General features: G+C 39.5%; 2 non-coding genes across 2 annotated transcripts; both read left to right on the top strand.

Annotated features, from left to right (window-relative positions):
- Positions 1-28,335: 28,335 nt before the first annotated feature.
- On the top strand, positions 28,336-28,443 carry LOC112726023 (small nucleolar RNA R71). Its single transcript, XR_003165096.1, has one exon. It is a non-coding gene; the product is annotated as a small nucleolar RNA R71 (small nucleolar RNA).
- Positions 28,444-49,801: 21,358 nt separating this feature from the next.
- Positions 49,802-49,908, top strand: LOC112724229 (small nucleolar RNA R71). The gene has a single exon (XR_003163403.1). It is a non-coding gene; the product is annotated as a small nucleolar RNA R71 (small nucleolar RNA).
- The last annotated feature ends 22,181 nt before the right edge of the window (positions 49,909-72,089 follow it).

Raw genomic sequence — 72,089 nt, 5'->3', positions numbered from 1 at the left:
CTCAAGCAACAATTAGAACAATGGCTATAGGGCTAAGATGGATCATGAATGTCTTACACAATGAAATGTTAGTAGCACATGTGTTTTAAGCAAGCAAAATGATAGATAACAATCAAGGCACAAGAGACAGAGACATTATGATTGCATAGATAAGAAGGTGTGCATAATACATTGCATAAAAGATAAGTGGCACACCAAACTTAGTGTGACACTTTCACTTGGAATTGATGCAAGTATCTTGTAAGGATTAAAACCAAATTTTGTTGCATAGCAACACCAAACTTAGAATGCAACCATATGTCAATTTATTGAAATTTAAACTAAACAGACAGAGAAAATGAACTAGACAAAAAATAAAATGTTACCCAAGGTTGGGTTGCCTCCCAACAAGCGCTCTTTTAGTGTCATTAGCTTGACATGTTGTTATTCACTTTCTTCCTCTTCTTCCAGTTTGTTAAGAAGAATGACCTCAAGGGTGGAGAAGATTCAGCTATTGCCCCCTGTCTTGGCCTCCTTTCAACAAGCTTCCTTGTGAAATTGGCTTGATTGATCTTGCTTGTTGGATCAGGGGGAGGATTGTTTGCAGTTGACCTTCTCATGAATGTTGTCCTTGGTATCTTGGTCACAATCCTATTCTTGGTGCTTTTGTCAATTGCCTTCACTTCTTTGATGTCAAGACATGGTTGCTGTGTGATTATTGGAGTGATTTCTTCATTAAGAGCCTCTTGAATTGGTGGTTCCATGAGTTCTTCTTCTATGCATTTCTCTGCTTCAATTGAGGGTGATTTCTCTTCAGTGTCTTCCTCACTTTCTTGCTCCTCCACTCCTTCCCTTGTCACCTCAAGTGCAGTTTCATTTTCAACCACCTCATTCTTCATTGAAAGTTCACTTGATGCAGTGGCCTCCTTATCTTGCTCTTCCACTTTCTCCTTCATATCCATCAATTGGCCTTCAATTTTCTTGCTCAGTGGTTCTAAGCTCCTCCTTATTTTCTCTAAATCTCCATTTATATTTTTGAAGAGAGCTTCTTGCCTTTTCCAGGATTGTTCTTGTCTTTCAAAAAATCCTATGGACTTTTGAAGGAGATCCTCTGAATCACAATTTGAAGAATTGTTGAACTCATCACAGTATGGATTGCTAAGATTTCTTTGATTTTGACTTTCCCAGTCACAATATGAGTAGTTGTTAGACTCATCAAAATCTGGATCATATTGTGTCTCTGGGAAGTGTCCCATATGATTCTCTTGCTCATCTTGTGTCTCTGAAGCAATTCTCCATGGATTGGAGTGCTCAGAATCTGTTGATTCTTGGTGATATCCCCAGCCACCATTAGAGGTTGGTGATGGTGGGTGATATCCTGAAAAATTTTGTTTGACTGCAAGATGAGTTGAACTCCATTTGTATTTTGCAAAACACAACACCATTAAAAATTGAAATTCATGTCACAGAGACAGAATTTCTTAGTGAGGCAAAAACACAAACACCTTGGTTTCAATTTAAAATAGAGAACAAAAACAAAAAAATGCTTGATCTAGACTTCTCACCCACTTAATCATTGTTGATCTAAATCAATCCCCGGCAACGGCGCCAAAAACTTGATGGGGAAATTTTGTGGAAAAATGAATTTCCAAAACACCCAAATCTCACCGGCAAGTATACCGGGTCGCATCAAGTAGTAAAACTCACGTGAGTGAGTTCGATCCCACAGGGATTGATGGATCAAGCAACTTTAGTGGGTGATTAGTTTAGTCAAGCTAACATTGAAGTGAATTGTGTGAAATTGTAGCCAACAAAAAGTACATGACAATGAATTTAAAGTTGCAGAATGTAAATTGGCAAGTAACTTAAAGAGCAAGAAATGTAAATTGCAAGAATCTTAAATTGCAAGAAAAGTAAATTGCATTAAATGTAAAGGGGAGTGGGTGCAGGGAAATTAAAGAAAGCAATAGATCAAGCAACTGGAAATTTAAATTGCAGGAAATATAAAAGGAACTGGGTGCTGGGAGCAATGTAAACAGAGAAGCAAAATTTTAGTGAATAAGAACTTAAAGCACTTGCAAGAAATGTAAATTGGAGGCAATGCAACAGAAAGTAAAAATGCTTGAAAGATTAAAAACAGAAAATGACTGATGCTAAATTGCAGCAATTAAAAGGATGTTGAAGATCTCAGGGGTGGAGGAGACTAGAAAACAAGTCTAGATCTCAAGTCCTTCCTTGATCCAACAAGAGAAAAGTTGCAGAGAATTAAAAGAAGGATTTCGGAAGAAGTAAAGAGACGTCGCAGATGAAGAATGAAAACAGAATTCCTTCTAATCTCAATCCAAAATTTCAAAACAGAAAAGAAAACTCAGAAAGAAAGCAAAATGAAAACTAAAGTGTGCACCCCTCCCTATTGGAGCTAGCCTCTTTTCTAATCGAGCTCTCCTCCTAAAATGAAAATGATGCCTTTTTATAGGCTTTTACAAACATGACAAATGAAAATTAAATTGAAAGCAAATTACAAAGAAAATGAAATTCCTAATCAAATTGTTTCTTGTGCCTTTGAGTGATGTCAATTAGGCTTTTGCTCTTGATGGAATTGGGTTGACAAAAGCCTCTATTGATTGCTCTTGGAGTTGGAGAGAAACCCACTTGTGAACCGGGCCATGAACCATTAAAGCTTGAGTCACTTTGACTCAAGCTTTTCATATCAGCTTGCCTCCTTTTGCTATCATCCACGTTTGAGCCAAAGTTTGAGGTCAAACTTTGAGCCAAACGTGGATCCCTCTTGCACGCCTCTTGGGATGCTACTTTGTCTGCTTGTCAAAGTTGCAAATTTTATGCCTACTATAGACTATTATATATGGTTGGAAAGCTCTTAATGTCAGATTTCTAACTCAATTAGAATCACCTCAATTGGGTATCTACAACTCAAGTTATGCTCATTTGAAGAGGACAGGGTCGCTGGCTTTGGTGTGCAGCGTTTGAGGCGACGTTTGCCTCAAACGTGGACGAAAATGCCAGGTTATGGAAGCTCAAATGCATTTTCCACCCCATACTATTATATATTGTTGGAAAGCCCTGAATGTCTACTTTCCAATGCCATTGGAAGCGCATCATTTGGAGCACCACAGCTCGAGTTATACTCCGTCGAAGGTGCAGAGGTCAGTTGGCCTCATTGCAGGTTGCCACCATGTTCGTTTATGCACATTTCGGGGCAGTTTTCTCCCTCAATTTTAGTGTCCACCATGCAGTGCCATATATGCTTGGAAAGCTCTCGATTCATACTTTCCATTGCTTTTTGAATCACCTCATTTGGAGCTCTGTAGCTCAAGTTATTCTTTGTTGGAATTATACCCCTTCAGGCTGTTGTGGCGTCAACGTTTGCCAAAAAGCTTGAGGCAAACGTTGGCGCAAGCTTTTTCTCTCCTGGGTATGTTGGTGTGGCGCCAACGTTTGCCAAAAAGCTTGAGGCAAACATTTGCGCAAGCTTTTTCCTCCAGGGTATTTGTTTTGTGATGCCAACGTTTGCCAAAAAGCTTGAGGCAAACGTTGGCGCAAGCTTTTGCTCCATCCAGAGTGTTTTCAACTCTTCCAAAAGTTTGAGCTAAAGTTTGAGGCAAACTTTGGCTCAAGTTTTTTGTCCTCTCTTGCTCTTTGCCATTCCTTCTTTCTTCAACCTTCTTCAAAGCTCTTTTCACCTATCATCAATCAATCAAAACATCAAAGCTATGCTTAAAATCATGAGATTGTTTCTCTTTCATAATATATGACAATTATAGCACAAAATCTCATGAAAATGCATTAATTTATCCATGGTTGATCGAATAAAAGGAAACATGAAATTCCACCCAAATGGCTTACTTATTGCATAAGAATTCATGAAAACCAAGTAAAAAAACTAGTGAAAAAGCATAGGAAAACATGACATGGTGACATGTCATCAGTCCACCAGATGAGTAAGAATTGACTATGAGAGAGAGTAATCTAGCCGGCGAATGAGTAGCGGAAGGTGGATCAGATTGGAGAAAAGATTCAGGAGAAGATAGAGGGACAATGAATGGCATTACAATGGTGGTTGAAGGATTTGGTGCCATAGTAGCAGCTAGACCTGCTGGTGCAATAGGTTCAGGAACATGGACAGCATGACCAACCCGCTTGTTGCTTTTATGAGTAGATCCAAAACACCAATATAGGCTCTACCAGCTTCCCCAATCTGCAGTTAGTGAAGAAACAATTCTAAATCAAATATAGAAGTAGGACCAAAACATTAACATAAAACAATACAAACTAACTAACCAATCAAGGAAACCAAGATATAGAAATTGGCGTAAATCCTCACCTGAAGGAGTTCAGTAATGCTCCTCTGCCTACTCCCAAGTCCCAATCCGATCAGGCCCTTGCCGCCACCTCCGCTGCCCCACTCCACTGCACCATTCCTCTGCTAAATTACAGTCTCCTCCTTCCCCTCAAACCCACCAGGCTGCACTGAGAATAAGGACCAATTATTTTGCATAAACATTTGCAGGTGAATAGTAAGTTAAAAATTAAAATTTTTACAATTAACCAAAAATTCAGTTTTAAAATTATTTTTTAACCAAAAGGGTACCAAAAATTTTCAATCAATCCTACTTGAAAGACACAAGATTCTGCAAAACCACTATTTTTCAAACACAACATAATGATCAGAGAAATTAAAGTTGTATACTTACATTTTTCAGCGAGAGCTTGTTGGGCAGTCCCTTGCAAAAGCCCAAAATACCAACAGTTGTTACAGCTTCCACCACCGCCTCCGCCGTTGTACCTACCACCACAGCTGTAGCAAGCACCATCACCATCGCCTCCTCCTCCTCTGTATCCACCACCACGTGCAATAACCGCGACCACCACTGCCATAGCTCTTGAATGGCTCTCACAAAAAGCTTTCCCTACAAAAATTTAAATTCAAAATAAGCATGATTACAAGAAAGGTATCAAGCTGATATCCATTTACATAGAATCAGCTTCATAATTCACAATGCATTACAATTTCTAAGAGTTGCATCAAAACCGAAGTTCATATTCTTTCTACAAAAGCACCGCAAACAGAAGTCTTTTATGGAAAATAGCACAACTCAAATTTTATTATTTTTCTTACAACAATTATATTAAATCAAATATAGTAGAAACACACCAGACAAGAAGAAACACCAGGCCATTTAGGACACAAATGAATACAAAAGTGCATTTCCATCCAGGATTGGTGTAAATAGAAGCTGCAAAATGAATATGAATTTTAATAACAAAAAGATAAAGCACCAAACCATGTTTTTAATTAATGCATGAAAATCAGTTCAATAGTTCATAGCGCCAGAAGTAAAGATAAGATATCCACGTTTTCTTTTTCTCTAAATTTGCTTCTTCAAAATTCAAAATGTGGACATTGCTTTTACACACATCAACCTTGATATGAAGACTATTAATCACAATCCCAATAGTTTCGATCAATGGCTTTGCAAGCTTAGCAAACATCAAAATACTCATTTCATTTGTGTCCCAATCTAAACCCAGTTTTAGGACTCGCTGTGAAATACCAAGAAAATGCTCATTTCATTTGTGTCTGAATCAAAACCTAATCATGTGAAATATGCTTAATAAAATATCCAAAACTACTATATTTCAGGTTATAATATTGAAATGTGAAGGAAGTAAAACCTGATCAACGATAGTTGACCATCGCATCCCTTGAAGACCCACACTAGGAGGGCATGAACCCAATGAAAACTCCTGCAGCTCGACACTTTTCTACAGAATGATTTCCCTAGTTTAGCATACACGTATGAAATTTCCAGCACCTATTGCTTCCGTTTATGCCAAACACAGAAAGGAATCATAACAAATTGAGAATCAGAAGGCAAAACCCCCAAAATTAGAAAACCTAAAATTAGAACCCAAAACCCCCAAAAATTCATAGAACCAATTGAAAATTGATACATACCTTCTGTATCTCAATTAGCCATTTCAGTTCATCATCGCTATCAAAATCATACACACCTTCAAACTACAAAGTGAGAGCGAGTTAGAGAATGAGCAAGAAAGAGAGGATGCAGAACAGAGAATATAATGCTTACCTGGTGATAGAGGATACGACGATGGTGTTGAGCAGTGACAGTGAAGAGATGAGTGGCGACGCAACAGCTTGGAGACGGTGCAGCAGCTCAACGGCGAGCTCCAGTCGACGGCAGCACCGCGACAGAGCACGAAGGCGGCGATACATCCCTGCTTCCTCCCTTCGAGCTCCTCGGCGGGGGCACAGAAGCCCGACGGTGGTAGAACGACGACTGAAACAAGCCCTAGCAGTGGTGGTGGAGCTTCAGTGGCGACAGAGCACCTCATTTTTCTCTCATCCATCGCGTTTCCTCTCATCCTCGAGCTCTCTCTCTCACTGGCGCTCGACGACGACGGCGATGGCGGCGGAGCCCTAGCGGCATCGTCATCTCTTTCCTTCCTTCCCTTCTCCTCTCTGATTTCTTCTCTCTTTCGTGTTTCTGTATGTTGAGTGAGGATGATAGTGTGTGCTACACTGCTGCGTGAGTGAGGAAGAGGGCCAACAAATTGTTTTTACTAAGTGTTTATTGAGGATTCTCATATTAGGAGACATTTTAAAAGCGCACCTAAAACAGAATAAATAAGCTACTCTTTAAAAGCGTTTTCTTTGATGAAAAAAGTGTATTCATAGATATTTAGATAAGGCTACGCTTTATAAGTGATTTCTAAAATACTTAAGGCTACACTTTTTAAATGATGCCACAATTGTGTATCCTTTTCTCATATAAAAAGGCAACACGGAGAAAAGCGTAGCCTATTCATAGAATAGGCTACGCTTTTCAAATGTAGCTTAAAAAAAGTGTGGCTGAATGGGTATTTTTCTTGTAGTGATAATAAAAGAAACTATTGGCTAGACATGGGAATTGGGATCACTATCCTTGTCTAATAACCATATCTTGACAATTATAAGGAACCAAACCTATTAAGTTTACTTCTATACTAGAAGTATATTAAATGGTTTAGTCAACATCAACCCATAAGATCCAACCTAGCTACTAATTGACTTAGTAGTAGGCTAGTGTCAATGGTTATCAAATTGACCACTAAGGGCTCCGAAATCATCAAATCCATTAGACCCAATGTCTCAAGTTTATCCAATTCCCTTAGCCTAGGCCAAGAGTAAAAAGAACTACTCCATAATCAAAGGAAACATTTCATCAAACACATGGTAAGCATTACTTAAAGACATATTCAAATTGCAATTAAATTGAAATTAACAAGTACCCACTAACAATTATCAACATACAATCACTCAAACAACACAATTAATCATGAAAATCATCAATGTAAAATTAACAATTCAAGATTCACAACATTCATGAAATGGGTATAAAATAACAATTGACAAGAAAACATAAAACTAACACAAGATCTAAACAAAATGATACTAAGAAATTCAAATTAAGCAATCAAAACTAGTAATTAACAAGATCCAATTCAGAATTCAACAAGGGAAGATCAAATCAAAACTAGATCTAGAGAGGAACAAGGGTTTCCCTCTCTAGAAGAACAAGAACCAAAAACTAGCTAAAAATTGTGTCTAAGTGTGAATGAATGATCCCCCCTTTCCCCCTAGCATCCTTGGGCCTTTTCCATGCAGAACCAGCTTGAATTTGGGCCTCTTGGGCCTCAGAAATTGCCAGGCACGATTTCCTTTAATGAGGTCACGTGCAGCTTATCACGCATACGCGCCATGCGTGCGTGTGCGCCGATTGATTTTGCGATCCACGCGTGCGCCATGTATGCGTGCGCGCTGGTGTGGATTTCTCTAATCCACGCGGATGCGCCGATCTACGCGCACCGCTTCCAGCTGTCCACATCGACGCGTGCGCGCGAGGTGCGCATGCGCGCCCATGCTGAAACTTCCAAAATCCAAATCTTCATGTCCCTTCCTCTTGTGCATGCTTTCTTTCTCTTTTCTAGGCCATTCTTGCCCTATTAATTCTGAAATCACTCAACAAACACGTCACGACATCAAATGGTAATAAAAGAGGATCAAAATATAACAATTTTAAGGCAAAAGAAGCATGTTTTCTATCATGAAGCAATATTAGGAAGAGAACACAAAACCATGCAATTCTTGTGAATAAGTGTGAAAAATATTGACAAAACCCCCCAAATTCTACATAATATAAACCACAAAATTGGGATTTATCAAATCTCCCCACGCTTAAACCAAGCATGTCCTCATACTTCAAAATAAAAAGACCAAAGATCGTGGTAAGAAAGGGTTTATGAAGTGCAAATTTCCTAAATGAATGCATGCAACTAATGTAAAGTCATCTATCTACTTGGTCAGGGGTAAATCTATCCTCCAAGAACACATATGAGCATACGGGGTGAAAATAATATGTAATTTATAAATCTTACCAATTTGAACATTCCTATGAAGTGCATATAACTTGCTAGATGAACGCTTGTAAAAGCCGGGAACAAGGAGTTGAGCATCGAATCCTTACCGGAAGTGTATCCGCTCTATTCGCTCAAGTGTATAGGGTTCGTCACTCAATCCTCTTCTAATCATGCTTTCCAATATTTGTCTTTCATCTAACAATCAACAATTACTTAATGCATGCTTACAAGTATCATGAGGTCTTATTCATGGGTTGTAATGGGGCTAGGGTGAAGGTAAGGATGTATATGGTCAAGTGAGCTTAAAATTTGAATCATTGATTAACCTAAGATCCCACTAGACACATAGAACAACCTATACAACTATAATACAATACCTAGCTACCCATGGGTTTCACTTTTCGCATACTTATGCATTCTTTTCAATTCACATCCCATATGCATTGTTATTATTACTTTGTCTTGGGGCATCTTTGTCCCCTTTCATTGTTTCCTCTTTTTTCCATATTTTTGTTTTTTCTATTTTATTTTATTTTATTTTTTTTCGTTTTTTCTATTTCTTTTTCTTACATCCTCGTATATACACATATAATTTTTTTCTTTTTGGTCTCCTTTTTTTTGGGGTTTCATGTACAAAAGATTCAATGCATATGGTTCAATTATTTAATACATGAGTATGTTTCCAGATCCTAGAATTTTCAATTAAAACTACAAATACACCTCTTTACATCTACCCAAGTTCCCAAGTACACCCTCCCAATTGAATGATACACACCTTCACTTACCTAAGCTAATCAAGGATCCAAATCTAGGGACATTCATTGTTTTTCACTTAGGGTTGTTGATGTGCTCTATTTAAGAACAAAGAGGGTTTATCATGGGCTCAAAATTGGTTAGCAATGGTAGATAAAAGGGTTAAGGCCGTTTGGGAAAAGTGACTATTGAAGTGATGGCCTCAATCATGTAAATGCATTCATACATAAAGTAATGGACACATAGAATCAGACAAAGCAAGGATTACAATTATAGAGAGAGAATAATGCACACAAGAATGAGAAATAGTGGTTAGAAGATATAACCACACAATAGGCTCAAAACTCACATGCTTGTGTTCTTAGCTCAATCACTATGTTCCAAAATATATTCTTGAAGCAAGTTTACCGCAAAAAATCTTTCAAAATTGGTAGGGTACCCAAAACACAGTTTCCTAGGGAAGAAGTCATTATTTTGACCAAGTAACCCTATAGAGACTAACTATCATGCAAGGAGTATTTACAAGCAAGACTAACTACACATGCAATGTACTAACTACTAAGTAAAAGATAAATCCATGGGTGTTGAAAGGAAGAGATTATTACCCATGGAGATCGGTCGAATGACCTCCCCACACTTAGAATTTAGCACAGTCCTCCGTGCTACCAATAATTCGCAAAGGGCGGTCGGGACCGGAACCTTTACTGTCCCCTTCATCAGAGCTCCCATTAGTTGGGTTTGAGGTGGACGTGAATATCTCAGGTCCTCCATGCTGGGGTAACACAATGAAGAAGCTTCTTGATGTAAGTGTATCGGCGTTGGTTGCGCCGCTCATATCTATCAATCTTCCGGTGTAGATCCTCTATCCTTTGATGGGTGGATCTTTACCGTGGTGGTGATGATGAGGTGGAAGGAATAGTAGATGGAGGGGCTATGTCGAGGCTAGGGTTGTTCATTGGAAGCTGTAAGTATTTTCCGCTTGGGACAACATCGCCCTTAGACGGAATTATAGCCTTCATGTCCATGGCTTCCCAAGGAACACCCATAGCAGCAACTAAATCGGATACACCAATGCTGGAAATGGCAAATTACCCCTGGCATGGACTTGACCCATCGCTTGCTTGACAAGAAGCAAAATATTCACCGGTCTCTCCGTGAGAACACACCAAACAAGCAAGGCGAGATCTGCCGTGATGGACGACTTGTGGGTGCTAGGTAGCACATAGTGGGATAGGATCTGGGCCCAAGCTCTAACTTCTACAGTGAGGAAACGTGCGTTAATTCACTTGGGCTGCATCCAGAGTCAACCATGGGTCCAAAATGTCTCTGGTTCAGCAATGACTCGGAGGATCGAGTCCCAATCAAATCCAAACTCTTCTCGCTGACGTAAGACCTCTTGGTAGCCATCCATGTCACTTGGTACTGGTAAGACATTAAGCACTTGCTGAATATCCTCTTCTGAAACTGAGACTTGCTTCTGGCGCACGTATACCGATTGAAGAGAGGGAAGATGGTAGTTAGTGTTAAATTCTACCATCCACGAGAGGTTGACCTCTTGTGGTTTTCTCAGAAGAAACTCCCATCCTCACCGTTCAATGCGGGGTAGAATACAAGCAGCAATCTTGTCCGGCGGAGCAAGTAAATGCTCAGCATCATAGTTCCTCTCAACCATGGCAGAGAACACAAGTTCACAGAAGCGGTTGGGGAATCTTGAAGAGTCCTTTGCCGGTTTGCTCTTCTCATTTTCATCAATAGGAGCGGGTGCCTTCGCCTTTTTAGATAGGGGTTTGGCTCCTAATGAAGAGTATGCTTTGGAGTTTGACCTTTGGGGTGCCCTCTTTGCGGCTGGTTTCCTTGAAGCTTTCTCTTTACCTTTCTTGGTGGCCATCCTGAAGAAGGAAGGGAAAGAGGGAAAGCATTAAACCCAAAGAATCATCTCAACAAAAACATATAAGTGAAAGGTAGTGCTCAAAAGAAATAGTGTAACAAATTGATCATATAGGTATGGGTCACAATGCTTGGCATAGAATGCAAGAGGAAGTAAAGCATGCAATATGGCATGAGAAGAATAATCTCAAGCATCCATAACAAAGAGCAAGTTGGTATGCGAAATTGTTACTCTGAGGTTGTAAAATTTATTGTTCGTTCTCTCCCTGGCAATGGCGCCAATAACTGGTGCACAATACCATGGTCCAAACATAACTTCACAACTTCGCAGAACTAACCAGCAAGTGCACTGGGTCGTCCAAATAATAAAACCTTACGTGAGTAAGGGTCGATCCCACGGAGATTGTTGGTATGAAGCAAGCTATGGTCATCTTGTTAATCTCAGTCATGCGGATATCAAATGGTTATGATGTTTTCGAATAATAATAATAAATAAACAGAAAATAAAGATAGAAATACTTATGTAATTCATTAGTGAGAATTTCAGATAAGCGTATAGAGATGCTTTCGTTCCTCTGAATCTCTGCTTTCCCGCTGTCTTCATCCAATCAGTCTTACTCCTTTCCATGGCAAGCTTTCTGTAAGGGCATCACCGTTGTCAATGGCTACATCCCATCCTCTCTGTGGAAATGGTCCAAATGCTCTGTCACGGCATGGCTAATCATCTGGAGGTTCTTGATCATACTGGAATAGGATTTACTATCCTTTTGCGTCTGTCAGTACGCCCAGCACTCGCGAGTTTGAAGTTCGTCACAGCCATCCCTTCCCAGATCCTACTCAGAATACCACAGACAAGGTTTAGACTTTTCGGATCTCAGGAATGGCCATCCATGGGTTCTAACTTATACCACGAAGATACTAATAACTCAGACTCGGTCCCCTGTATTAGATATCTAAGAGATACTCATTCTAGCTTGGTTGCATGTAGAACGGAAGTGTTTGTCAGGCACGCGTTCATAAGTGAGAATGATGATGAGCGTCACATAATCATCACATTCATCATGTTCTTGGGTGCGAATGGATATCTTAGAAGTGGAATAAGTTGAATTCAATAGAAAATAGTAGTACTTTGCATTAAATCATGAGGAACAGCAGAGCTCCACACCTTAATCTATGGAGTGCAGAAACTCTACCGTTTGAAAATACATAAGTGATAATGGTCCAGGCATGGCCGAATGGCTAGCCCCCATGAAAGTCTAAGATAGCATAAAACTGATCAAAGATCCCCTTATACAATAGTAAAAAGTCCTATTTATACTAAACTAGTTACTAGGGTTTACAGAAGTAAGTAATTGATGCATAAATCCACTTCTAGGGCCCACTTGGTGTGTGCTTGGGCTGAGCTTGAATTTTACACGTGGAGAGGTCATTCTTGGAGTTGAACACCAGTTTGTAACGTGTTTCTGGCGTTCAACTCTGGTTTGTGACGTGTTTCTGGCGTTTAACTCTAGACTGCAGCGTAGAACTGGCGTTCAACGCCCTTTTGCGTCGTCTAAACTCGGCCAAAGTATGGACTATTATATATTGCTGGAAAGCCCTAGATGTCTACGTTCCAACGCAATTGGAAGCGCGCCATTTTGAGTTCTGTAGCTCCAGAAAATCACTTTGAGTGCAGGGAGGTCAGAATCCAACAGCATCAGCAGTCCTTCTTCAACCTTTGAATCTGATTTTTGCTCAAGTCCCTCAATTTCAGCCAGAAAATACCTGAAATCACAGAAAAACACACAAACTCATAGTAAAGTCCAGAAATGTGAATTTAACATAAAAACTAATAAAAACATCCCTAAAACTAACTAGATCCTACTAAAAACATACTAAAAATAATGCCAAAAAGCGTATAAATTATCCACTCATCACAACACCAAACGTAAATTGTTGCTTGTCCCCAAGCAACTGAAAATCAAATAGGATAAAAAGAAGAGAATTTAGTATAAATTCCAAACTATCAATGAAACATAGCTCCAATCAGATGAGCGGGACTTGTAGCTTTTTGCCTCTTGAATAGTTTTGGCATCTCACTTTATCCATTGAAGTTCAGAATGATTGGCATCTATAGGAACTCAGAGTTCAGATAGTGTTATTGATTCTCCTAGTTCAGTATGTTGATTCTTGAACACAGCTACTTTATGAGTCTTGGCCGTGGCCCTAAGCACTTTGTTTTCCAGTATTACCACCGGATACATAAATGCCACAGACACATAATTGGGTGAACCTTTTCAGATTGTGACTCAGCTTTGCTAAAGTCCCCAATTAGAGGTGTTCAGGGTTCTTAAGCACACTCTTCTTTTGCTTTGGACCTTGACTTTAACCGCTCAGTCTCAAGTTTTCACCTGACACCTTCACGCCACAAGCACATGGTTAGGGACAGCTTGGTTTAGCCGCTTAGGCTAGGATTTTATTCCTTTAGGCCCTCCTATCCACTGATGCTCAAAGCCTTGGGATCCTTTTTTTTTACCCTTGCCTTTTGGTTTTAAGGGTTATTGGCTTTTTGCTCTTGCCTCTTGGTTTTAAGAGCTTTTGGCTTTTTCTGCTTGCTTTTTCTTTCTCTCTCTCTCTCTCTCTCTCTATATATATATATATATATATATATATATATATATATATTTTTCCATTTTTTTTCTGCAAGATTTTGTGTTCACTGCTTTTTCTTGCTTCAAGAATCATTTTTATAATTTTTCAGATTATCAAATAACATGTCTCCTTGTCATCATTCTTTCAAGAGCCAACATATTTAACATTCATGAACAACAACTTCAAAAGACATATGCACTGGTCAAGCATTCATTCAGAAAACAAAAAGTATTGTCACCATATCAATATAATTAAACTAAGTTCAAGAATAAATTCTAAACTCATGTACTTCTTGTTCTTTTGAATTAAAACATTTTTTATTTAAGAGAGGTGATGGATTCATATTCACTACTTTAAGGCATAGACACTTAGACACTAATGATCATGTAATAAAGACACAAACATTGATAAACATTTAACATAAGAAAACGAAAAACAGAAAATTTAAGAACAAGGAATGAGTCCACCTTAGTGATGGTGGCATTTCCTTCTTGAGGAACCAATGATGTCGTTGAGCTCTTCTATGTCTCTTCCTTGTCTTTATTGCTCCTCCCTCATAGCTGATGTGTGGAAAACGATAAGACACAAAACTCACCGGCAAGTGCACCGGGTCGCATCAAGTAATAATAACTCACGGGAGTGAGGTCGATCCCACAGGGATTGAAGGATTGAGCAATTTTAGTTTAGTGGTTGATTTAGTCAAGCGAATCAAGATTTGGTTGAGTGATTTGTGATTTGCAGAATTTAGATTGCATGGAAAGTAAAGGGAATGGGTAAATTGCATTGAATTTAAAGAGAACTGAAATTTAAAGTGCTGAATCTTAAAGAACAAAAAATTAAATGGCAGAAACTTAGAACACAAGAAATGTAAATTGCAGAATCTTAAAGTGCAAGAAATGTAAATGGCTTGAATTGTAAAGGGAATTGGGAATTGGATTTGCAGAAATTAAACAAGGAAAAGTAAAATTCAACAAGCAGAGGAGTAGAAGATAACTTGAATTGAACCGGATCTAAAAACAGAATTGTAAATGAGCATGAAAAGCATTAAACAGAGGATGAAAATTGGAATTTAGATCTCAGGACCCAAGAGACTAGATAACCAAGTCTAGATCTCAATGCCTTCCTAGATCCAACAAGAACAATTGCAAAGGAAATGTAAATTGCAAAGAAAGTAGATGAAGAAGCAATTAACCGAAACTGAAATTCAATTAAGCAGAGAATTAAACAAGATCCCAAGGTGAGATTGAAACAGATTTCCTTCAATTCTCCAACCCAAGATCCAAGACAATTGTAATTGAAATTGAAAGCAAGAAAACCAAGAGGAAGGGAATTCAATTCTCCTTCCCCGAGACTTAGAAATTAAAATTCACTCAACACCAAAAGCTCTCCGAAAACTCTCTGAAAACTCAAAGGGAAAGCTCTCCGAAAAACTTAAATCCTATGCTATTTATACACTTCTTCAAATGGTCTTCAAGCCTTCAATTGGGCCTTTGTTCTTGATGGAATTGGGTTGATAGAGGCCTTGGTTGATTGCTCTTGGAGTCTGGAGAAGAACCGAATTGAACCGGGTTTGGAATCATGAAAGCTTGAGTAAAAGTTTGAGTAAAAGTTTGAGGCAAACTTTTACTCAAACTTTTCACATCAGCCACCCTCTTTTGCTGATACCAACGTTGGGGCAAAAGTTTGGGGTCAAACTTTTGCTCCAACGTTGGCCTCCCCTTGCACACTCATGGCGCCAATGTTTGCCAAAAAGTTAGAGGCAAACGTTGGCGCAAACTTTTGCTCTCCAGGGTGTGTTGTTCATGCGCCAACGTTTGCCAAAAAGTTTGAGGCAAACATTGGCGCAAACTTTTGCTCTCCAGGGTGTTGATTTGTGATGCCAAAAGTTTGCGAAAAAGTTTGAGGCAAACTTTTGCTCAAGCTTTTTGCCCAAAAGTTTGCACAAAAGTTTGAGGCAAACTTTTGCTCCAGCTTTTTGACCAAAAGTTTGCACAAAAGTTTGAGGCAAACTTTTGGTCCAGCTTTTTGCTCCCTGGTTCATTTTCACTTATTCCAAAAGTTTGAGCTAAAGTTTGAGGCAAACTTTTGCTCAAACTTTTTGTCCTCTCTTCCTCCTAGCCATTCCTCCTTGCTTCAACCTTTCTCCAAGCTTTCTTCACCTATCATTAATCAACCAAACACATCAAAGCTATGCTCAAAATCATGAGATATTCATTCTTTCATAATATGTGACAATTATAGCATAAAACCTCATGAAATTGCATTAATTCATACATGGTTGATTAAATCAAAGGAAACATGAAAATCTACCCAATTGGCTTGCTTATGGCTCAAGAAAGTGCATAATTCAATTGAAAACAAAAGAAAAAGGCTAGTGAAACTAGGCTAAGATGACTTGTCATCACAACACCAAACTTAAAGCTTGCTTGTCCCCAAGCAAGAAATGAATTATGCTCATAGGTTCTTTCAATTAAGACGGATTGAAGAACAACTTGTAAAGTCCTGTGAGTGAAGTGATCAAGTAACAGTGGGGTGAACTCTAAATTATATACTCATACAAGGGCTTCAGTGCTTACTAGTCCTCACATATTGGGAGTCTTAGGTCTTAGGATTTTCATCCAAATGGTATCATGGAGATCTCTTTATATGTAGTCACCTTGAAGCAGCTTATAGTTTCTATGCTTTGGCCTCGACTCTAAGTGTCATGTCTCAAAGCGGCTCTTTAGATAAGCTTTCAATCAATACTCCTGAACCAGTTGGTTTTAAGGTATTAGGTGTTAAAGCACCCCTAAGGATTTACTTGCTCAAGCCTCTTTCTTTGACACAACTTAACCACAAGCATTTACTAGGCTAACAACTCTTTGAATTTTGTTTCTTCTTTCTTTTTCTGCCTAGTAATTGATACTCAGAGCCTTGGGCCATGTTCTTTTTTCTTTTGTATTTTCTTTATTATCTTTTGTTTTGTTTGCTGCTTCTTGGATCAATAGATTTTTGAGAATCTCCACAATACTTCTTTGAACTTCATGTCCTGCCTATGAGCTCCCATGCAAGTTTTCACAAGCATGCAACCTCAATACATAATCATACAACTAGAACCACCACTTCTCCTAATCTTTTGCTTGCCTCAAAATTGTTTGATTCTTCAATCCTTCTTTTCAAAGAACTTTCATGTGATGCATTTTTTTTGAAATATTGAGTGCAAACAAGTTTTGGAGAGTATAGTGTTGTAAATGATCAAGCATCTTGCTTATTGAATTACAGAAAAACTATGCTATGCAGGCAGGCAGGGGTATTATGTAACTTTCAATTTAGCAGCATCTGATACAAAATAATCACTGAACAATACAACCTTTTGGAGTTCGCTTGCTTTCCTCTTCCTCATCATCATTGCCGATCTTTACATTCCTCTCTCTTCCTTTTGATAGATGATGCTAAATTTTTCCAAAAGTTTGTATGGTACCCTGCAGTGATATTGAAAGTTGCTTGTTCCCCAAGCACTTAGAGACAATGGTTAGTCTGCATAATTTATTTGTAGGCCTTTGAACTTACTTTGGTGTGGGAACACCAAACTTAGTACCTTGCCAATGGTTTTCATGCATCAAATTAACCATGTGTGAAACTCTTTTTTCTTTTTTTTTTTTTCAAAAGCAATAAAACTGAAAACTAGGAAACAGCAGAATAGTTAACTAGTTCATCCAACATGCTTGAAGCCAGCATTATGCAGAAAGTGAGAATGTGTTTTATGATGGGATTTTGGTGGAACACCAAACTTAGAATCCTTCATTCTCCCTTAGATTGTTTTGGTGTGCAACACCAAACTTAGCTTCTTGCAATATAGATGAAGTTAATTAACCTTTTTATTAAAATAACTATGGAAAGAAAACTACCTCAGGTTGGGTTGCCTCCCAACAAGCGCTCTTTTATTGTCATTAGCTTGACATCCTCTGTGCTTGCTCAGTTCAGATTCTGAGCTTCCTTCTCCTTGTCCCCTTGTCCTCCTAAGTGAGGCTTTGCTTTGTGATGCTCATCCTGAATGAGTGATTCTTTTCCTTTAGCCCTCTTCTCACTCATTTCTGTGAGATTCTTAGCTAATTGTTCCATTTGCCTCTCAATTCTTCCGAGTGAGGCCTCCTGGTGTTTGCTTATCATCTCTTGATGTGTCATCATTCTCTCTACTAAGATCTCTAGATTGGTGATCCTCTGAGAGTCTTGTGAGATTGGTTGGTTGTGGGGTGTTGGGGGTTGGAAGGGTGGGTAGTGTGGTGGTATGTAGTGATTGTTCTTGGTATGGTGGTGTTTTTGCAGGTTTGGGAAATTGGGGTTGTTGTAGTTGAAGTCCCTTTGTTCCTGATGTTGAGATTCCCTCATTCTTAGATAAGAATGTGGCTTCCATGGTGGAAATTGTGCATTCACTGTAGTAGAATGGAGAAAATCAATTTGTCTAGCTATTGACTCCAATTGTTGCTACGTTTGCTGATGTAGCTGTTTGCTTTGATTCATGACTGCCTTCATTCCTTCAAGATTCATTATCTCCTTTTCTGAAGTTGCATTCTGTGGGGTCTCAAATGAGTGTTGGTTATTGGCTCTCTTGTCATTGAACTCTGCAGTTCCTTGGCCAGCTGCTGGTGCTTTGAGTAGGTCATCTGAGAAGTAATCCACCGCTCTTCTTGTTTCTGGGGTTAATCCTTCATAGAACGCTTGGAAACCCACTTTGTCATTTGCTTTCTTGTATCTTTCCCATACTTTGAACAATGGTTCTTCCTCTCCTTATATGAATGGATGTATTCCCTCTTTCATCTTGATGTTTTGTTGGGATGAGGAGAATTTGGCTAGAAATTTGGCAACCAAATCATCCCAACTAGTGATACTTCCTTGGGGAAAAGTTTTAAGCCATTGTGCAGCGTCATCCTTTAGTGAAAAAGGGAATAGCAAGAGCTTATAGGCATCATGATTTATACTATCGAAGTTGACAACACCACAGGTCCTCAGAAAAATGGATAGGTGCTGTTTAGGATCCTCCAATGGATTTCCACCATAGGAACAATTGTTCTCTATTAGTGTAATGAGTTGTGGCTTCATGTTGTGGTGTTCTTCTTTCTCAGAAACTCCTTCTTCAATGATATCCATCCCTCTGGCTGCTCTTCTTCCCTGTGACATATAAATCAACAACGGAACACACAGTGATTCTTTTGAAAATTATGTGTAGTCAGTTGAGACAAAACTTCAAACAGTTAGTGGGTTAGTCAAAAATTAAAGAAACAGGAAATAAAAATGCTAGATCTAGATCACCACCTCACTTAATCATTGTCAATCTAATCAATCCCCGGCAACGGCGCCAAAAACTTGATGTGCAGAAAACGATCCGACACAAAACTCACCGGCAAGTGCACCGGGTCGCATCAAGTAATAATAACTCACGGGAGTGAGGTCGATCCCACAGGGATTGAAGGATTGAGCAATTTTAGTTTAGTGGTTGATTTAGTCAAGCGAATCAAGATTTGGTTGAGTGATTTGTGATTTGCAGAATTTAGATTGCATGGAAAGTAAAGGGAATGGGTAAATTGCATTGAATTTAAAGAGAACTGAAATTTAAAGTGCTGAATCTTAAAGAACAAGAAATTAAATGGCAGAAACTTAGAACGCAAGAAATGTAAATTACAGAATCTTAAAGTGCAAGAAATGTAAATGGCTTGAATTGTAAAGGGAATTGGGAATTGGATTTACAAAAATTAAACAAAGAAAGTAAAATTCAACAAGCAGAGGAGTAGAAGATAACTTGGATTGAACCGGATCTAAAAACAGAATTGTAAATGAGCATGAAAAGCATTAAATAGAGGATGTAAAACTGGAATTTAGATCTCAGGACCCAAGAGACTAGATAACCAAGTGTAGATCTCAATGCCTTCCTAGATCCAACAAGAACAATTGCAAAGGAAATGTAAATTGAAAAGAAAGTAGATGAAGAAGCAATTAACCGAAACTGAAATTCAATTAAGCAGAGAATTAAACAAGATCCCAAGGTGAGATTGAAACAGATTTCCTTCAATTCTCCAAGCCAAGATCCAAGACAATTGTAATTGAAATTGAAAGCAAGAAAACTAAGAGGAAGGGAATTCAATTCTCCTTCCCCGAGACTTAGAAATTAAAATTCACTCAACACCAAAAGCTCTCCGAAAACTCTCTCTGAAAACTCAAAGGAAAAGCTCTCCGAAAAACTTAAATCCTATGCTATTTATACACTTTCTTCAAATGGTCTTCAAGCCTTCAATTAGGCCTTTGCTCTTGATGGAATTGGGTTGATAGAGGCCTTGGTTGATTACTCTTGGAGTCTGGAGAAGAACCGAATTGAACTGGGTTTGGAATCATGAAAGCTTGAGTAAAAGTTTGAGTAAAAGTTTGAGGCAAACTTTTACTCAAACTTTTCACATCAGCCACCCTCTTTTGCTGATACCAACAATGGGGCAAAAGTTTGGGGTCAAACTTTTGCTCCAACGTTGGCCTCCCCTTGCACACTCATGGCGCCAACGTTTTTGAAGAAGTTAGAGGCAAACGTTGGCGCAAACTTTTGCTCTCCAGGGTGTGTTGTTCATGCGCCAACGTTTGCAAAAAAGTTTGAGGCAAACGTTGGCGCAAACTTTTGCTCTCCAGGGTGTTGATTTGTGATGCCAAAAGTTTTCCAAAAAGTTTGAGGCAAACTTTTGCTCAAGCTTTTTGCCCAAAAGTTTGAGGCAAACTTTTGCTCCAGCTTTTTGCCCAAAAGTTTGCACAAAAGTTTGAGGCAAACTTTTGGTCCAGCTTTTTGCTCCCTGGTTCATTTTCACTTATTCCAAAAGTTTGAGCTAAAGTTTGAGGCAAACTTTTGCTCAAACTTTTTGTCCTCTCTTCCTCCTAGCCATTCCTCCTTGCTTCAACCTTTCTCCAAGCTTTCTTCACCTATCATTAATCAACCAAACACATCAAAGCTATGCTCAAAATCATGAGATATTCATTCTTTCATAATATGTGACAATTATAGCATAAAACCTCATGAAATTGCATTAATTCATACATGGTTGATTAAATCAAAGGAAACATGAAAATCTACCCAATTGGCTTACTTATGGCTCAAGAAAGTACATAATTCAATTGAAAACAAAAGAAAAAGGCTAGTGAAACTAGGCTAAGATGACTTGTCATCACAACACCAAACTTAAAGCTTGCTTGTCCCCAAGCAAGAAATGAATTATGCTCATAGGTTCTTTCAATTAAGACGGATTGAAGAACAACTTGTAAAGTCCTGTGAGTGAAGTGATCAAGTAATAGTGGGATGAACTCTAAATTATATACTCATACAAGGGCTTTAGTGCTTACTAGTCCTCACATATTGGGAGTCTTAGGTCTTAGGATTTTCATCCAAATAGTATCATGGAGATCTCTTTATATGTAGTCACCTTGAAGCAGCTTATAGTTTCTGTGCTTTGGCCTCGACTCTAAGTGTCATGTCTCAAAGCAGCTCTTTAGATAAGTTTTCAATCAATACTCCTGAACCAGTTGGTTTTAAGGTATTAGGTGTTAAAGCACCCCTAAGGATTTACTTGCTCAAGCCTCTTTCTTTGACACAACTTAACCACAAGCATTTACTAGGCTAACAACTCTTTGAATTTTGTTTCTTCTTTCTTTTTTTGCCTAGTAATTGATACTCAGAGCCTTGGGCCATGTTCTTTTTGCTTTTGTATTTTCTTTATTATCTTTTGTTTTGTTTGCTGCTTCTTGGATCAATAGATTTTTGAGAATCTCCACAATACTTCTTTGAACTTCATGTCCTGCCTATGAGCTCCCATGCAAGTTTTCATAAGCATGCAACCTCAATACATAATCATACAACTAGAACCACCACTTCTCCTAATCTTTTGCTTGCCTCAAAATTGTTTGATTCCTCAATCCTTCTTTTCAAAGAACTTTCATGTGATGCATTTTTTTTGAAATATTGAGTGCAAACAAGTTTTGGAGAGTATAGTGTTGTAAATGATCAAGCATCTTGCTTATTGAATTACAGAAAAACTATGCTATGCAGGCAGGCAGGGGTATTATGTAACTTTCAATTTAGCAGCATCTGATACAAAATAATCACTGAACAATACAACCTTTTGGAGTTCGCTTGCTTTCCTCTTCCTCATCATCATTGCCGATCTTTACATTCCTCTCTCTTCCTTTTGATAGATGATGCTAAATCTTTCCAAAAGTTTGTATGGTACCCTGCAGTGATATTGAAAGTTGCTTGTTCCCCAAGCACTTAGAGACAATGGTTAGTCTGCATGATTTATTTGTAGGCCTTTGAACTTACTTTGGTGTGGGAACACCAAACTTAGTACCTTGCCAATGGTTTTCATGCATCAAATTAACCATGTGTGAAACTCTTTTTTCTTTTTTTTTTTTCAAAAGCAATAAAACTGAAAACTAGGAAACAGCAGAATAGTTAACTAGTTCATCCAACATGCTTGAAGCCATCATTATGCAGAAAGTGAGAATGTGTTTTATGATGGGATTTTGGTGGAACACCAAACTTAGAATCCTTCATTCTCCCTTAGATTGTTTTGGTGTGCAACACCAAACTTAGCTTCTTGCAATATAGATGAAGTTAATTAACCTTTTTATTAAAATAACTATGGAAAGAAAACTACCTCAGGTTGGGTTGCCTCCCAACAAGCGCTCTTTTATTGTCATTAGCTTGACATCCTCTGTGCTTGCTCAGTTCAGATTCTGAGCTTCCTTCTCCTTGTCCCCTTGTCCTCCTAAGTGAGGCTTTGCTTTGTGATGCTCATCCTGAATGAGTGATTCTTTTCCTTTAGCCCTCTTCTCACTCATTTCTGTGAGATTCTTAGCTAATTGTTCCATTTGCCTCTCAATTCTTCCGAGTGAGGCCTCCTGGTGTTTGCTTATCATCTCTTGATGTGTCATCATTCTCTCTACTAAGATCTCCAGATTGGTGATCCTCTGAGAGTCTTGTGAGATTGGTTGGTTGTGGGGTGTTGGGGGTTGGAAGGGTGGGTAGTGTGGTGGTATGTAGTGATTGTTGTTGGTATGGTGGTGTTTTTGCAGGTTTGGGAAATTGGGGTTGTTGTAGTTGAAGTCCCTTTGTTCCTGATGTTGAGATTCCCTCATTCTTAGATAAGAATGTGGCTTCCATGGTGGAAATTGTGCATTCATTGTAGTAGAATGGAGAAAATCAATTTGTCTAGCTATTGACTCCAATTGTTGCTAAGTTTGCTGATGTAGCTGTTTGCTTTGATTCATGACTGCCTTCATTCCTTCAAGATTCATTATCTCCTTTTCTGAAGTTGCATTCTGTGGGGTCTCAAATGAGTGTTGGTTATTGGCTCTCTTGTCATTGAACTCTGCAGTTCCTTGGCCAGCTGCTGTTGCTTTGAGTAGGTCATCTGAGAATTAATCCACCGCTCTTCTTGTTTCTGGGGTTAATCCTTCATAGAACGCTTGGAAACCCACTTTGTCATTTGCTTTCTTGTATCTTTCCCATGCTTTGAACAATGGTTCTTCCTCTCCTTGTATGAATGGATGTATTCCCTCTTTCATCTTGATGTTTTGTTGGGATGAGGAGAATTTGGCTAGAAATTTGGCAACCAAATCATCCCAACTAGTGATACTTCCTTGGGAAAAAGTTTCAAGCCATTGTGCAGCGTCATCCTTTAGTGAAAAAGGGAATAGCAAGAGCTTATAGACATCATGATTTATACTATCGAAGTTGACAACACCACAGGTCCTCAGAAAAATGGATAGGTGCTGTTTAGGATCCTCCAATGGATTTCCACCATAGGAACAATTGTTCTCTATTAGTGTAATGAGTTGTGGCTTCATGTTGTGGTGTTCTTCTTTCTCAGAAACTCCTTCTTCAATGATATCCTTCCCTCTGGCTGCTCTTCTTCCCTGTGACATATAAATCAACAACGGAACACACAGTGATTCTTTTGAAAATTTTGTGTAGTCAGTTGAGACAAAACTTCAAACAGTTAGTGGGTTAGTCAAAAATTAAAGAAACAGAAAATAAAAATGCTAGATCTAGATCACCACCTCACTTAATCATTGTCAATCTAATCAATCCCCGGCAACGGCCCCAAAAACTTGATGTGCGGAAAACGATCCGACACAAAACTCACCGGCAAGTGCACCGGGTCGCATCAAGTAATAATAACTCACGGGAGTGAGGTCGATCCCACAGGGATTGAAGGATTGAGCAATTTTAGTTTAGTGGTTGATTTAGTCAAGCGAATCAAGATTTGGTTGAGTGATTTGTGATTTGCAGAATTTAGATTGCATGGAAAGTAAAGGGAATGGGTAAATTGCATTGAATTTAAAGAAAACTGAAATTTAAAGTGCTGAATCTTAAAGAACAAGAAATTAAATGGCAGAAACTTAGAACGCAAGAAATGTAAATTGCAGAATCTTAAAGTGCAAGAAATGTAAATGGCTTGAATTGTAAAGGGAATTGGGAATTGGATTTACAAAAATTAAACAAGGAAAAGTAAAATTCAACAAGCAGAGGAGTAGAAGATAACTTGGATTGAACTGGATCTAAAAACAGAATTGTAAATGAGCATGAAAAGCATTAAACAGAGGATGTAAAATTGGAACTTAGATCTCAGGACCCAAGAGACTAGATAACCAAGTCTAGATCTCAATGCCTTCCTAGATCCAACAAGAACAATTGCAAAGGAAATGTAAATTGCAAAGAAAGTAGATGAAGAAGCAATTAACCGAAACTGAAATTCAATTAAGCAGAGAATTAAACAAGATCCCAAGGTGAGATTGAAACAGATTTCCTTCAATTCTCCAACCCAAGATCCAAGACAATTGTAATTGAAATTGAAAGCAAGAAAACTAAGAGGAAGGGAATTCAATTCTCCTTCCCCGAGACTTAGAAATTAAAATTCACTCAACACCAAAAGCTCTCCGAAAACTCTCTCTGAAAACTCAAAGGGAAAGCTCTCCGAAAAACTTAAATCCTATGCTATTTATACACTTTCTTCAAATGGTCTTCAAGCCTTCAATTGGGCCTTTGCTCTTGATGGAATTGGGTTGATAGAGGCCTTGGTTGATTGCTCTTGGAGTCTGGAGAAGAACCGAATTGAACCGGGTTTGGAATCATGAAAGCTTGAGTAAAAGTTTGAGTAAAAGTTTGAGGCAAACTTTTACTCAAACTTTTCACATCAGCCGCCCTCTTTTGCTGATACCAACGTTGGGGCAAAAGTTTGGGGTCAAACTTTTGCTCCAACGTTGGCCTCCCCTTGCACACTCATGGCGCCAACGTTTGCCAAAAAGTTAGAGGCAAACGTTGGCGCAAACTTTTGCTCTCCAGGGTGTGTTGTTCATGCGCCAACGTTTGCCAGAAAGTTTGAGGCAAACGTTGGCGCAAACTTTTGCTCTCCAGGGTGTTGATTTGTGATGCCAAAAGTTTGCCAAAAAGTTTGAGGCAAACTTTTGCTCAAGCTTTTTGCCCAAAAGTTTGCACAAAATTTTGAGGCAAACTTTTGCTCCAGCTTTTTGCCCAAAAGTTTGCACAAAAGTTTGAAGCAAACTTTTGGTCAAGCTTTTTGCTCCCTGGTTCATTTTCACTTATTCCAAAAGTTTGAGCTAAAGTTTGAGGTAAACTTTTGCTCAAACTTTTTGTCCTCTCTTCCTCCTAGCCATTCCTCCTTGCTTCAACCTTTCTCCAAGCTTTCTTTACCTATCATTAATCAACCAAACACATCAAAGCTATGCTCAAAATCATGAGATATTCATTCTTTCGTAATATGTGACAATTATAGCATAAAACCTCATGAAATTACATTAATTCATACATGGTTGATTAAATCAAAGGAAACATGAAAATCTACCCAATTGGCTTGCTTATGGCTCAAGAAAGTGCATAATTCAATTGAAAACAAAAGAAAAAGGCTAGTGAAACTAGGCTAAGATGACTTGTCATCAATAGCTATTTGATCTTCTCTAATTTCGTGAAGGATGATGGAGTGCTCTTGATGTTCCACCCTTAGTTGTCCCATGTTAGAACTTAGTTCTCCTTGGGAGGTGTTGATTTGCTCCCAATAGTTCTGTAAGGAAAGTGCATCCCTTGAGGTATCTCAGGGATCTCTTGATTTGCAGTCAAATGTTCTACCACTGAGCTATAGACCCTTGAGATGAATCTCTCCATCTCCTATGACTTGGAGGTGGAAGCTTTTGTCTTCTCTTTTCTCTTTCTAGAGGTTTCTCTGGTCTTAGGTGCCATCAATGGTTATGGAAAAACAAAAAAGCTATGCTTTTACCATACCAAACTTAGAATATTGCTCGCCCTCGAGCAAAAGAAGAGAGAATAGTAGAAGAAGAAGATTTGGAGGTGAGTTGATGGTTTGAATTGGAGTGGGTGGGTGTAGTGGGTTGTATGATGGTTTTAGGGGAGTAATGGATGTGAGTGGTGAAGGGTTCTTGGGAAAGGGTGATATAGGATTATGAGGAGGTAAGGTGAGTGGAGGTATGTGGGGATCCTGTGGGGTCCACAGATCCTGAGGTGTCAAGGATTTGCATCCCTGCACCAATTAGGCATGTAAAACACCTTTGCATGCAATTCTGGCGTTTAAACGCCGAACTGATGCTTGTTCTGGGCATTCAACGCCCAGATGTAGCATGTTTCTGGCATTGAACGCCAGCTCCATGCTTGTTTCTGGTGTTCAGCGCCAGCTCCATGCTCTGTTCTGGCGTTGAACGCCAGCCAGATGCTCCTTACTGGCGTTTAAACGCGAGTAAGCCCTTCCTCCAGGGTGTGATTTTTCTTCTGCTGTTTTTGATTCTGTTTTTAATTTTTTGATTTATTTTGTGACTCCATATGATCATGAACCTAATAAAACATGAAAGAACAACAAAAATAAAAATAAAATTAGATAAATAAAAATTGGGTTGCCTCCCAACAAGCGCTTCTTTAATGTCAATAGCTTGACAGTGGACTCTCACGGAGCCTTACAGTTGTTCAGAGCATTGTTGAGACTCCCTAACACCAAACTTAGAGTTTGGATATGGGAGTTCAACACCAAAATTAGAGTTTGACTGTGGGGGCTCTGGTTGACTATGTTTTGAGAGAAGCTTACTGTGCCTCTTTTCCATGTTTACAGAAGGATGTCCTTGAGTTTTAAACTCAACGGAGTCCTCATTCAATTGAAGGATTAGTTCACCTCTGTTAACATCAATCACAGCTCTTGCTGTGGCTAGGAAGGGACTTCCAAGGATGATGGATTCATCCTCATCCTTCCCAGTATCTAGGATTATGAAATCAGCAGGGATGTAAAGGCCTGCAACCTTTACTAACATGTCCTCTACTTATCCATAAGCCTATTTTCTGGAATTGTCTGCCATCTCTAATGAGATTTTAGCAGCTTGTACCTCAAAGATTCCCAGTTTCTCCATTACAGATAGTGGCATGAGGTTTATTCCTGACCCAAGATCACATAGAGCCTTCTCAAAGGTCATGGTGCCTATGGTACAAGGTATTAGGAATTTTTCAGGATCCTATTTCTTCTGAGGCAATTTCAGTTGATCCAATGCATTTAGTTCATTGGTGAACAGGGGAGGTTCATCTCCCCAAGTCTCACTACCAAATAAATTGGCATTTAGCTTCATGATTGCACCAAGGAACTTGGCAACTTGCTCTTCAGTAACATCCTCATTCTCTTCAGAAGAAGAATACTCATCAGAGCTCATGAAGGGCGTAAGGAGGTTCACTGGAATCTCTATGGTCTCTAAATGAGTCTCAGATTCCTTTAATTCCTCAGAGGGAAACTCCTTATTGATCACTGGACGTCCCAGGAGGTCTTCCTCACTGGGATTCACGTCCTCTCCCTCCCTTACAGGTTCGGCCATGGTGATCAATTCAATGGCCTTGCACTCTCCTTTTAGGTTTTCTTCTGTATTGCTTGGGAGAGTACTAGGAGAGGTTTCAACGATCTTCTTACTCAGCTGGCCCACTTATGCCTCCAAATTTCTAATGGAGGACCTTGTTTCATTCATGAAACTCAGAGTGGCCTTAGATAGATCAGAGAATAAGTTTGCTAAATTAGAGGTATTTTGTTCAGAGTTCTCTGTCTGTTGCTGAGTGGATGATGGAAAAGGCTTGCTATTGCTAAACCTGTTTCTTCCACCATTATTAAAGCCTTGTTGACGCTTTTGTTGATCCTTCCATGAGAGATTTGGATGATTTCTCCATGAGGGGTTATAGGTGTTTCCATATGGTTCACCCATGTAATTCACCTCTGCTATTGCAGGGTTCTCAGGATCATAAGCTTCTTCTTCAGAAGATGCCTCTTGAGTACTGTTGGATGCAGCTTGCATTCCATTCAGACTCTGAGAAATCATATTGACTTGCTGAGTCAATATTTTATTCTGGGCCAATATGGCATTCAGAGTATCAATTTCAAGAACTCCCTTCTTCTGAGGCGTCCCATTACTCACAGGATTCCTCTCAGAAGTGTACATGAACTGGTTATTAGCAACCATGTCAATGAGTTCTTGAGCTTCTGCAGGCATTTTCTTTAGGTGAATGGATCCACCTGCAGAAGTATCCAATGACATCTTAGCTAATTCAGACAGACCATCATAGAATATATCCAGGATGGTCCATTCTGAAAGCATGTCAGAAGGACACTTTTTGGTCAGTTCCTTGTATCTTTCCCAAGCTTCATAGAGGGATTCACCTTCCTTCTGTCTGAAGGTTTGAACATCCACTCTAAGCTTACTGAGCTTTTGAGGAGGAAAGAACTTGGCTAAGAAAGCCGTGACCAGCTTATCCCAAGAGTTCAGGCTGTCTTTGGGTTGAGAGTCCAACCACACTCTAACTCTGTCTCTTACAGCAAACGGGAAAAGCATAAGCCTGTAGACCTCGGGATCAACCCCATTGGTCTTAACAGTATCACAGATCTGCAAGAATTCAGTTAAGAACTGAAAAGGATCTTCAGATGAAAGTCCATGAAACTTGCAGTTCTGCTGCATCAGAGAAACTAATTGAGGTTTCAGCTCAAAGTTGTTTGCTCCAATGGTAGGAATTGAGATGATTCTTCCATGTAAATTGGAATTAGGTGCAGTAAAGTCACCAAGCATCCTCCTTGCATTATTATTATTTTAGGGTGCCATCTCCTCTTCCTGTTCGAAAATTCCTATAAGGTTGTCTCTGGATTATTGTATTTTAGCTTCTCTTAGTTTCCTTTTCAGAGTCCTTTCAGGTTCAGGATCTGCTTCAACAAGAATGTTCTTGTCCTTGCTCCTGCTCATATGACAAAGAAGGGAATAACAAAGAAAATATGGAATCCTTTATGTCACAGTATAGAGATTCCTTTGTATGAGTAGAAGAAGAAAAGAATGTAATGTAAATAAAGAGAAGGGAGGAGAATCCAAACACAAAGGTGAGGAGAGCAGAGATATGAGATGAAGAGAAATGTTAGTAAGTAAATAAATAAATAGAGAAAGATGAGAGAGAGAAGTTTTCGAAAATAATTTTTGAAAAAGAGTTAGTGATTTTCGAAAATTAAAGGAGAATTAAGATTAAAATTAAAATTTAAACAATTAATTAATTAAAAAGAATTTTTGAAAAAGAGGGAGGTATTTTCGAAAATTAGAGAGGGATAGTTAGTTAGGTAGTTTTGAAAGAGATAAGAAACAAACAAAAAGTTAATTAGTTAGTTGAAACATATTTTGAAAATCAATTTTTTATTAAAAGATAAGAAGATAAGAAGTTAGAAAAGATATTTTAAAAAGATATGATATGAAAAGGTAGGATTAAAAAGATATGATTTTGAAAAAGATAAGATAAAAAGATATTTTTGAAAAGACATGATTGAAATTAGTTTTGAAAAAGATTTGATTTTTAAAATCACAATTAGTGACTTGATTCACAAGAAATCACAAGATATGATTCTCGAACTTAAAGTTTGAATCTTTCTTAACAAGCAAGTAACAAACTTGAAATTTTTGAGTCAAAACATTAATTGTTGATGATATTTTCGAAAATATGATGTAAAATTAAGAAAAATATTTTTAAAAAAAATATTTTTTAAATTTTCAAAAATAAATAAGAAAAATGAAAAAGATATGATTTTTGAAAAAGATAAGATTTTTAAATTGAAAATTTTATTTGACTCATAAGAAACAATTGAATTTTAAAAATTTTTGAAAAAGTCAATCCAAATTTTCGAAATTTATGAGAGAAAAAAGGAAAGATATTTTTTTGATTTTTGAATTTTTAAAGATGAGAGAGAAAAACATGAAAAATGATGCAATGCATGAAAATTGTGGATCTAAACATGTGATGCATGCAAGAACACTATGAATGTCAAGATGAACATCAAGAACTTATTTTTGGAAAATTTTCAAGAAAAGAAAACATGCAAAACACCAAACTTAGAAATTTTTCATGTATAGACACTATGAATGCAAGAATGCATATCAAAAACAAGAAAAGACACAAAACAAGAAAATATGAAGATCAAACAAGAAGACTGGCCAAGAACAACTTGAAGATCATGAAGAACACTATGAATGCATGAATTTTCGAAAAATGCATAAATTTTTAGAAAAAAAATGCAGTTGACACCAAACTTAAAAATTGACTCAAGACTCAAATAAGAAACACAAAATATTTTTGATTTTTTTTGATTTTATAAATTTTTTTTTTATTTTTTCGAAAATTAATATGAAAAAGAAAAATAAGGATTCCAAAATTTTTAATATGAATTCCAGGAATCTTGTGCTCTTTAGTCTAAAGCTCCAATCTCAGGGTTAGACATGGCTTAATAGCCAGCCAAGCTTTAGAAGATACAAATCAGGCATACAACAGCTGAAACTTCATCTAACTTCATATACTTATAAGTGGAAGCCTCAGTCTAAAAGAATTAGACATGGCTTTACAGCCAGCTAGGCTTCTACATGCTTCATGAAACACTAGAATTCATTCTTAAAAATTCTGAAGAAAAATATATTTTTGAAAAGATTTATATTTTTTTTTGAAAGATTTTTGAAGAAATATTTTTGAAAATAAAATAAAAAGAAAATTACCTAATCTGAGCAACAAGATGAACCGTCAGTTGTCCAAACTCGAACAATCCCCGGCAACGGCGCCAAAAACTTGGTATGCGAAATTGTTACTCTGAGGTTGTAAAATTTGTTGTTTGTTCTCTCCCTGGCAATGGCGCCAATAACTGGTGCACAATACCATAGTCCAAACATAACTTCACAACTTCGCACAACTAACCAGCAAGTGCACTGGGTCGTCCAAGTAATAAAACCTTACGTGAGTAAGGGTCGATCCCACGGAGATTGTTGGTATGAAGCAAGCTATGGTCATCTTGTTAATCTCAGTTAGGCGGATATCAAATGGTTATGGAGTTTTCGAATAATAATAATAAATAAACAGAAAATAAAGATAGAAATACTTATGTAATTCATTGGTGAGAATTTCAAATAAGCATATAGAGATGCTTTCGTTCCTCTGAATCTCTGCTTTCCCGCTGTCTTCATCCAATCAGTCTTACTCCTTTCCATGGCAAGTTTTCTGTAAGGGCATCACCGTTGTCAATGGCTACATCCCATCCTCTCTGTGAAAATGGTCCAAATGCTCTGTCACGGCATGGCTAATCATCTGGAGGTTCTCGATCATACTGGAATAGGATTTACTATCCTTTTGCGTCTGTCACTACGCCCAGCACTCGCGAGTTTGAAGTTCGTCACAGCCATCCCTTCCCAGATCCTACACGGAATACCACAGACAAGGTTTAGACTTTCTGGATCTCAGGAATGGCCATCCATGGGTTCTAACTTATACCACGAAGATACTAATTACTCGGACTCGGTCCCCTTTTTAGATATCTAAGAGATACTCATTCTAGCTTGGTTGCATGTGGAACGGAAGTGTTTGTCAGGCACGTGTTCATAAGTGAGAATGATGATGAGCGTCACATAATCATCACATTCATCATGTTCTTGGGTGCGAATGGATATCTTAGAAGCGGAATAAGTTGAATTGAATAGAAAATAGTAGTACTTTGCATTAAATCATGAGGAACAGCAGAGCTCCACACCTTAATCTATGGAGTGCAGAAACTCTACCATTTGAAAATACATAAGTGATAATGGTCCAGGCATGGCCGAATGGCCAGACCCCATGAAATTCTAAGATAGCATAAAACTGATCAAAGATCCCCTTATACAATAGTAAAAAGTCCTATTTATACTAAACTAGTTACTAGGGTTTACAGAAGTAAGTAATTGATGCATAAATCCACTTCCGGGGCCCACTTGGTGTGTGCTTGGGCTGAGCTTGAAGTTTACACGTGGATAGGTTATTCTTGGAGTTGAACGCCAGTTTGTAACGTGTTTTTGGCGTTCAACTCTGGTTTGTGACGTGTTTCTGGCGTTTAACTCCAGACTGCAGCGTAGAACTGACGTTCAACACCCTTTTGTGTCATCCAAACTCGGCCAAAGTATGGACTATTATATATTGCAGGAAAGCCCTGGATGTCTACGTTCCAACGCAATTAGAAGCGCGCCATTTTGAGTTTTGTAGCTCCAGAAAATCCACTTTGAGTGCAGGGAGGTCAGAATCGAACAACATCAGCAGTCCTTCTTCAACCTCTGAATCTGATTTTTGCTCAAGTCCATCAATTTCAGCCAGAAAATACCTGAAATAACAGAAAAACACAAAAACTAATAGTAAAATCCAGAAATGTGAATTTAACATAAAAACTAATAAAAACATCCCTAAAAGTAACTAGATCCTACTAAAAACATACTAAAAACAATGCCAAAAAACGTATAAATTATCCGCTCATCATAAGTCATGTTCAATGAGTATCTAATTAGCAGGCATGCACTCTAAGAAAGCAAAGTGGACTCAATGCATTTAGAGGAAAGCAAGTGAGTGAGGAGGAAGCACCAAATTGAAGGTACATGATTAAAATAAACCAAAATGGCATTCGTGCATTTCCTCAAACACTTGGCGTGCAGTTATTAAGCAATGAGCATTTATGAGATACTCAACCAATTAGAAGCCCAAAATGAAATAACAATCATCACATAACATCACCTACTGACAAAGATAATGAAAGGCAACAAGAAGATCTATTAAAGCAAATTAAAACTCAAATTCAACATCCATGGAAAAGCAAGAAAAAGGAAAAGTAAACAAACAAAAAGTAAGTAGTATAATCATGCAACTAACTAGAGAAAATAAGTGAAACAATAAGAAACATCTAACTAGAGAAAGAGAGTATGCAAAGAAAGTAAGAGATAAGATATAGAAGAAGTAGAACCTTGAGAAGTGTAAAAGAACAAGGTAGAATTTTCTTTTTGTAAAAATGAGAAAGAGATAGAAGAGATGTAGTGCCACTGGAGGTGGTGGTGGTCGCCGGTGAGTAGCCGGAGACGGTGGTGGTGGGTTGTGGAAGAGAAAGAAGAGAAGAAAGGTGATGGAGAAGGAAGAAGAAAGAAACAAGAAAGAAGGTAGGAGAGGGATAGAAGTAGGACACGGTAGCTTTAAAACTAGTTCGCGTAACCGACACGCGTGCGCACGGTGTGCTGGTGCGCCAGTGAGGGTGGAGCGAGGGACGCGTACGCATGAAGTGAGTTGGGCGCCTGGCATAGAGTTGGCACAAAGTAGGCCAAACTCTCGGGTTAATTGTACCAGAGTTGACATGCAGCACAGGCGCGCGGACGCGCCAAGTACGCCTGCGCGTCAGTGCGGGCATAGAATAGGCACACTTATGGCACAACTCTCTGGTTTTTGTAGCAGGGAGTTCATATTGCGCAACCGGTGCGCGCGCACAGTGCGCTTGCGCGTCGATGGCCAGGTTGCAGGGGGCGCGCAAGTGGCATGCAGGCTGGCGCGTGAGTGCGTGACATGAAGTGGGCACAAAGTGGGCATACGTCTCGGGTTTTTGGACCAGGAGTATGAAATGCACCACCGGCGCGCGCACAGTGCGCTTGCACGCGGATGCCCCCTTTTCCCTTGTTTTTTTTTAACATAGAGAAGGCTATTCTAACACATACTTGGCATGTGTTTAAGCTAGTAGTCAAAGAGACATTCATAAATTTATGCACTATTCAAAACATAGCATTCTCTCTACTTCAACAATTCTTCCATATCAAAATAATTAAATCTATATAAACATCCTAGTTATCCAACAAGATCAACAAAACTAGCATTCCTATGCAATCAACAACATCAAGAAGTAACAAAATATACAAAAATCTAGAGCTAAAAGCAAGAAGGTATTCACAAGGAAGATCTTCACACGGTGGGGTGCCTCCCACCAAGCACTTTTCTTTAACGTCCTTAAGTTGGACGGTCAGTCGCTCAAGCTTCTCCTCCTCTAGGTGCATCCGTTAATAGGAACACCTCTAGCTCTTTTGGAAACTTGTAGCCATGGTAATTCTTCACTCTATGTCCATTCACCATGAAAGTTGCTTCACTTTTAGGATCAAACAATTCCATCACTCCATAGGGCTTTATCTCCTTCACCTTGAAGGGTCCTTCCTATCTAGAACAGAGCTTGCCAGGCATGAATCTAAGCCTCGAATTGTAGAGGAGAACCTCAACTCCTTCTTGAAAATCCTTCTTCCAGATGTGATGATCATGAAATTCTTTAGTCTTTTCCTTGTAGATCCAGGCATTCTCATATGCTTCGTTCCTCAAACACTCGAGCTCCTCTAGCTGTAATTTTCTGGCCACACCCACCTTGATTAAATCCATGTTGCACTGCTTTACCGCTCAATAGGTTTTATGGTCAATCTCCACCGGAAGGTGGCATGCCTTACCATAGATGATCCGGAAGGGACTCATCCCTAACAGAGTCTTGTAGGCCGTTCTATACGCCCATAGTGCATCTCCTAGCCGGAGGCTCCAATCCTTCTTTTGTAGATTTACCACTTTCTCCAAGATTCTCTTAATCTCTTGGTTGGACACTTTCGCTTGTCCGTTGGTCTGTGGGTGATAAGCAGTGGCAACCTTATGCAATACCCCATAGCACTTGAGCAGTGCCTCTACTTTCCTGTTACAAAAGTGGGATCCTTGGTCGCTCACGATTGCTCGTGGCGACCCATAACGGCATACAATGGTATTTATAATAAAAGAAATGACGGTGTTGGCGTCATCAAGGTGGGTAGGTATTGCTTCTACCCACTTTGACACATAGTCAATCGCTAACAGAATATACAGATACCCACTTGAGTTGGGAAACGGTCCCATAAAGTCAATGCCCCACACATCAAATATATCACAGAACAACATAGGTTGCTGAGGCATCTCATCCCTTTGGGACGTGTTTCCCGACTTCTGACACTGATGGCAAGACACACAGAATTGGTTAGCATCCTTGAATAAGGTTGGCCACCAGAATCCACAATCCAACATCTTTTTAGCGGTCCTTTGTGGGCCAAAGTGGCCACCATATTCGGATGAATGGCAAGCTTCAAGAATGGGTTGGATTTCAGATTCTGGGACACATCTTCGAATTACTTGGTCCACTCCTCTCTTCCACAAGTGAGGGTCATCCCAAATGTAGTATTTGGAATCACTCCTTAACTTGTCTCTTTGGTGTTTAGAAAAGTTAGAAGGGAAGAGTTTTGCAATCAAGTAGTTCGCCATTGGAGCAAACAAAGGAAAGCTATCCGACACAGCATGCAAACTATTCAATGGGAATGAGTCATTGATCGAAAATGGGTCAAATTTTAAATTCTCAAGGCGGCTTAAATAATCCGCAATCAAGTTTTGAGTCCCACTCCGGTCCCTAATCTCAATGTCGAATTCTTGCAAAAGCAAGATCCAACATATGAGTCTAGGTTTTAACTCATTCTTTGTCAATAAGTACTTCAATGCTGCATGATCTATGTATACCACTATCTTGGACCCTAGCAAATAAGATCTGAATTTATCTAAAGCATGAACAATAGCTAGGAGTTCCTTTTCTGTAGTGGTATAGTTGGATTGTGCTGCATCCAATGTTTTTGAAGAGTAACCAATAACATAAGGGAGTTTACCGTCGCGCTGTGCAAGCGCGACACCTACAGCATGGTTTGACGCATCGTACATTATCTCGAATGGTAGCATCCAGTTGGGGCCTCGCACAATCGGAGCTGTAGTAAGAACTCTCCTTAGCTCTTCAAACGCTTTCACACATGCACTGTCAAACTCAAAGTCCACATCTTTTTGGAGTAGGCGCGACAATGGCAAAGCAATCTTGCTGAAATCTTTACTAAAGCGCCGGTAGAATCCTGCATGTCCCAAGAACGAGCAGACCTCCCTCACAGATGAGGGGTGAGGTAAAGTGGTGATAACATCGACCTTGGCCGGGTCTACAGAAATGCCTTCACGAGATACTACATGCCCCAACACTATACCTTGTCTTACCATAAAGTGACATTTTTCAAAATTCAAGACAAGGTTAGTGTCAACACATCTAGCTAAGACCTTGGCCAAGTTCTCTAAGCAACAATCAAATGAGGTTCCATAAACACTGAAGTCATCCATAAAGACTTCTAGACAATTCTCCATCAGATCAGAAAAGACACTCGTCATACACCGCTGAAAAGTAGCAGGTGCATTACATAGTCCAAATGACATCCTTTTGTAGGCAAAGGTGCCAAAAGGGCAAGTGAATGTGGTCTTTTCCTGATCTTCAGGAGCAATGTGAATCTGGAAGTAACCAGTGAATCCATCAAGAAAGCAATAACGGAATTTACCCGCCAAACAGTCCAATATCTGATCGATAAAGGGCAAAGGGTAGTGGTCCTTCCTTGTAGCGGCGTTCAATCTTCTATAATCGATGCACACTCGCCACGCATTTTGTACTCTCTTGGTGATCACTTCACCATCATCCTTTTTAACCGCAGTGATGCCCGATTTCTTTGGAACAACCTGGACCGGACTCACCCACTCACTGTCAGAAATTGGGTATATGATACCCGTATCAAGTAGCCTACTGACCTCCTTCTTTACCACATCGAGGATGGTTGGGTTGAGCCTCCTTTGCGGTTGCCTAACCAGCCGAGCTCCCTCTTGGAGAAATATACGATACATGCACTTGCGGGAGTCAATCCCCACAATATCGGCTAGGCTCCACCCAATTGCCTTTTTGTGCTTTCTTAGAACATCTAGGAGCTTCCCTTCCTCTTCACTAGAAATCTCACTAGCAATAATGACCAGAAACTTTTGGTTGTCGTCTAAGAAAGCATACTTCAAATGAGATGGAAGAGGTTTCAATTCACTCTTTGACTCAAGCTGAGGTTCCTTTTCCTCAAGCTCACGGAGTTCATTCTCAACAACTTTCTATTGTTCATCCTCTTGGTCATCTGTCTCTTCAACAATAGGGTAGCCTGATTTGTTGTAGTCTTCTTTCTGCACTTCTGCTACCACTTCATCGATTACATCACGTCGGAGAATGGAATGCTCTTCGGGAGGATGCTTCATGGCTTCTTCCAAATTGAACTTGATAGTCTTGTCCCCAACCTCAAAGGAATATATGCCGGTGAAGGTATCTAACTTGAATTTAGAGGTCTTAAGGAAGGGTCTACCAAGTAGAACGGAGGATGAGCTTCTATTTTCTGTTGGAGGCATTTCAAGGATGTAAAAGTCAACCGGAAAGACCAAGTCCTTGATCGCCACAAGTACATCTTCTGCTATTCCCATCACCGTGATCACACTTTTATCGGCTAAGGCAAACTTCGCTCTTCTTTAATGGAGCTAAATTCAACCGCACAAAGATAGAAAGCGGCATGATGCTTACGCAAGCTCCTAGATCAACATACAGTCATGAAAAGTCTGCCCACCAACATAACAAGATACCAAACAAGGTCCAGGGTCACCACATTTCTTTGGAATAGGCTCCATCAAGGAAGAAATCGAACTACCCAAGGATAGTGTTTCCAACTCTCCTATCCTATCCTTGTGTATACACAAGTCTTTCAAAAAATTTGCATACTTCGAAATTTGTTGGATAGTATCAAGAAGTGGTATGGTTACCTCAACCTTCTTGAACACTTGAAGCATGTTCAAATCAAATTCCGGGGTCTTCTTTGCTTTCTTCACCATGGAAGGGAATGTGATAGGAATGAACTCATCCACTATAGCTTTCCTCTTGGGTTCCTTAAGGCTTACTCCTTCGTCTTCATGCCCTTTGTCTACCTCTTCTTCTTCTTCATGCAGAGCTTCAACAACCAGTTCTTCCTTATGAATTTCTTCCATGACCCTAGGAGGTATCTCCTCCAATATAGTCCCCAACCATAGAGTGATGGCGTTGAGACCTCCCTTGGGGTTTCGTTGGAGTTGGGATAGAAGGTTAGAAGAGCTTGAGGGTTGGTTGGTGTTGTTGTTGGAAGAGGGCATGGTCATCTTGGAAAGCATGTTGGTGAGATTGGCCAATTCAGCGCCCAAGGCATCAAACTGAGCCTTGTTACTCTCGTCCCGTTTCTCCATAGCAGCTTTAAGCTCATCAACTTGATTGGTGGAAGATGAAGGGGTTTAGTTGGATTGTTGTCTATGGTGTAGTGCTTGGTATTTGGTGTAGTTGTTTTGGTTTTGGTTGGGGTGATTTTGGTTGGCTTGGTGGTTGGTGTTGTTATGGTGGTATTGGGATGAATATTGGTTGTTGTTGTGATGATAAGAAGAGTTATTCCATCTTTGGTTTTGATTGCTCCCTTGTGCATTATCCCACCACCCTTGATTTTGATTACTACCATGAGAGTAGTTGTTTTGGCCATGAGAAGGATAGGGCAGACGGTTGTTGTAATTTACATTGGCTACGACAAGGGCATGCTCCTCTTGAATTTGATGGCATTGATCGGTGTAGTGTGTGGTGCTAGAGCACAAACCACAAATCCTAGGAGGGCCTTCAAGTTGAGCAACTGGGGATGGGGCTTGGATGGCTTGGATAGAGTAGTATTCCTTTTGATCTTTTTGTATTTGCGTGAGGATAGTGGTCATGTCCCCAAGCACTTTGGTTAAGCTTGCTTTGGAAGGGGATGGTTTTACCACACCCTTGAGAGGATTACTTCTCACCCTTACATGTTGTGTAGCCTCGACAACATCATTTATCAATTTCCAAGCTTCTCCCTCCGTCTTGTTTTTTGAAAGGAAACCACCACTAGAAGCGGTGAGCAATCTTCTATCTTCCACACAAAGACCTCCGGTGAAGTAACTAATGAGCAAGTGAGTGTTCAATCCATGATGGGGACAAGATTCCAATAGCCTCTTGAACCGAGTCTAATACTCATACAAACTCTCTTGGTCCCTTTGCATTATACCCGAGATCTCCTTCCGGACGTAATCAGTCTTCTCCGGTGGGAAGAATTTATCTAGAAACTCACTTCTCAAGAAATTCCAATTGGTCACAATCTCATCCGGCAGCGAATAAAACCATGTCTTTGCTTGTCCTTCAAGAGAGAAGGGAAAGGCAAAAACCATAATAGCTAACTCATCGACTCCACGCCTTCGAGCCGTAGAACAAGCAACTTGAAAATCTCTTAGATGTCGGATGGGGTCTTGACCCGGCAACCCATGATATTTAGGAAGTAGATGTATCAAGCTACTCTTCAACTCAAAGTTTGGATCGAGGTTAGGATACTGTTCCGAGGGTTACCTGAAACAGTAGGTCGATCTCGGATGAGATCTTCTGTTCTGGTCGGAAATGACGTGTCCGGCTGGTGGATGGCGGCCGGAGCTGTTGTGTCCGATTTGTTGGGCTAGCTATGCTGCTGATCCTTCGTCACCGGAGGGTGGTGGTACCTGCAAGGGACTCCGATGCTTAAGTTAGCAAGGGTATTAAGCAGGTTTTTAGTAGAATCAGAGTATGAGTTATACTGGGGTGCTCCAGTGTATTTATAATAGTAGGGGATGACTATTCTGGGGATAAGATAGTTATCTTATCTTATCTTATCTTTGAGTGAAGTCATCTTTATCTTCAAGAGAACCGCCCTTATCTCTATAGGCTTGGGCTGCCTTTGGTTTTGGGTCGTGTTCCTCTGTCTGGGCCCTTATTGGGCTTTTCCTGGCAATTTGGCCAACCTCTTTGAGAAGAGGTCGGATAATCCTGACCTGAAGAGGTCGGTTGACTTGTCGTCAAACATCCCGGGTTGAATAGCTCGACCCAAGGTATAAACAGTGCCCCTGCTCGAGTGTGGTCTTCCTTTTGAGGTCGAGTTTTTAGGACTTCGATCCTTTTCTGGTGAAGCCGAACTCGAGCATTTTGTCGCCTTTTTCTTTTGTAGAGTTTCCCTTTGAATGCGGAACGTTTTTCTTCAAATTTTTATCCTTTTGAAAATGCGTGTCTCCTTGCTTTAGGAATGTGCGAGGGTTTAATAACCTCATTAATTCTTTTAATGCTCCGTTTCTTTTGCCTCCCATGTTCATTTTGAACATTTCACAAAAAACGGTTTTCTCTTTTTTTTCTTTCTTGCTGTAACTTCTCCTTTTCTTTCTGCCCTTCTGTTCTGCCTGAAGCTTGCGTTTTCGCGTTTCTTTCTGTGACGCCATTTAGTGGTTGTGCTTTCCTTGATCGAGGGCAATCCCGGATTTTGTCCTTTCCGCTTCTTCAGCGCTTTTCTTCTCTTTCAGGTTGGTTCCTCTTTTCTTTGACTTCTTTTGTCGTTCTTCATTTATACTTGCATTGTTCTACTCTTGGTATAGTTTTGATCTGGCTTAACTTTGTGTTAGAAAGCTTGAACCTTTTCGTATTCTTATGCCTATGGGTCACTGTGATGTATTTTTTTTGGCTTTCTTTCGCCCTTATGTATACTCTTGGCATTTTTTCTGATGATTGAGGCTTTTTAGGGCTTTGCATGTTGTTGCCTGTTTCTGCATTTTCTGGTTTTGTAGCGTTTTGAGACAATGGCTTGTTTTATTCTAAAGAAAGGTTGCGTCTTTGATGATTTCCGCTTGACATGTTTTTGTTACTTGGTAGTTCCTTTTGCTAATAGACTGAAACTGTAGTTTGAGGGGCGGCTATTGATGACTTATTTGGTTTATAATTTTCTTCTCGGAGTGTTGATTGAAAGAAGGTTTTTCTTGATGATTTCCTTAAGTCCTTGCTCTGTTATTGCCTCCAAAGGATGCCCCTGGACCAATAGGTTGTGTCTTGGGTTTTCCTTTTGTCATGTGTGCCCTAGATCAAGTTATATCTATTTTGTCTGAGTTGTTTTCTTTGTTGTGGCTGAGCTATTTATTTAGTAATTCCTCTCTCTTTTCTTTGCTGTAGGATTAGTTGACCATGTCTTCTCGCAAAAATATTATCGAGACTTCCTCCAAAGTCCCCCAGGGCATGTCTAATTGGCTGGACTCCCTTGTCTTGATGTGCGTCTCTGTAGTTAATTCTAAATTCTGTGTAGAGCATAGAAAACATCACAAACTCTATAAGAATAGAGATCAGGAAAAGAACTATGAATTGGTAGCGCCTGATTCTGAGGAGAGGGTTTGCTTCCCTGCTCTGACCCAGGGGGAACGCCCTTTCTTTTATGCTTATGACTATTTTTTCAGCCAGTTGAATATTACTTTTCCTTTCACTTCCTTTGAGATCGATTTGTTGTGGTCGTGTAACGTAGCTCCATCCCAGCTCCATCCGAACTCGTGGGATTTTATCAGGATCCTTCAGCTGCTTTGCCAAGAGTTGGACGTCACACCTTCTCAGACTCTCTTTCTTTACCTTTTTGTTTTAACTAAGCCTGGGATTTCTTCAAAGAAGAAAGAATCTTGGATTTCCTTTAGATCTGCCCAAGGACATAAAGGTTTTGCTATGTATGACGAGTCCTTTAGGGACTTCAAGAACTACTTTTTTAAGGTCCGAGCTGTTGAGGGAGCTCGACCGTTTTTCCTAGAAGCGAATGATGAATCTGCCTTCCCCTTGTGTTGGCAACAGAGTATGGTGGTGTCTCGATACACGTGGAAGATGCTTGACAAAGTCAAACAGGCCTTTGTAAATATTTTGGAGGATATTTGGGGGGAACCTCCTCATCTTGACACCAAGAAATTTTTGGGAGACCCATCCCTTGTCCGAACTGCGTTGGGTATTAATTAATATGTTTTGCTTTGTTTTTACTTTGCTTCTTTCTTTTAGCAGCTTGTAACCTACTTCTATGGTTGATTTTGTTTTTCAGAGATGGCCAAGAATAATGACTCTATGAAAGCCTTTAAAAAGGTGAGGAAGGCTACTGCAGCCGAAAACATCTTGGCCAAAGTGGCTGGGGAAGGGTCTTCTCGTGTTCCTCCCAAACAGCCTCTACCGAGCTCTCCTGGCCCGAGAAGGATGATCCCTACCCCTCGGGTCCATATGCTTGATCCTCTCCAGGCTTCTGCTGCTGTCTCCTCTCCTACGGCCGTTCCCTCTTTAAAAAGTCCTCGAACTATTGAGCCCTCTAATTTAGATGCTATTGATTTCAATGCTGTTGGGTTTGTTGACCAGTAGATTGCTCCTTATGGTGTCATTCCTACTGACGATGTCTCTCTTCTTCGTCATTTGGATTTTATTACCCGGAGTAGCATCAAGATGGCACATATGGGGGCAGCTCTGTATCGAACCGCCCAAGATCTTCCTATTCATGCAACGAAGGCCTTTATGGAGGAGGCCAAATCAGAGTTTGACCGGATTAAGGGTTTGAAGGAGGAGCTCAAGGTGAAAGTGACCAGGTTGGAGAAAAAGTTGGAGGGTGAGAAAACTAGAGCTGTTGCTTTGGCGGCCTCTGCAAAGTTGGCTGAGGATACGGCATTGAAGCATAAGGAGAGCTATGTCACCACTTATAGGGAGATGATGGATCTCAGGGAGAGTTTGGAGTCTGTCCGAGCTGATTATGCCGAACTTCAAGGTCATCTTGTAGGCAGTGTTACTGCTGCTTATGAGAATTTGAAGGAGCAGGTTCAAGTTCTTGCGCCCGAGCTTGACCTTACTCTCTTCAGCTTGGACAACATTGTGAAGGACGGTAAAATTGTCCCTGATGATCCTGATGATGATGACGATGTCGAGCCCTGATAAACCGCTATTTCATGGTTTATCTTGTGCTCAATTGAGTGGTTTTTATCAACTCTTTACCAACTTATTCATACTATTTGCATGGTTTTACATTTGCCTTCCTAATTATGTGCTTTGATTGAAAACATGCTCCTTTGATCTTATATTTGCTCATTATTAATCCTCCCTTATTACCATTAGATACCTTGATATGTGTGTTAAGTGATTTCAGAGATTACAGGGCAAGAATGGCTCAGAGAATGAAAAGGAAGCATGCAAAAGTGGAAGGAATACAAGAAGTTGGAGAAATTGCTAAGCTGTCCAGCCTGACCTCTTCGCACTCAAATGGCAATAATTTTTGCTTCAGAGGTCCAAACGACGCGGTTCCAGTTGCGTTGGAAAGATAACGTCTGGGGCTTCGATTTGATATATAATATGCTATAGTTGATGCACGGAAACCTTGTCTCATAACAAATTTCCTTCGGCAAGTGTACCGAATTTGTCGTCAAGTAAAAACTCACAATAGAGTGAGGTCGAATCCCACAGGGACTGATTGATCAAGAAACTTTAATTAGAGGAATGTTCTAGTTGAGCGAATCAGAATTTGGGTTGAGATTTGCAGAAAATTAAATGGCAGAAAAGTAAATAACAGAAAAGTAAATGCTAGAAATAAAGAGCTGAATGTAGATGACGGAAAGTAAATTGCAGAATCTTAAATGGGAATGGGGTAATTGCTCATAAAAGTAAATGACAAAAATTAAAGAGAATGGGTAAGATCAGAAATGGGGAGTTCATTGGGCTCAGGAGATGTTGCATTCTCCGGATCAATTTCATTTTTATCTTTTCCTCAATCAATGCACTCATTGATCTCCTTGGCAATCTTAAGTGATCGAATTACAATTCCTTGTAATTCAATCTCTCAAGTCTTGATCAATAGCCAATTCCTTGGTCAATTACTCATGAGAAGAGATGAAGTATGGTCACTGATTATACCACATGCATTTCCCAAATCAAGTGTTGAGAGGATTATAGTCACATTTCCCACATGCATTTCTAGCATGATCTCTTCATTCCTCTTTCAAGGTTCAGAAGAGATCCAAGTTTGAATAGCCTCTTTTCCAAGATAACTACCCAATTGGATGAAGATCGAAAGCTTTCAAGTAAAATCAAGAGAAAAGATAGAAGAAGAATAATGAAAACTAGTATTGATCCATCAAATTACAACAGAGCTCCCTAACCCAATGAAAGGGGTTTAGTTGTTCATAGCTCTGGAAAATGAAAACAAAGATGGAGAATACATGATGAAACTAGAGGTGCAGAGAAAGTAAAATACAGAGAGTAGTTCTATGCCAAGAGGCTCCCTATAATTTCCAACTCCCTAATTTAATTCAAAGCTACTCCTATATATACTACTCTTCTTTTCTTCTAGTTGGCTCTTCAAGTCTTGGGTATGGGCCTTTGGATCTTGAGTTTGAAGCAGTTCTTTTCTTCATTGAGCTTGGCTTTACTTGCAGAGAGAAAGTTTGAAGTGGGCAGAGACTTTAGCTCAGGACGTTAGTGGTGTTAACGTTCAGTGAAAATATGGGTTCGAGAACGTTAGTGACAATCACCTTTTTCACTAACGTTCCTCACCAAAGTAAGGGCCACGTTAACTTCAACGTTAGTGGCACAAACGTTGCCACTAACGTTGCCTCTTTGTCCTTCGCACACGTTATTGGGACTTGCCTTTCCCAATAACGTTGAGAAGTCTCCCCCTTCCCTACGTTAGAGTCCACGTTAACTTAGTTAACGTGGCTCTTTTAACGTAGGCTTGCCAACCTTCGAGAACGTTAGTGACACTTACCATTGTCACTAACGTTCCAATGTGCCCCTATTTCTCACGTTAGAGTCCACGTTAACTAGGTTAACGTGGCTTCTAACGTGGCCATGCTAGCCATCTCCAACGTTAGTGACAAAGTTGAGTGTCACTAACGTTGCCTCATCATTCCCTTATCCACGTTAGCTTCCATGTTAACTAAGTTAATGTGGGAGTTAACGTGGCTCATAGTGGCTTGTGTAGGCTCATTCCAACGTTAGTGACAATGTTGGGTGTCACTAATGTTGGCGATCACCTCCCTTCTTCACGTTAACTTCCACGTTAACTAGGTTAACGTGGGAGTTAACGTGGCTTATTGGGGCTTGTGTGGGTTCCTTCCAACGTTAGTGACAATGTTTGGTGTCACTAACGTTGTCGACCACCTTGTTTCTTCATGTTAGCTTCCACGTTAACTAGGTTAACGTGGGAGTTAAGGTGGCTTTATGTGACTTGGCCAACGTTAGTGATAAAGTTGAATGTCACTAACGTTGGCTTCCCCTTTAATTCTTAACGTTAGAGGCCACGTTAACAAAGTTAACGTGGCAACTAACGTGGCCACTTATGAGCTTGGTCCAACGTTAGTGATAATGTTAAGTGTCACTAACGTTGGCTCCATTTCCTTTCTTCCACGTTAGAGTTCACGTTAACTTAGTTAACGTGACTCTTAATGTGGGCAATGATGGCTTCGAGAGCGTTATTGGCAATTACTTTTCTCATTAACTTTGCAAGTTACTCCCATTCTAATATGGTTCTTATCTGCTTCCTTTGTCCTGAAATCAAGCAATAAAGTGCATCAAAGTTCTAGTCCAAGTCATGGGAAATGCAACATCCAATTTGTCATTAAATTCATGCAAAGTCCTCATGAAATCATGTAAAGTGCACAATGTATGCTTGAATCAAGATGTAAGTGAATATCTACCCAAAACATGCTTATTTCCTAAGGAAATGCATGAAACTACCCTAAAAACAGTAAAGAAAAGGTCAGTGAAACTGGCCAAAATGCCCTGGCATCACAACACCAAACTTAAAGCTTGCTTGTCCCTAAGCAAGTATTGGAACAAAAGAATGATGAATGGAATGCCAAGAGAAATGAGTCATTCTTGTGGAAGTCATGTCCCTGGTTTTATGGTGGTTTCATGCATAGCAACTTAGGTTCATTCCTGGCTTTCAGACCTTTATCATGTCCTAGAATACTCACTGTGATTGTATCCCATGAGACTTTTATTCATTGATCCTTTTGTTGTCATTTCAAGGCTTATTTTTATTCTTAGGCTAAGTGCTCTGTAAGGGGGCAACTCTTTAAAATAAGCTTTCAGCCAACACTCCCGAACCAGTTGGTTCAAGGTGCTAAGTGTTGAAGCACCCCTAAGGACTTACTTGCTCAAGTCTCTCCCCCATACATACACACCACAGGCATATAGTTTATTTATTTTCTTTTCTTGAGACCTTGGTGTCCAGCACCTCTTTGGGTTACTAAATGCTCTGTAGTGAGGGTTACTCTTGATAGTGGACTTTCAGCTGATAATTCCGAGTTAGTTAACCCAAGTTACTAAGTGATAAGGCACCCCTAAGAGCTTATTCATCCAAGTAGATCCCTCACATAGGAGCACCACAGACACATGCCTCAAGATTAAAACCATTGGTGCCTAGCCTTATTACTTACTCTTTTTCTTTTATTTTCCAACCTTTATTGTTCTTTCCCTTTTTCTTATTAGGATCTTCTTATTTAGCTAGTCTCATGAGGTGTATTCAAAGCATATGATTCAGGTCAGATAGTTGTCTTCCCACCTTTTAGTTGAACCAACTTAGCTAACTTATGACTATACCATAAACTCATGAACTTACTCCATAGTATGAACTCCTCTCTGGTCCTTTGAAACACTTATTCTCTTTTTCATTTGATTCAAAGGGACAAGCATACAGGTAAGCAAAGTAAGGATGCAGTGACATAAAGAACAGCAAGCATAGACCTTTTCAACATAAAAAACTTAAAAGACAGAATTTAAAAAGGTTCAAACTATTATGGAAGCATGTTCTATTTCATACTCCACCACCTTTTACTCTTGTGGATGCCCATGCTTTCCTCCTTATTCAATTTTCTCCCGAATCTGTGGGCACTCGTCTTCATTGATTTGGAAGGTAAATTCGGGCAGTATCTTTTTGAGCTTTATCTGCTCAAACTCTTGTTCATGGAAGGCAGTTTTGAACCTCTTCTCATCAAAAGGAACGCTCACCATTGGTTCCTTCCTCTTTTGCCTCTTGGAGCTTGATGCTGCCATGAATTTGAGTTGCTGTGTGAGGAGATTGGATGGTACGGATAGATGAAGAATTAGGTTGGTTAGGACGAGGTGTGAAGTATGAGAGGTAGCACTTTGGGTGTGAGGGGGAGTTCGGACTAGGATTCACTTATATAGGGAGGTGAGGAAGAGATGAAAGGTGTGGATTGATGGGGTTGGTGTATGATGAACGGATGGGGTTTTGTATGGAATAAGCACGAGGATTACCAACTTTATGATGGAGTTGGTTCAGTTTCCAAATTTGTTCTTCTTCCAATGTTGCATGGCAACCATTCCCAATGCATTCCCCCTTGAGGCACGTGTGTAGTACCCTCTTCATGAAGTGGCCGAGCCTTTCTCATTTAATTATCCAATCAATCTCCTTCAATGCTCCTCTCCTTTTCCCTATAAAGATCAAATAAGAAAAATAAGAATTAATATCATAAAAAAAGTTCAATTTAAATTTTACAGCTAGAATAATAAAGGGAAGAAAAGATTAGATTGTTTATTCATGAACTCCAACTAACTAACTAACTGTGTATCCTTATATGCACATTGGTGGCACCATGGGGTGACACCAAACTTAGTTTGGAGCACTGTGATGAACAGTTCTGTTCAAAGTTCCAAGACTAGCATGCTCTCAGTTGCATTCAAGCTTTCTTGGCACGCTTTGAACACCAAACTTGTTCTTCACTATATACTGCAATATAAGGATTTCACCAAGTGTTTGTCAAGTTTGAGTTAGAGTCCATGAATATTAACTTATTAACTATTTTCTAAAAGTATATAAAACATGGGTTGCCTCTCATGAAGTGCTTCTTTATCGTCACTAGCTTGACATTTCTCCCTCATCAGGGTGGTTGGTAATGCTTAAAGTCCTCCCCTCTTGCTTTGGACTTATATCCATTGGTTGTATCAATGATCTCTACATGTTCCAAGGAGAGAACTCTGTTGATGGTGAAGACCTTAGGTAACTGAGATGGTACAGTGGGGAGATTAGGGGGATATCTGGGAAGTAAGCTGAGATCACTTTGTCCCCTGGAGAGAAGTCTTCCGTAGGGATCTTCTTGTTCCTCCACCCCCTTGGTACCTTCTTCTTTGTCACTTTTGATGTTGCCTTGCTCTTGGTGACTTCTTCTTCTAAGGAAATTTTGTTGTTATCTTCACATGTCTCTAGTGGTTTAGGTTCCTCTAGCTTTTCCTTGAGTTGTGACAACTGCTTATTTCCTTGTTCATCAACCAAGGGTTTTCCCAGATGGGCTGGTTGTGCTTCAATGCTTGCTTCCTCTGTCAGCATCTCATTATGATCTTTGCCTGGTTCTTTGTTTTCTTGGTCTGCTTCTTGTGAGAGTTTGAAGACATTAAAGCTGAGTCGTTCATCATGGATCCTCAATATTAGCTCCCCTCGCTCCACATCTATGAGTGCTCTGGCTGTAGCTAGGAATGGTCTTCCCAATATGATTGGGTGAGTGTGACTCTCTTCCATGTCCAAGATGACAAAGTCTGTGGGAAGAAAGTACTTCCCAACCTTTACCAATACATTTTCCACCACTCCTATTGCTTGTTTTTGAGTTTTGTCTGCCAGCCTTATGACTACATCTGTGGGCATTATCTCATTGATCTTTAGCCTCTTCACCAGGGATAAGGGCATTAAGTTGATGTTGGCTCCCAAATCGCAGAGTGCTTTATCAAAAATTGTTTCTCCTATGGCACAGGGGACATGAAAACTCTCCGGATCTTTTCTTTTTGTAGGCAACTGTGGTTGAATAAGGGCACTGCACTCCTTATTCATCACTATAGTTTGGCCTCCCTTGAGTGAGCTTTTCCTGGGAAGTAGCTCCTTCATATACTTGATGTATGCAGGAATTTATTGAATAGTCTTGATGAATGGTATGTTGACATGCAGAGATGCAAACAAATCTAGAAACCTTGAGTATATTCTCTTCTCCACAGCACCATTGAGCAGTTGGGGAAAAGGTACATAGAGTCTCAGCAGCTCTTGTTGTGAGATTTTTGGTTCTTGATGATCTTTTTCCTTCTTCTCTACCGAGGTATCTTCAGGTTGTTCTGACAGCTTGCTTGGCTTGTCCTCAGTCTCCTTATCACTTATAGTGACCATCTTGCAATCTTCCCATCTTACTTTCTTTGTTTCACCTCTCGGATTCTTCTCTGTGTCACTTGGAAATCCATCTGTGGGTTTGGGAATTTGCTCAGAGAGATACCCCACTTGAAATTCCAACCTCTTGATTGTGTCTCCCTGGTTCTTGAAACTGGCTCGCACTTCCTCCTTGAACACCTTGTTATCTTGAATCTCCTTGCCTATGCCTTCAAGTAGATTCTCAATCCTTGAGAGTCTGTCATCAAATGATTGTAGATTGTGATTAGAGGTGGAAGGATGAGGTAAGTTATTTTGGTTTTGATGTGGATGTGGAGAGGTGTTGTTATGGGAGTGTTGATATGGCCTAGATGTGAAATGTTGGTGAGCTGCATTGTTGGGATTTGGGCGTCTTTGATCAAGGCTTTGGTCTTGTTGATTTCCCCACCCAAAGTTTGGGTGATTCCTCTATCCAGGGTTGTAGGTCTTGGAGTATGGGTCATGGTTTTGCCTAGGTGAATTTCCAATATAGTTGACTTACTCCTAACTTCCCTCTGCTTCTTCATTCCGTCCTTCTTGGGTTGTTGATGAAGTGGAGATTGCTGCTACTTGGTTCTTCTCCATCTTCTTGGTGAGGTCAGCCAGCTGCTGGGTAATGAGCTTGTTTTGGGCAAGCAGAGCATCTACATTGTTTAGCTCCATTACTCCTCTCGTGTTCCCTCTTTCGGAAGCATAGAAGTAGTCATTCTCTGCTATAGTTTCAATGACATCTATGGCTTCCTCAATGGTCTTCTTCTTGTTCAAAGATCTTCCGGATGAATGGTCTACTGCCTTCTTTGATTCATATGACAGGCCTTCATAGAAGATGTGAAGCTGCACCCATTCGTTGAACATATCTGGTGGGCACCTCCTTGTTAGGTCCTTAAACCTCTCCCATGCTTCATACAGAGTCTCACCATCTTGTTGCCTGAAAGTTTGGACCTCAGCTCTCAGCCTATTGATTCGTTGAGGAGGGTAAAATCTTGCTAAGAATTTGTTCACCACATCTTCCCAAGTTGTCAAGCTTTCCTTTGGGAAAGACTCCAGCCACTTGGCTGCTTTATCCTTGAGTGAGAATGGAAATAAGAGCAGTCTATATGCGTCAGGATGAACACCATTAAACTTCACTATGTCACAAATTCTCAAGAAGGTGGTTAGATTTTGATTGGGGTCTTCTTGGACACTTCCTCTGAACGAATAGTTGTTCTGAACAAGGGTGATGAGCTGTGGTTTTAGTTCAAAATTGTTGGCATGGATGGTTGGCTTTTGAATGCTACTTCAACAATTTCCTGGGTTTGGATTGATGTAAGAGCCTAAAACTCTTCTATCCTCCCCAGCATGATTTGCTCGTCCTCCTCCGCCATGGTTGTAAGCTTCTTCTTCACGATGGTTTTCCATGTTTTCTTCCATGTTTAGTTCAAAGTATTCCTCAAAGTGTCCCTCCTCTTCTTCAGCACCAACTACACGTTTTTCTCTTGCCTCCCTCCTTAGTCTAAGGAAGGTTATCTCAGGTTCAGAATCAAAGGAAGTTGAAGCCCCGCTTCTTCTCCTTGTCATACAACAAACAAGTACATACAAGGAAAATAGATGTAGAAAGTATTTCTGTCAGAATTACTGTTAATGTGAGTGATGCAATATATTAAACAGTTAGTGGGTTAGTGAAATGAATTGTAAATAACAAAGAAAAAGTAGGGGGAAGGGAAGAAATTAACTAAAATAGAAAGTAAATTACTCAAACAGAAAATTAAATCAAACAAAACAAAAATTCTCAATCTAGTTATCTTCCAATTTAATCATTGTTGATGCACAATCAATCTCCGGCAACGGCGCCATAAACTTGATGCACGGAAAACTTGTCTCATAACAAATTTTCTTCGACAAGTGTACCGAATTTGTCGTCAAGTAAAAACTCACAATAGAATGAGCTCGAATCCCACAGGGATTGATTGATCAAGCAACTTTAATTAGAGGAATGTTCTAGTTGAGCGAATCAGAATTTGTGTTGAGATTTGCAGAAAATTAAATGGCGGAAAAGTAAATAACAGAAAAGTAAATGCTAGAAATAAAGAGCTGAATGTAGATGACGGAAAGTAAATTGCAGAATCTTAAATGGGAATGGGGTAATTGCTCATAAAAGTAAATGACAGAAATTAAAGAGAATGGGTAAGATCAGAAATGGGGAGTTCATTGGGCTCAGGAGATGTTGCATTCTCCGGATCAATTTCATTTTCATCTCTTCCACAATCAATGCACTCATTGATCTCCTTGGCAATCTTAAGTGATCGAATTACAATTCCTTGTAATTCAATCTCTCAAATCTTGATCAATAGCCAATTCCTTGGTCAATTGCTCATGAGAAGAGATGAAGTATGGTCACTGATTATACCACATGCATTTCCCAAATCAAGTGTTGAGAGGATTATAGTCACATATCCATCCAAACCCAATTTGGTCCAGCATGATCTCTTCATTCCTCTTTCAAGGTTCAGAAGAGATCCAAGTTTGAATAGCTTCTTTTCCAAGATAACTACCCAATTGGATGAAGATCGAAAGCTTTCAAGTAAAATCAAGAGAAAAGGTAGAAGAAGAATAATGAAAACTAGTATTTATCCATCAAATTACAACAGAGCTCCCTAACCCAATGAAAGGGGTTTAGTTGTTCATAGCTCTGGAAAATGAAAACAAAGATGGAGAATACATGATGAAACTAGAGGTGCAAAGAAAGTAAAATACAGAGAGTAGTTCTATGCCAAGAGGATCCCTATAATTTCCAACTCCCCAATTTAATTCAAAGCTACTCCTATATATACTACTCTTTTGTTCTTCTAGTTGGCTCTTCAAGCCTTGGGTATGGGCCTTTGGATCTTGAGTTTGAAGCAGTTCTCTTCTTCATTGGGCTTGGCTTTACTTGCAGAGAGAAAGTTTGACGTGGGCAGAGACTTTAGCTCAGGACGTTAGTGGTGTTAACGTTCAGTGAAAATATGGGTTCGAGAACGTTAGTGACAATCACCTTTTTCACTAACATTCCTCACCAAAGTAAGGGCTACGTTAACTTCAACGTTAGTGGCACAAACGTTGCCACTAACATTGCCTCTTTGTCCTTCGCACACGTTATTGGGACTTGCCTTTCCCAATAACGTTGAGAAGTCTCCCCCTTTCCTACGTTAGGGTCCACGTTAACTTAGTTAACGTGGCTCTTTTAACGTAGGCTTGCCAACCTTCGAGAACGTTAGTGACACTTACCATTGTCACTAACGTTCCAATGTGCCCTTATTTCTCACGTTAGAGTCCACGTTAACTAGGTTAACATGGCTTCTAACGTGGCCATGCTAGCCATCTCCAACGTTAGTGACAAAGTTGAGTGTCACTAACGTTGCCTCATCATTCCCTTATCCACGTTAGCTTCCACGTTAACTAAGTTAACGTGGGAGTTAACGTGGCTCATAGTGGCTTGTGTGGGCTCATTCCAACGTTAGTGACAATGTTGGGTGTCACTAACGTTGGCGATCACCTCCCTTCTTCACGTTAACTTCCACGTTAACTAGGTTAACGTGGGAGTTAACGTGGTTTATTGGGGCTTGTGTGGGTTCCTTCCAATGTTAGTGACAATGTTTGGTGTCACTAACATTGTGACCACCTTGTTTCTTCACGTTAGCTTCCACGTTAACTAGGTTAACGTGGGAGTTAACGTGGCTTTTTGTGACTTGGCCAACGTTAGTGATAAAGTTGAATGTCACTAACGTTGGCTTCCCCTTTAATTCTTAACGTTAGAGGCCACGTTAACAAAGTTAACGTGGTAACTAACGTGGCCACTTATGAGATTGGTCCAACGTTAGTGATATTGTTAAGTGTCACTAACGTTGGCTCCATTTCCTTTCTTCCACGTTAGAGTTCACGTTAACTTAGTTAACGTGACTCTTAACGTGGGCAATGATGGCTTCGAGAGCGTTATTGGAAATTACTTTTCTCATTAACTTTGTAAGTTACTCCCATTCCACGTTAGTGTTAACGTTAGTGTAACTAACGTACCCACTAATGTGGTTCTTCTCTGCTTCCTTTGTCCTGAAATCAAGCAATAAAGGGCATCAAAGTTCTAGTCCAAGTCATGGGAAATGCAACATCCAATTTGTCATTAAATTCATGCAAAATCCTCATGAAATCATGTAAAGTGCACAATGTATGCTTGAATAAAGATGTAAGTGAATATCTACCCAAAACTAGCATATTTCCTAAGGAAATACATGAAACTACCCTAAAAACAGTAAAGAAAAGGTGAGTGAAACTGGCCAAAATGCCCTAGAATCAGTAGTTTCCCTGACGCTAGGCGACGCGACCGCGTGCTCCATGCGGCCGCGTCGCAGTAACGGAAATCCAGCGTGATTGAATTCGAGATCAGCGAATTCTGGGCTGTTTTCGACCCAGTTTGCGGCCCAGAAAACACAAATTAGAGACTATAAAGTGGGGGAATGCATCCATTCATAAACAAGCTTTCATATTCACAATTTTAGGAGTAGATGTAGTTTTTAGAGAGAGAGGTTCTTTCCTCTCTCTTAGGATTAGGATTTAGGACTTCTCTTAGTTTTAGGAGTGACTCTCAATCCCAGGTTCTTTATTTTTATTTATTTTCCCAATTTAATTCATGAACTCTTCTATGTTACTTATGATTTTCTTTGAATTAATATTAATTGAGGTATTTCAGTTATTATTGCTTTCTTTTATTTACATGATTATTGCTTCCCATCTGAAGGCATTTTTATTCCAGTAGATTTACTTTTCCCCTTTTGGTTTTGGTTAAAGAAATCAGTAACTCAGGAGTTATCCAACTCAACAGCATAATTGATAATTGTTATCTTGCCAATTGAGTTGAACTTCAATAATCCCAATCTTTTCTTAGGAAATAAATAGGATTCGAAGATCAAACCAATTTGTCCCTTGACTTTCCTTTGCTTTAGTAAAGGTCAACTAAGTGGAATTAAGATTCAACTTTCATTATTATTGATAAGGTAACTAAGTCTGGACTTCCAATTTCTTATAACTTGCCAAGAGATTTTATTATTATTATTTTATTTTACTTGTCATATAACATATTCCCACCTTACTTCCAAAACCCCCCAATTTACAATCTTCATAACCAATAATAAGAACATACTTCCCTGCAATTCCTTGAGAAGACGACCCGAGGTTTAAATACTCGGTTATCAATTTTAAAGGGGTTTGTTACTTGTGACAACCAAAACGTTTATACGAATGGATTTCTGTCGGTTTAGAGACTATATCTACAACGCGACTGTTTTTATGAAATTCTTTACTGGCAAAAATACCTAACGTCAAAATGGCGCCGTTGCCGGGGAATTGCAAACGTGTGCCTTATTATTGGTTATTGTAAATATTTGCTTTTTACTTGTTTATTTATTTTTATTTTTATTTTTGTTTTTTTTCATAAATTAAGAGGTTATTGGTTTTTATTTAAAATTTTTCAAAAAAAAAGAATTTCTTTTAGTGTTCATCTTGATCTTCAAGTTGTTCTTCGTGTTCATCTTGACCTTCAAGTTGTTCTTAGTTGTTTTCTTCGTTTTGATCTAAAAATTTTCAATTTGGTGTCATTTTATTATTTTTCTCTTTCCTCATTAAATTCAAAAATTCAAATTTTAAAACTCAAAATTTCAAAATTTCAAATTTCAATTTTCAAAATTCAAATTTAAAATTTTAAAAATCAAACCTTTTCAAAATTTAAATCTTTTTCAAAACTTTATCTTATATTGTTGACTTTTTCAAAATTCAAATTTCAAAATTTAAAAATTCAATTTTAAAAATTTTTCAAATTTCAGATTTCAAAATTCAAAATTTCAAAAATTTAAAATTCAAATTTCAAAAATTCAAATTTCAAAATTTCAAATTTCAAATTTCAAATTTCAAAATTTAATTTTCAAATTTAAAATTTAAATACCCTTTTAATTTAAATTTATTTTTATTTTTGTTTTTAATTTTTATTTACTATCATGAGTTCTCACCCCATCGCTACGAGTCTGGTTACAATTATGTTGCAGGAAGAAGAAATTACAATGAGAACAGGCATCAAGGTTGGAACAATCAAAGATGGGAGGAGCCACAAGGATTTGATCAACCCTCTTGGCAACAACCACCTCCATATGCCTATAAACCCTTTCCTCAACATGACTTTGAACCACCACACTCACAAGCCAACTACAACCATTCACCTCCATATGACCCTAACCCTCAACCACCATACCAACCACCTTATGAGCCATATGAACTATATATAGAACCACCCCAATTCCAACCCAATTACTCACAAGAACCACCACTTCAATATTCACCATCTCCATATCCATCAATCCAAGAGCACTATGATCCTATTTATGAAAGTCGAGTACATCAAGAGACAAAGGATCGTTTCAAGGAAACAGTGGATCGATTTCATGCAACCATTCGTCAATTGGAGCAAGCGATAATTCAATTAGCTTCCCGATGTTCGGACACTCAAGGAACCCCCATGGCTTCATGTGGACAATCTAATGAAGAACGTAGCATGAAGGAGATACTAGAAACTCCAGTGAACAGTACGGAGCATGACTTTGTACTGGAACAAGTGGAGGAAGCCGGAATTATTGAAGAAGAAGAAGTGGTTAAAGACTTAGGAGATGCAGAACCTCCATAGGAAAGTCCAGTCATAGAACCCCCTTCCAAGACGTTTGAAATTGATGCTGAGGAGGGTGTACAACCTTCAAGGCATATCACAGTTGAAGACTTGGAAGAGGTTGATCAAGAGATGGAGATTCAAGAAGAAGAAGCAGAACCTCCCATGCCCTTGGAAAGCAATGAAGAGAAGATTGAATTGGAAGAAAGCTACCAAGAGGAAGAGGTTGAAATTGAAGAAGCTTGCAAAGAGGTGGTAATTATCAGAGAAGAGCACAAGGGAGTGGAGCTTGCAATTTCATTAAAAATACCTCCCTCTAAGTTGCCATCATCCTTCACAACATTCAAGTGGGTAAAATTCATATCCCTTAGCTTTCTAATTCCACTTGAATATGGGCTACTGGAGACGGATGGTCAACTTAGAGCTCTTTGTGGCATTAAGAGTAAGAGGAAGATGGTCAGTGGTAAGAATTGTTCTGCAAGGTTCATTATGGTTGGAAGCTTTAAGTTTAAACGCAAAGGTTGGTGTAGAGCTCAATTAAATGGGTCTAGGAAGTTGTTTGGACGCTTCAGTGAGAATTCTAAAGCTGAACCACCCGGATGGAATCATGATAATCAACTTGAAAACGGGTGCAAAAGCAAAATTTGGGACCCCGGAATTCATTCTGCCAATCAACACTCTTGGGGCCTTGTAACTTGCTTTAACTTATTTGAAGGCATTCTGCACCTAGTTTGGGACCCCGGAGGTTACTGGAATCACAAACATTGGTGGAGATTCCTGGATGAGTTCAAGCACAAGCCACCATAACAGGGAACTCACCAAATGTCCAACTTAAGGACTTTAACTAAAAGTGCTAGGTGGGAGACAACCCACCATGGTATGATCGTTCTTTTTTCATTTTTTTATGTAGTTTTATTTGTTTTCGAGTTTTATTTTATTTTATTATATTGAACCTGGAGTTTTGCATCACATTCATATTAACACTGCATTCTGCATTTTTTTTCAGATAAAAAAAAACACGCACGCGACGCGGCAGCGTCGCTGACGCGTCCGCGTCACTAGTGCGTTGAGGAGAAAAGAATTGAACAAAGAGTCACGCGAAAGCATGGCTGGAGGCACGCCTTTAGCATCATTTGACCCCACGCGTCCGCGTCAGGTGGAAACTTTGGCCTCCTACGCGACCGCGTCACCCACGCGGCCACGTGCCTTGAAAATCGACGTAAAAAGGGTGCATGGCAGAGAGTTGAGCTAGAGTTTGGGCTAGACTCGTGCTAGAAGCCCAAGCCCTCCCACGCGAACGCGTGACCCACGCGTCCGCGTCATATTGGAAATAAGGCCACTCACGCGATCGCATGCCCCACGCGACCGCGTCACCCTGGATTTTGGCAATACTAAGTTTTGAACAGAGAGTTGTGCGACCGTGAGGCTGCACTCGCGTCACTAGCACAAATCGAGTCACGCGACCGCGTGCCCCACGCGTCCGCGTCACGCAACCTTATCGCGCACCACGCGACCGCATCACCCACGCAACCGCGTCGACAGCGTTGCACAACCTATCCAGATTAGTGCCAATTTTCTTATCTTTTCTTTTCTAATCCTAATTTCTTCCTTCTCTCTCCTTTCTCTCTTTCTTTTTCTTCTTCTCATCCTTTTTCACTCTCATTCTATTTTATTTAATTTATTTGCATACTTTCATTGATTGCATATTTTTATTTTTATTTTTATTTTTATTTTCTAAAATTATTATTTTACCATTGGTGTTCAAATGTTCTTATTCAACTGTTACATCTTTTCTAGTATTTTCTTGGTGCTTAGTGACTTGTTTAATTCTGATTGAGTAATATTATTTAAATCAATGCCAATCTTTTATACCTGTATTACTTTTTGCATTGACATGAATTTATATTATCTCCCTTTCCCCACTCTCTTCTCCATTGTTGCAATTTTGCACCACTGGTATGCCATGGCTTCTATTGTTTTCTCACTTACATGTTGAAGCTTCCATGTAAATGAGACCCTTATCATTTAGCATTAACCCAACCATACTTTATTTATTTTCTTATCTCTATTATTGGGTTACCTTTCTTCCCTTTTTCTTTCAGGATGGCCACCAGGAAGAGAACCGGAAGACGCTTAAAAGGGGAGACAAACAAGTCCATCTGCACAATCCTTGAAGAAAAGCATCAGTTGGAACAGCCCGTCCACTTGTACATCTTAGCATGCACCGAGGACGGTGCAACCTTTAAGTGTGGGGAGGTCGATACCGATCTCCGTGGGTTAGTACTTTCTTTTCAACACCAATAATCTTATTTTCTTTATTTGTTCATTGTTGCATCTGCATATTTGATTGCATATTTATTTGATTTTGTGCATTTAGTTACTACTTGGTTAAAATAATAAATCTCTTTTTAAGATCCTATTTTTGAAAAAAATTTTACTAATTTAAATAAAAAAAATTTTTTAAATTTTTATGTGTTAAATTTGTTTGAAATTGTATTTGGAACATGGTTTTTGAGCCAAAGAATACACAACCTGTGAGACTTTGAGCTTATTTACATGGTTACATTATTTAACCATAAATATTTTATTCCTGTGTGTTCCCTTCTCTATGATTGTAATCTATATTTTGTTCCAATCTATATGTCCATTATTTAGTGTATTTACATGCTTGCATATGTGATGAGCGGATATTTTATACGCTTTTTGGGATTAATTTCATATAGTTTTGAGTATGTTCTAGTTAGTTTTTAGTCTATTTTCATTAGTTTTTAGGAAAAATTCATATTTCTGGACTTTACTATGAGTTGTGTGTTTTTCTATAATTTCAGGTACTTTTCTGACTGAAATTGAAGGAGCTGAGCAAAAATCTGATTCAGGCTGAAAAAGGACTGCTGATGCTGTTGGATTCTGACCTCCCTGCACTCAAAGTGGATTTTCTGGAGCTACAGAACTCGAAATGGCATGATTCCAATTGCGTTGGAAAGTAGATATCCGGGGCTTTCCAGCAATATATAATAGTCCATACTTTGCACAAGGATAGATGACGTAAACTGGCGTTCAACGCCAGTTCTCTGCCCAATTCTGGCGTCCAGCGCCAGAAAAGGATCAAAAGCTGGAGTTGAACGCCCAAACTGGCATAAAAACTGGCGTTCAACTCCACAAATAGCCTCTGCACGTGAATTACTTAAGTCTCAGCCCAGCACACACCAAGTGGGCCCCAGAAGTGGATCTCTGCATCATCCATCATAGTTTACTCATTTTTTGTAAACCTAGGCTACTAGTTTAGTATTTAAACAACTTTTAGAGATTTATTTGGTACCTCATGACATTTTTAGATCTGAACTTTGTACTCTTTGATGGCATGAGTCTCTAAACTCCATTGTTGGGGGTGAGGAGCTCTGCTGTGTCTCGATGAATTAATGCAAGTATTTATGTTTTCTATTCAAACACGCTTGTTCCTATCTAAGATGTTCATTCGCGCTTAATTGTGATGAAGGTGATGGTCCGTGACACTCATCACCTTCCTCAAACCATGAACGTGTGCCTGACAACCACCTCCGTTCTATATCCGATTGAATGAGTATCTCTTAGATCTCTTAATCAGAATCTTCGTGGTATAAGCTAGAACTGATGGCGGCATTCATGAGAATCCAGAAAGTCTAAACCATGTCAGTGGTATTCCGAGTAGGATTCAATGATTGAGTGACTGTGACGAACCTCAAACTCACGAGTGCTGGGCGTAGTGACAGACGCAAAAGGATAGCAGATCCTATTCCGGCATGATTGAGAACCTGCAGATGATTAGCCGTGCGGTGACAGCGCATTGGGAATCTTTTCACTGGAAGGATGGATGGTAGCCATTGACAACAGTGATCCACCTACACACAGCTTGCCATAGGAGGACGTGCGTGCGTGAATCAGAAGACAGAGGAAAGCAGAGATTCAGAAGACAAAGCATCTCCAAAACTCCAACACATTCTCCATTACTACATAACAAGTAACCTTTAATTTATGCTCTCTTGTTTATTTACAAATCAACTGATAAACATAATTGACTTCCTGACTAAGATTTACAAGATAACCATAGATTGCTTCAAACCAACAATCTCCGTGGGATTCGACCCTTACTCACGTGAGGTATTACTTGGACGACCCAGTGCACTTGCTGGTCAGTGGTACGAGTTGTGAAAAGTGTGATCCACAATTCGTGCACCAAGTTTTTGGCACCGTTGCCGGGGATTGTTCGAGTTTGGACAACTAACGGTTTATTTTGTTGCTTAGATTAGGAAAAATTTCTCTTTTTTTGTTTAGAGTCTCTTTTTATTGTTGTGTTAGAATCTTAGAATCCTTATTTTCTTTTTAAAATCTTTTTCAAAAAAAAATAATTTTTCTATTAAATCCTGTGCCAAACTTTAAGTTTGGTGTTTTCTTGTTGATTTTTCTGTGTTTTTCGAAAATTTATTTTGGTTTTCTAAAAATTTTAAGTTTGGTGTTCTTCCTTTGTGTTCTTAAGTTTTCCTTGTGTCTTGATCTTAAAATTTTTAAGTTTGGTGTTCCTTGGTGTTTTTCCCCCCTAAAATTTTCGAAAATAAGGAACCTCAGATCTAAAAATTTTAAATCCTGTGTTATCTTATTGTTTTTCTCTCTCCTTTAAAAATTCAGATTTTTATTTCAAAATTTAAAACCTTTTTAAAAAATCATCATATCTTTTTCAAAATCTCCTAACCACTTTCTCTCTCCTCACTTTTTCGAAAATCTTTTACTCATTTTTATTTATTTTATTTTGATTTATTTTATTTTCGAAATAAATTAATAAATAAATAAATAAAAATAATTTTTTTCTATTTTACATCATCTCCCTTTCTCCATCATGGACCTAAGCGGAAATGAACAGTCCAAGAGGACTCTGGGGTCATATTCTAACCCCTCTACTGCTTCATATGGGAGTAGTATCTGCATACCCTCCATTGGAGTCAGTAGCTTTGAGTTGAATCCTCAGCTCATTATCATGGTGCAGCAAAGCTGCCAGTATTCCGGTCTTCCACAGGAAGAACCTACAGAGTTTCTGGCACAATTTCTACAAATTGCTGACACAGTACATGATAAGGAAATAGATCAGGATGTCTACAGACTATTACTGTTTCCATTTGCTGTAAAAGATCAAGCTAAGAGGTGGTTAAATAACCAACCTAAGGCCAGCATAAAGACATGGAAACAGCTGACAGAAAAATTCCTGAATCAATATTTCCCTCCAAAAAGGATGACACAGCTAAGGCTGGACATCCAAGGCTTCAAGCAAGGAAATAATGAATCTCTTTATGATGCCTAGAAGAGATACAGAGAGATGCTACGAAAATGCCCATCTGAAATGTTTTCAGAGTGGGTTCAGTTAGACATCTTCTACTATAGGCTTGCAGAAGGAGCTCAGATGTCTCTAGATTACTCAGCTGGTGGGTCTATCCACATGAGAAAGACAATTGAAGAAGCTCAAGAGCTCATTGATACAGTTGCTAGGAATCAGCATCTGTACTTAAGCAGCAACCCTTCCATGAATGAAGAGGTTAAAACAGTAACTGCTGAACTCAGCCCTGTAAAACAAGCTGCTGAATTCAATCAGCAATTGGACTTTCTAACAAAGCAGTTAGCCGAATTCAAAGAAAGGTTACAAGAGACAAGGATGGCTAATATACATATGGACGAACAGTTCAAGCAAACAAAGCAGCAGCTGTCAAGGCAAATAGCAGAAGAATGCCAAGCAGTTCAACTAAGAAGTGGGAAAACATTAAATACCCCACCTCAAGGCAGCAAAAAGCTAAGAAATGAGCAAACCACCCAAAATTCACCTGAGGACAGTAAGAGCCCAGGGAAAAATTATTCTGACGCTAAAACGCCAGAAAATTGGTGGAAGGCTGGCGCTGAACGCCCAGACTATGCTCAAGACTGGCGTTCAATGCCAGAAACAAGGCAGGACTGGCGTTCAACGCCAGAAATGGGTAAGGATTTGGCGTTGAACGCCCAAAATGGGCAAGATCTGGCGCTGAACGCCCAAAATGGGCACAGTTCTGGCGTTCAGACGCCAGGAGCAGACAAGGAGCTGGCGTCCAATTTCACTCCAGCTTCTAACTCTGGCACTCAATTGCCAGTGAGGGATCAGACACACACAAATGCTGATAACAACCCCTCTAAAAAGGCTTCTTCAACCACTTCTGTAGGCAATAAACCTGCAGCAACTAAGGTTGAAGAATATAAAGCCAAGATACCTTATCCTCAAAAACTCCGGAAAGAGGAGCAGGATAAGCAATTTGCTCGCTTTGCAGATTATCTCAGGACTCTTGAAATAAAGATTCAATTTGCAGAAGCACTCGAGCAAATACCTTCTTATGCCAAGTTCATGAAAGAGATCTTGAGTCATAAGAAGGATTGGAGAGAAACAGAAAGAGTTCTCCTCACTGAAGAATGCAGTGCAGTCATTCTGAAAAGCTTTCCTGAAAAGCATAAAGACCCTGGGAGTTTTCTGATACCATGCATATTAGAAGGTAATTGCTCCAAGACAGCTTTATGCGATCTTGGGGCAAGCATCAACCTAATACCTGCATCCACTATCAGGAAGCTTGGCTTAAGTGAAGAAGTTAAACCAACCCGGATATGTCTCCAACTTGCTGATGGTTCCACTAAATACCCATCAGGCGTGATTGAGGACATGATTGTCAGAGTTGGGCCATTCGCCTTTCCCACTGACTTTGTTGTGCTGGAAATGGAGGAGCACAAGAGTGCTACTCTCATTCTAGGAAGACCCTTCCTAGCAACTGGACGATCCCTCATTGACGTCTAACAAGGGGAAATAACCCTGAGAGTCAACGATGATGAGTTCAAGTTGAACGCTGTCAAAGCCATGCAGCATCCAGACACATCAACAGACTGCATGAAAGTTGATCTTATTGACTCTTTGGTAGAAGAGATCAACATGGCTGAGAGTCTCGAATCAGAGTTGGAAGACATCTTTAAGGATGTTCAGCCTGATTTGGAGGATTCAGGGGACATGAAAGAGCCTCTGAACTTTCTTCTGAAAGAGGAAAAAAATGAACTGGTTCCTACAAGAACAGTTACGGGGTGGCGCATGTGTATTGACTACAGAAGGCTCAATACAGCCACCAGAAAGGATCATTTTCCTTTGCCATTCATAGACCAGATGCTAGAAAGACTAGCAGGTCATGATTATTACTGCTTTTTGGATGGCTACTCAGGCTATAACCAGATTGCAGTAGATCCCCAGGATCAAGAGAAAACAGCATTCACATGTCCATCTGGAGTGTTTGCTTATAGAAGGATGCCATTTGGGCTATGTAATGCGCCTGCAACCTTCCAGAGATGCATGCTCTCTATTTTCTCTGATATGGTGGAAATATTTCTGGAAGTCTTCATGGATGACTTCTCAGTATATGGAGACTCATTCAGCTCCTGTCTTGATCACCTGAAACTTGTTCTGAAAAGATGCCAAGAGACCAACCTAGTTTTAAACTGGGAAAAGTGTCACTTCATGGTGACTGAAGGAATTGTTCTTGGGCATAAAATCTCAAACAAGGGAATAGAGGTGGATCAAGCAAAAATAGAGGTAATTGAAAAATTACCACCACCTGCCAATGTTAAGGCAATCAGAAGCTTTCTGGGGCATGCAGGATTCTATAGGAGGTTTATAAAGGATTTTTCAAAAATCGCAAAACCTCTAAGCAATCTGCTAGCTGCTGATACGCCATTTGTGTTTGACACAGAGTGCCTGCAGGCGTTTGAAACGCTGAAAGCTAAGCTGGTCACAGCACCAGTCATTTCTGCACCAGACTGGACGTTACCATTTGAGCTAATGTGTGATGCCAGTGATCATGCCATTGGTGCAGTATTGGGACAGAGGCATGACAAGCTTCTGCATGTCATTTATTATGCCAGTCGCGTTCTAAATGATGCCCAGAAAAATTACACAACCACAGAAAAAGAACTACTTGCAGTGGTTTATGCCATTGACAAGTTCAGATCATACTTAGTAGGATCAAAAGTGATTGTGTATACTGACCATGCTGCTCTTAAATATCTACTCACAAAGCAGGATTCAAAACCCAGGCTCATCAGATGGGTATTGCTTCTGCAAGAGTTTGATATAGAAATAAGAGACAGAAAAGGGACAGAGAACCAAGTGGCTGATCATCTGTCCCGGATAGAGCCAGTGGAAGGGACGTCCCTCCCCTTTCTTGAGATCTCTGAGACGTTTCCTGATGAGCATTTATTTGCCATTCAGGAAGCACCATGGTTTGCCGATATTGCAAACTATAAAGCTGCAAGGTTCATACCCAAGGAGTACAACAGGATACAAAAGAAGAAATTAATTACTGATGCAAAGTACTACTTGTGGGATGAACCTTATCTCTTTAAGAGATGTGCAGACAGAATTATCCGTAGGTGTGTGCCTAGAGAAGAAGCATAGAGGATTCTGTGGCATTGCCACGGATCTCAATATGGAGGCCATTTCGGAGGTGAGCGAACAGCCACCAAGGTCCTCCAATGCGGCTTCTATTGGCCCACACTCTATAGAGATTCCCGAGAGTTTGTACGTAATTGTGACAGTTGCCAAAGAGCTGGTAATCTGCCTCATGGTTACGCCATGCCTCAACAAGGAATCTTGGAAATTGAGTTGTTTGACGTATGTGGAATTGACTTCATGGGACCTTTCCCACCATCATACTCAAACACTTATATTCTGGTGGCAGTTGACTATGTATCAAAATGGGTTGAGGCTATTGCCACACCCACCAATGATACTAAAATAGTGTTGAAGTTCCTCCAAAAACATATCTTTAGCAGGTTTGGTGTCCCTAGAATACTAATCAGTGATGGGGGCACTCACTTCTGCAATAAACAGCTTTACTCTGCCATGGTTCGGTATGGAATTCGCCACAAGGTGGCCACTCCATATCATCCACAAACCAATGGGCAAGCTGAAGTCTCTAATAGAGAATTAAAGAGAATCCTGGAACGGACAGTAAATACCCGTAGAAAGGATTGGGCACGGAGCTTGGATGATGCTCTGTGGGCTTACAGAACAGCATTCAAGACCCCTATAGGGACCTCTCCATACCAACTCGTGTATGGTAAGGCATGTCACCTGCCCGTGGAACTGGAACATAAAGCCTACTGGGCGACCAGATTCCTAAACTTTGATGCCAAATTAGCAGGAGAAAAATGACTGCTCCAGCTAAATGAGCTAGAGGAATTCAGATTCACAGCTTTCGAAAATGCCAAGCTTTATAAAGAAAAATAAAAAAAAAGGCATGACAGAAAGCTGTCATCTAGAATCTTTGAACCAGGACAGAAGGTCCTGTTGTTTAACTCTAGACTCAGGCTATTCCCCGGGAAACTGAAATCCCGATGGAGGGGACCATACGTGATTACAAGTGTATCACCATATGGTTATGTGGAGCTTCAAGATATTGATTCTGATAAGAAGTTCATTGTCAATGGACAGAGAATCAAGCATTATCTTGAAGGCAACATTGAGCAAGAATGCTCAAGGCTGAAGCTAGATTAAAAGCTCAGCAAGGTCCAGCTAAAGACAATAAAGAAGCGCTTGCTGGGAGGCAACCCAGCCATGGGGCAACAATCCTCTAAGCATTTTGCCCTATTTCTATTTTTATTCTTATTTGTTTTGGCAACAAGGTATATAATCATTTACAGAAGACCTCGGCACACAAAACAGAGAAAAAGAGCTCACTGGCAAGAAAACACCAGTAAAAATATATTTTGGGCGTTCAACGCCCAAAATGGGCATCCACTGGGTGTTGAACGCCAGTAATGGTATCAATCTGGGCGTTCAACGCCAGAAAGGGGCACCCACTGGGCGTTGAACGCCAGTAATGGCAGTAGCTGGGCGTTGAACGCCCAGGAGAGCAGCATTTGGGCGTTGAATGCCCAAAACAGGCAGTGTTTGGGCGTTCAAACGCCAGGACAGCAGGGAGGAGCCAAATTCATTTTTCCACACGTATTTCCATTTTAATTTCAAATTTTATGTTTCAATGCATGATTTTTACATGAACATGTTAAGAACCCTGATTTCTAAAATCCTTAATTTCTAAAAATCCCTCTTTCCAAATTCAATCCAAACTCTTTTCAAAACTTTTCTGAAAACAAATCTATCTTTTTCACTCAAAAATCTTTTCAACTAATCCATATCTTTTTCAAATCTCCATATTATCTTTTTCAAAATTCAGATTTATCTTTTTCAAAAATCTATCATATCTTTTCAATATTAAACTATATCTTCTATCTTATTTTTTTCAACTCAATCTTTTTATCTTATCTTTTCCAATTTTTTGAAAACCCACCCCCCTCCCTTTAAATTTGGGTTCGGCCTCCCTCCTCATCCATCAACAATTGCACCTAGCTCTCCTTCTATCCCTCTCCTTTCTTTTCTTTTGCTTGAGGACAAGCAAACCTCTAAGTTTGGTGAGTTTATCTGAGATCACTAAGATCATGGCTCCTAAAGGAAAACAACCCACTCCAAGAGGCAAGAAAGAGAGCGTTCCAAAACCACTTTGGAATCAAGGAAGTTCTTATCTAAAGAACATTCAGACCATTATCTTAAAGTAATGGGTCTGAGATCAGTGATCCCGGAAGTTAGATTCGATCTGAAAGAAGATGAATATCCGGAGATCCAGGAGCAAATTCGAATCAGGAACTGGGAAGTCCTAGCTAATCCTGAAACGAAAGTGGGAAGGAACATGGTCCAGGAGTTCTATGCTAATATGTGGCAGACTGACAAGCAAAAACTATCTGGAACTGCCTTCTATGAATTTCGGACCATGGTCAGAGGGAAGATTGTTCATACCACCCCTGACAAGATCAGAGAGATCTTAAAGCTACCTCAGCTAAAGGATGATCCAGACTCCTTCAACAGGAGGATGATGAGAGCAGACATTGACCTGGATAAGATTCTAGAGCACATATGTATCCCTGGAGCCAGGTGGACCACCAACACAAAGGGTGTCCCAAATCAACTCAAGAGAGAGGATCTCAAACCAGTCGCCAGAGGATGGCTGGACTTCATTGGGCGTTCTCTGTTGCCTACTAGCAACCGTTCTGAAGTCACAGTTAAAAGAGCAGTGATGATCCATTGCATCATGATGGGAAAGGAAGTGGAGGTTCATCAGCTGATTTCAACTGAACTCTACAAGATTGCTAACAAAAATTCAAAAGAGGCCAGGTTGGCTTATCCAAACGTGATTTCTCTGCTCTGCAAGGACGCTGGAGTAAGGATGGGAATAACTGAGTATATCCTAATTGAAAAGCCAATCACCAAAGCATCAATGGAAAAACAACAAGCACAGAAGGATCCCATCAAGAAGAGAGCACAGGAATTCCTCCCAGAGATCCCTCAAGCTGAATACTGGGAGTATCTTGAGACGTCCGTTACCAAGATACGGGAAGCTATGGAGCAAATGATAATAGAACAGAAGGAACATAGTCAAATGCTGACCTATATGTTTAAAGAACAAGAGGAGCAAGGGCGTGACTTAAGGGAATTGAAGTGCCAAAAGTCTTCTCTTGTAGGACCAAGCATCCCAAGGATCAGAGGAACCCCCGTTCCCCCAGAATAAAGGTTGTTAATTTCCAATTTCTGCCTTAACTCTGTGACAGTGTCCTTATAGAAGTTTACCAAGGAGTCATATAGTAGTAATTAGTATCTATTTTGATTTTATCTCTAATTAAGCTATAGTTTATTTTTCTCATCATCAGCAAATATGAATAAAGTAGTAGATCTTTTGAATAAGAGGCAATAAAATTTCGAGTTTTAATAAGAGAAATTCTAATTAGTTAAATGTGGTGGCATTGCTTTCTGTCTTCTGAATGAATGCTTGAACAGTGCATATGTCTTTTGAATTTATTGTTTAAGACTGTTAAATATGTTGGTTCTTGAAAGAATGATGAACATGAGACATGTTATTGATAATCTGAAAAATCATAAAAATGATTCTTGAAGCAAGAAAAAGCAGCAAAGAACAAAGCTTGCAGAAAAAAAAAAGAGAGAAAAAGCAAGCAGAAAAAGCCAATAACCCTTAAAACCAAAAGGCAAGGGCAAATGAAAAGGATCCCAAGGCTTTGAGCATCAGTGGATAGGAGGGCCTAAAGGACTAAAATCCTGGTCTAAGCGGCTAAACCAAGCTGTCCCTAACCATGTGCTTGTGGCGTGAAGGTGTCAAGTGAAAACTTGAGACTGAGCGGTTAAAGTCAAGGTCCAAAGCAAAAAGAAGAGTGTGCTTAACAACTCTGGACACCTCTAATTGGGGACTTTAGCAAAGCTGAGTCACAATCTGAAAAGGTTCACCCAGTTATGTGTCTGTGGCATTTAGGTATCCGGTGGTAATACTGGAAAACAAAGTGTTTAGGGCCACGGCCAAGACTCATAAAGAAGCTGTGTTCAAGAATCATCACACTGAACTAAGAGAATCAATAACACTATCTGAATTCTAAGTTCCTATAGATGCCAATCACTCTGAGCTTCAATGGATAAAGTGAGATGCCAAAACTGTTCAGAAGCAAAAAGCTACTAGTCCCGCTCATCTAATTAGAATCTGAGCTTCAATCAAAAAACTCTGAGATATTATTGCTTCTCAACCTATTAGTCTTCTATTTTATTTGTCTGGTTACTTGAGGACAAGCAACATTTTAAGTTTGGTGTTGTGATGAGCGGATATTTTATACGCTTTTTGGTGTTAATTTCATATAGTTTTGAGTATGTTCTAGTTGGCTTTTAGTCTATTTTCATTAGTTTTTAGGAAAAATTCATATTTCTGGACTTTACTATGAGTTGTGTGTTTTTCTGTAATTTCAGGAACTTTTCTGACTGAAATTGAAGGAGCTGAGCAAAAATCTGATTCAGGCTGAAAAAGGACTGCTGATGCTGTTGGATTCTGACCTCCCTGCACTCAAAGTGGATTTTCTGGAGCTACAGAACTCGAAATGGCATGCTTCCAATTGCGTTGGAAATTAGACATCCAGGGCTTTCCATCAATATATAATAGTCCATACTTTGCACAAGGATAGATGACGTAAACTGGCGTTCAACGCCAGTTACCTGCCCAATTCTGGCGTCCAGCGCCAAAAAAGGATCAAAAGCTGGAGTTGAACGCCCAAACTGGCATAAAAACTGGCGTTCAACTCCACAAATGGCCTCTGCACATGAATTACTTAAGTCTTAGCCCAGCACACACCAAGTGGGCCCCAGAAGTGGATCTCTGCATCATCCATCATAGTTTACTCATTTTTTGTAAACCTAGGCTACTAGTTTAGTATTTAAACAACTTTTAGAGACTTATTTGCTACCTCATGACATTTTTAGATCTGAACTTTGTACTCTTTGACGGCATGAGTCTCTAAACTCCATTATTGGGGGTGAGGAGCTCTGCTGTGTCTCGATGAATTAATGCAAGTATTTATGTTTTCTATTCAAACACGCTTGTTCCTATCTAAGATGTTCATTCGCGCTTAATTGTGATGAAGGTGATGGTCCGTGACACTCATCACCTTCCTCAAACCATGAACGTGTGCCTGACAACCACCTCCGTTCTATATCCGATTGAATGAGTATCTCTTAGATCTCTTAATCAGAATCTTCGTGGTATAAGCTAGAACTGATGGCGGCATTCATGAGAATCCGGAAAGTCTAAACCTTGTCAGTGGTATTCCGAGTAGGATTCAATGATTGAGTGACTGTGACGAACCTCAAACTCACGAGTGCTGGGCGTAGTGACAGACGCAAAAGGATAGCAGATCCTATTCCGGCATGATTGAGAACCTGCAGATGATTAGTCGTGCGGTGACAGCGCATTGGGAATCTTTTCACTGGAAGGATGGATGGTAGCCATTGACAACGGTGATCCACCTACACACAGCTTGCCATAGGAGGACGTGCGTGCGTGAATCAGAAGACAGAGGAAAGCAGAGATTCAGAAGACAAAGCATCTCCAAAACTCCAACACATTCTCCATTACTACATAACAAGTAACCTTTAATTTATGCTCTCTTGTTTATTTGCAAATCAACTGATAAACATAATTGACTTCCTGACTAAGATTTACAAGATAACCATAGATTGCTTCAAACCAACAATCTCCGTGGGATTCGACCCTTACTCACGTGAGGTATTACTTGGACGACCCAGTGCACTTGCTGGTCAGTGGTACGAGTTGTGAAAAGTGTGATCCACAATTCGTGCACCAATATGATTGAGGACATTGTTTGATTTTAGCTCACTTATCCCAAATAAGCCTACCATTTAAATCACCCTTGTTAGCCACCTTGATCCTTTTTATCCCCATTTATTTTGTTCTATATTTTACCACATCACTAGCCTTAAGCAGAAAAACAATTAAATATCCCAATTGAATCTTTGGTTAGCTTAAGATAGGAATTGTGTAACAATTAAGTGTGGGGAAACTGTGGAACATGGGTTAATAAGAGAATGTATCATGTTTCTAATTTATTTGAATATTGGGAATTTGGGAACCTACTCATGAAAAACCAAAATAGAAAAATAATAGAAAATCCATGTGCATTGATAAGTTATGTTTATTTCTCTAAAAAAAAAGAAAAAAAAGAAAAAAGAAAAAAAAGTATATATAATATAAATAAATAAATAAAGGGGACAAAATTACCCCAATGTTAAGTTAATGAAAAATCAATGCACATGTGATAAATTAAAAAGAAAAAGTTGATACATGACTATGTGATGTAAAAGTGGGAATTTTGGGTAGCTAGGCATGAATTAGAATTATATAGAGTATATGTATGTTAGGTGAAAGTTTAGGTTAATTAAAGATTCAATTCATACCTCACTTAACCATATATATATCCTCACCTTTACCTTAGCCCCATTACAACCTTGAAAAGACCTCATGATGTTTGCATTGGTACATTAAATAATGTTGATTGGTTAGATGAAGAACAAGGTTTAGAAAGCATGACTAGGGAAGAATAGAGTGATTGATCCTAGACACTTGAGAGTTAGAGTGATGTACACTACCAGTAAGGGTTCAGTGCTTAATTCTATGTTCCCTGGTTTCATGAGTTATCTTCCTACAAGTTTACTTGCTTTTTATTGTACGATTTGAATTAGTGGAAATTGGTTTGTATTTGTCTTGGAGGATTTGATTTACTTTTAACCAAGTAGGAAGAAGCATTTCACATTTAGTTGCATCCATATAGATAGGATTGCATTTCATACATTCTACCATTCCTCTTCATCTTTATAGTTTCTCTTGAGCTTAGCATGAGGACATGCTAGTGTTTAAGTATGGGGAGGTTGATAAACCACTATGTCATGATTTATCTTGTGCTCAATTGAGTGGTTTTTATCAACTCTTTACCCACTTATTCATACTATTTGCATGGTTTTACATTTGCCTTCCTAATTATGTGCTTTGATTGAAAACATGCTCCTTTGATCTTATATTTGCTCATTATTAATCCTCTCTTATTACCATTAGATGTCTTGATATGTGTGTTAAGTGATTTCAGAGATTACAGGGCAAGAATGGCTCAGAGAATGAAAAGGAAGCATGCAAAAGTGGAAGGAATACAAGAAGTTGGAGAAATTGCTAAGCTGTCCAGCCTGACCTCTTCGCACTCAAACGGCTATAACTTTAGCTACAGAGGTCCAAATGACACGGTTTCAGTTGCGTTAAAAAGATAACTTCCGGGGCTTCGATTTTATATATAATATGTTATAGTTTCCCTGACGCTAAGCGACACGACCGCGTGCTCCATGCGGCCGCATCGCAGTGACGGAAATCCAGCGTGATTGAATTCGAGACCAGCGAATTCTGGGCTGTTTTCGACCCAGTTTGCGGCCCAGAAAACACAGATTAGAGGCTATAAAGTGGGAGAATGCATCCATTCATAAACAAGCTTTCATATTCACAATTTTAGGAGTAGATGTGGTTTTTAGAGAGAGAGGTTCTCTCCTCTCTCTTAGGATTAGGATTTAGGACTTCTCTTAGTTTTAGGAGTGACTCTCTATCCCAGGTTCTTTATTTTTATTTATTTTCCCAATTTAATTCATGAACTCTTCTATGTTACTTATGATTTTCTTTGAATTAATATTAATTGAGGTATTTCAGTTATTATTGCTTTCTTTTATTTACATGATTATTGCTTCCCATCTGAAGGCATTTTTATTCCAGTAGATTTTCTTTTCCCCTTTTGGTTTTGGTTAAAGAAATCAGTAACTAAGGAGTTATCCAACTCAACAGCATAATTGATAATTGTTATCTTGCCAGTTGAGTTGAACTTCAATAATCCCAATCTTTTCTTAGGAAATAAATAGGATTCGAAGATCAAACCAATTTGTCCCTTGACTTTCCTTTGCTTTAGTAAAGGTCAACTAAGTGTAATTAAGATTCAACTTTCATTATTATTGATAAGGATAACTAAGCCTAGA

The sequence above is a fragment of the Arachis hypogaea genome, chromosome 11 (genome assembly GCF_003086295.3).
Source record: "Arachis hypogaea cultivar Tifrunner chromosome 11, arahy.Tifrunner.gnm2.J5K5, whole genome shotgun sequence".
Lineage (NCBI taxonomy): Eukaryota > Viridiplantae > Streptophyta > Magnoliopsida > Fabales > Fabaceae > Arachis > Arachis hypogaea.
Note: the sequence above shows the minus strand (reverse complement) of the source record. Positions and strands in the feature narration are given on the sequence as shown.